The 60,948-nt window shown below is 46.0% G+C and overlaps 1 protein-coding gene across 1 annotated transcript; it reads right to left on the minus strand.

Moving 5' to 3' along the window:
- Positions 1-25,105: 25,105 nt before the first annotated feature.
- LOC142570596 (glycine receptor subunit beta-type 4-like) lies at positions 25,106-58,267 on the minus strand. The gene is made up of 6 exons (XM_075678966.1): positions 58,246-58,267; positions 39,395-39,529; positions 38,322-38,563; positions 27,323-27,448; positions 26,670-26,897; positions 25,106-25,114 (listed from the first exon to the last, which is right to left on the minus strand). Exons 1-6 carry the CDS (start codon positions 58,265-58,267, stop codon positions 25,106-25,108), a joined length of 762 nt encoding a protein of 253 aa, XP_075535081.1.
- Between the last annotated feature and the right edge of the window lie 2,681 nt (positions 58,268-60,948).

The following is a 60,948-nucleotide window of genomic DNA, read 5'->3' on the forward strand; positions in this document are numbered from 1 at the left end:
CATTGAGACATTTGACGATTTCTCATCAATAAATCGAGCAATCCAAGGATGCCTCGTTCCTACGCACCCCTTTTCTCCCTCATATACACTTTATTTCTGCAAATTATCAAATGAATGCACACAAGTTTTTTACGACAAGCCTTTAAGTCGCCCGGTAATTATTACAATTTCAGGAAAACGCTGTGTGACTCTAGGCTTTCACCTTGCTGTAGCTTTGTGATTGCGATAGCAATTATATGGACACCCCAAATAAATTGTCGCCGCCATCGTCTCGTGGCGCTATGCATATATTTAGGCATATGTATGCTATATGCTTATCCCTGCCGCACATGTCGGGTTATATTGCCACACAATTCAATCGCTGAAGTTGCTCTTACCGGGTCTTACGCTCTTGATTAAATATTCCTCAGAATTTTGACAATGACAATCGACAAGCCAATGTCTTGAAACTACATTCACAGCGCATGCTTCTTATTTTTTTATTACGTGATCGGCCCAGGTATGGGGAGTCGTTAACGCCTGATTCTCCTCTGCCACGGGTTGGCCCGGTGTTGCCCTTCTTTTAAATCTCCTTTTACTCTATCTGTATCACTAAACAACTGGAGGGTTGCTAGAGATGCTACATGCCATCTTAATGCAGACTCTACCCGTGCCATAATCTTTTTAAGCTAACTTCTACCCGCCGTGGTTGCTCAGTGGCTAAGGTGTTGGGCTGCTGAGCACGAGTTCGTGGGATCGAATCGCGGCCAAGGCGGCCGCATTTCGATGGGGGCGAAATGCTCAAACACCCGTGTACTTAGATTTAGGTGCGCGTTAAAGAAACCAAGGTGGTCGAAATTTCCGGAGTCCTCCACTACGGCGTGCCTCATAATCAGAAAGAGGTTTTGGCACGTGAAACCCTATAGTTAATTAAGCTAACCTTTATTTCTACTTGTTTACTGCGCCTATACTACTCGGCATTTGTTACTTTACACAATTGGCTTTCTTACTAAATTCCCTCGAGGGTTTTCTACCCCTTTTCGCTTTCTTTTGATCGGCTTTAGACTTGCGATACCAATAGTGGTGCGGGTTCCCTCACTTTTTACGTCATTTTTTGTCTTGAGGGGCTCAAAATTTGCCCCATCTTCGGGATCAGCCCACGTAGGAGGATTGCTTAACGCCTGCGTCACCTCCGCCGCAGGTGAGTCCGGCATTGCACTGTCGTCGGGATCTTTTTCTACACGCAGACAGGATAGTGGGAAAAGTAGCCCTTAACAGCTTTACTGACGCTGCAAAACGAATTAATTTTGAAAGCAAATCTTAACGAGTTTGGAACCAACTTCTACACGATCAGAAGATAAGTATCGTTCCCACTGGGCTAAACAACCACACTTGTTGAAGGCGAATATATCTGAACCATATAATTATCTGAACAATATGCATGTGTTGACAAGCGGTAGAAAAGAAATGTCCATGAACAGTTTCTGTGAAGCCTTGGTTGAATGATTTAGCGATGGTGGAATAACAGCCATGTTTAGGACCACATTTACAGGTGGCTTGGAGCATTCTAGATATCATCTAAATTCAGATTTTGTCAAAATTAATGCAAAATACGTCGCATTCCCGAAAGGTTTTGGTGGTCGCTGGATGAGCCTTCCGATGGCGCGTTCCTTCCTCGACTGAAATGTCACTGATCTCTGAGGGCTCATGCTCTTCACGTCGCGCAATACAGACGAGCATTCTATGAGTTTATAAGGATGATAAGGAATGTAAGGGGTTATCTGGGTTTTAATACGGTTGATAATGGTTCGACGTGGATAATGCGCAGAAGAGCGAAAATGGCTTATAATGGCAGGAGCAATTCTGATAACGTTAGTAAGCGCCCATAAGGCTCACTAAGGGTTTAATAAATTCTCGTTAAGCTGATAAGGACCGACAAAAGTTGGTGAGGGTCGGATAATGTAGGAGATGTTTTATATGTCTCGGATAAGTCTCGGAACGAGTTCGATAAGGTCGATAACAATCGATAGGGGTTGATTAGGGTTAGATCTAGCCCGATAACTTCGATAAGAACTGGTAATTGGGTTGATGAAGGTTTAAACTGCTCGGGTCAAGTTCCACAACATTAATTATGACACCAGGCTGCCTGCAGATGGGCAAGTAGTACAATGCTTACGCATATCAGAAGAAGCCAACAAACACTGACACCAAGGACAACATAGGGGAAATTACTTGTGCTTAATAAATGAAATAAAGAAACGATGAATTAATGGAAATTAAAGTGGATGAAGAAACAACTTGCCGCAGGTGGGAACCGAACCCACAACCTTCTAATAAAAATCGAGCCCCTCGGTTAACCCTCTTTCTTCTCGTTTAATGCTTACGCATACTTAGACAACTGCCTAAGGAATTTCTGCATGAATTTTTGCCTTACAAAGTAAACATCGCCGTTATGTCGAAGCGCTTCTCTATATATGAATCACAAAAAAGGTCCGGGCAAGCTTTCAGTTGAAAAAATTGACCTAATTACTCACAACCTAGCTGATTCATCGCCGCGCTCGTAACTTATCCTATACATTACATTTATCGCCCCCACACTGCCTACAATTTCGAGCTTACTGCGACATTTGGTGCTTCGGAAATGTGGGGTTCGCGCTTGTGCGTCCCTATGTGCTCGCTTCTTGTCACGCGTCATTCTTTCATTCCTGCGTGTGTGAGTTTAGTTTTCTAGCGCTTCTAGTAGTAAGAACAGGTCCACTGTGAAATTTCAAATCAAAGACAGACACTGGCAAACTGCGCCGCAGTCACTACTAGTCTGTAAAGCTCCAGCCTGAGCGTATTGCCATATATCGAGGGTTTGTCAATACATGAGTACTTATCATTACAAATAATGCATGGGAAACATTCTCTCGTAATCCGACACCGCCGATCACTGTTTCGAATGCACGGGAAATATTTCGCTCAGCTGCATCTATTTTTTTCACGTATCATTTCCGAAATAGATGGTAAGTGGTTGCGGTAGTTACTCCTATCACGCTTATAATACGTAAATTTTAAAATGTGTAAATTGATCCAAGGTACCCCATAATGACGTTTGACCAATAATTATTTATTTTAATGGAAATGTGTGCAGAAAGAAACATTAGACGTGGTATCTAGATTCAGTGCAGAATCATTAAAACGTAATTTTTGATGCACCGAGCAGAGGAGGGCTCCAAAGACGAAGTTCTTCGAGTTGCGTCACAACTGCTGAAAAAGAACAAGCAAATCACATGAATTGAAGTACCTCACGCAATACGCCTATGGGGATGTCTAAGCACACTTTTTCCTTGCACAAACCTTTGCACATACAGAAAGACCGTCTCGTGTTAGCGTGGTAGGTACATGGTAGTGCTCACCATCTTCATGGTAGATGGCGAGCACTGTAGCAGAGAACGCGGTTGTCGCCACCCTACATAGATTGGCGGACGGATATTGAAGCACCCTATGAAGCGCCAACTAACCGCCATGTTCTGGACGTATGGGCTTCTACGGAAGCATCCCTACCAGGTGTACTTACCTTGCCTCGCCTACGGGACGAAAGACTCTCGCTAGTTGTCGAAGATCGAGAAGCTTTATTCGATGAAGGTTAGAAACGCGCAAGTGGGACAAAGAGCCCAAAAGAGCCTTGCTTTGAAAGCGCTGTAGCGTGGCAAGCGAAGAAACTGCATCTGAAATTACATTGCATTTCTCTTGCACGGGCTACGTTGCAGGTGTCACATGGGAAAGATGCCCAGCTGCCCTTGTACGAGCAGGAGTCAGACCCAGACAACCAGCAGGGGAAATTGACTTGGCCGTGCATGGTTTGCACGGTGGTGCTGCTGGTCACGCTCGCCTTCTTCGCCGTCTTGTTGCTGTTCGAGTCGAGCGAGTCGCTGTCCTCCCTCGAGAGGACTAGGACTACGAGCGCGAGTGCGGCGCGAACTACCGCGCCGCCGCTGGAGCGCGAGATGGTCGAGTCAAGGACGGTGCCGAATGCGCACGTAAACACCGGCACGGTGCATCCGAAGACGCCTCCGGTCACACGATCTGTCGACGTGGAAGAGAGCGATCCGCCGATGCCATTCGCAACGACACTTCAAGTAGACATGGATGAATAATCGGCAACTCTTTTGTTAGAAACAGGTTGCAGCATTGCTTCTCTTTGGGGCAATCGGTGCACTGTTCTGCAATGGTTCAAGATATATTATGTAGTGGCCGAAAAAGACACGAATGAAAATGCGAACTAATGTCTATATACTGTGAACAGACTGAATATCAAGAGCGTTTTCTTGGAGCGTTATCGTGGACCCGGAAAAGCAAACGAGGTGGGCGAAGAACGCCAGCAGACAAGTGCCAGATAGATTTCGAGCAAACCTTAGCGAAGCAGACTTATCGAATTCAGGGTAGTCATGCAGCAGGCGCAATCGTCGAATGTTTTCCTCTTCTGTAGAAACTCTTCGTGGGCCTAATGTGGTGTTCCTCGCCGGCTCCGAGCTATGCGCCACAGCTGTCCCATCGGGGCCTTGAATGCGGGAGTGCTTGCAATTAGGGCGGGTCATTAACATTGCTTAACTTGGCATTTTCACGGTATACTGCGATCAACACTACATCATTTTAACGTAAACGAATCCCAGGGCTCCACGGCAACACAGTCACTCACATCGCGTCCTGGTCGTCATTGCCACTTAGTTCCCTTCGTCGTCCCGACTTTCCGCAGAAGCGCAACAGTACACAAGCCAATCCGTCAATAGTGGGCAAGAGCTACATGTTCGATACGGTACAACAATAAGAACAGCGACTGCAAGCCGGCCAGCACCACACGACGCAAAATACGCAGTTGTGCCTGCTTTAATATATTGCTTTGAACAATCTCTGCTGAGCGTAAACGGTCTGTTGCTGACATTTACATAAGTCAGCCATTTGAAACCGCTGATTATTAGGTCGCCTCTAACTGTATGACAGCAATTTAATGATGTCCTGATGCACCCCCAAGACGAATACGGCTTTCAATTTTCTACTGCACGTTCACCTTAACGCACGTTCGTTGGTACAGTTTGTGCCAATGAACGGGCGTACTGTGTACAATGCGCGTACTCAGGTTAATCATCCGATATCCGACACGAGCAATCGATATCTCGAATATGATATCTATGATTCAGGTCACGTAATCTCTACGACCGGTACGTCCGCGCTCATCTCCAGTAAGAAAATTTCCATTAGTGGGCTGAAGGACTACCACCCTTAAGTTGATGCACGAGTTCCGAAGGCTGCTTTTGCCCTCCGGGAGCATTGCTACGGCACTGTTGAAATGGACGAACGAGAAACGCATCGCTGCAAAGAAGATGGCTTTAGGATAACAGTCGTCCGCTGAGGGAGTTGTGCACCATAGCTGTATGTTCTACGTCGCTTAGTAAAAATAAACCCCAAAGTAAACGTGTTCCTTTTATTTATTTATTTATATATTTTGTAATGGGTGTACGGAACAGTTCCGAGGGTAACGTTTGTTCGTAAACGAGAAGGCAGGGGACGCAGAGCAGGAACAGCTGGTCACCCGAACGGCTCACACTCATACTAAGCACTGGCGATCCGAATGGCCCACTGGTTGCACAGCAGGCATGGAAGAGACGATCTGGCTGGCCTTCTTCTTGTGCTCTTCTTCTTCATTACAATTAGGAAGCGGATTGCAGACAACGATGGCACTGAAACAGGCTGAAATTTTAAGCGTGGCGAAAGGGAGGCGAACGTCTCTGCGGGTCATGAAGAGTTCTGAAGGAGTGAAGAGGACAGTGCCTTAAAAGGCAGCGCCACAGAAGACGGGAACAACGGCAGACGAGTACGGTGGTATGGCGATGTCTTCCCGAAGGACTAGCTTAGCGGGAAGAGAAGTGGCGCCGACGAGGGGCACGTAACACAGAGGCGATAATTCGACTTCAGCACGTGCACAATTGATGACGGCGTTATTTCGCGAAAGGAAGACCCACCCAAGTATCACGTCGTGAGAACAGGACTGCAGAACCACGAACTCCACAACATAGAAAACTCCCTGAATAACACCTCTAGCTGCGCATTCTGCTGAAGGCTGAACTGTCTGGGCGCTTGCTGTGCGAAGAGAAAACCCAGAAAGTGGCGTCGTAACTTTTCGTAAAGCGCGAGAGAGGCGTTCGTTTAGGACAGACACGGCAGGTCCAGTATCAATTAGGCCAACGGTAGGGACGCCATCAACAGTACGGTCGACAATGGAGGACTTGTACAGATTGATGGCGACGCAGTTCCTGCCTCCTTAATTGCGGCGCTTAGTTTTCCTCTTGCGTGGGTGAAGGGCGCCGACGCATGGGGGACAACGAGCGGCGACGCGAGGAAGGTGAACGACGTGTAAGGACCGGGCGCTCGGCTGGTGGCCTGTTCGACTGCCGACTAAAATAAGTGTCGTGGAAAGGCTGCACGTTGGCGTGGGGAGGCGACTGCACCAACCCATCAGAGTGCAGCATGCGGTGGCGGCAGAGTTGTGCAACATGGCCGGGATTACCGCAGGCATAACATATGGGCCTGTTGACTTGTGTGCGCCAAGGATTAGCAAACGCAGGAGCAGGACGATGAACGGGATGATGAACGGGTGGTAGCGGCCGAGGATGTATCGCAACGAGTGGTTGACGAGGAGGCTGCGCGGCGACGGATGAGTAAGTAGGTGGCGCGGCGCCAGGGTACAGCTGATGCTTCATTGGTAGAGCCTCAGCAACTTGCTCTTCAATAACCCGCCGGAGCGTAGGGGCTAGCTGTGTAGGAGGCTGAGACGGCAGCGGCTGCTGTTGGGGTAGTTCGGCGAAGGGCAGTAGAGAAAGCCGACGTGCAATTTCCTCCCGCACGAAAGCTTGGATTTGTGTGAGCAGGGGGGAGCGATCAGGGAAGACTGTCATGGAAGTGAGGGCCTCGTCAGCCACTGTGGGGCGCCTGGTGAACTCGCGCTGCCTCCTCAACTCGTCGTAGCTTTGGCACAAGTTTATGAGCTCTGCTACGGTGCGCGGACTCTTGGCGATCAACATTTGGAAAATGTCATCGGCGATGCCCTTCAAAATGTGCTTCTATTTGTCATTTTCGGGCATAGAAGCATCCACACGTTTGCATAGGTCGAGAACCTCTTCGATATAACAGGTGAATGTTTCACCGGGTTGTTGCGCTCGCTCTCGTAACCGCCGGTCAGCGCGCAAATTGTGGACGGCAAGGCGACCGAAAACTGCAGCGAAACTGGTCTTGAACGCGGACCAGGACTGACAGTCGGCTTCGTGATTTTTAAACCACAGGTGAGCCACTGCCGCAAGGTAAAATATGACGGTATTTAACTTGGCGGTATCATCTCATCGATTGTGCAAGCTCACCCGTTCGTACGTAGACAACCAGTCATTGACGTCCTGTTCATCCATACCCCTGAAAACCGCTGGATGGCGTTGCGGGACAGCGCCGGAGCAGGCAACGGGGGGTGGCGGCGACGTCGGCTGGCGAGAGTCAGGCGTGATGGGAGCTAGAGTCCGAGACCGGAGTTCCAGGGTGTAGATGTTCTTGAATACCCTGCACCTCCACCAATTGTAATGGGTGTACAGAACAGTTCCGAGGGTAACGTCTGTTCGTAACCGAGAAGGCAGGTGACGCAGAGTAGGAACAGCTGGTTGCCCGAACGGCTCACACTAGTGCTAAGCACTGGCGATCCGGCTGGCCCACTGGTTGCGCAGCAGGCATGGAAGAGACGATCTGGCTGGGCTTGTTCTTGTGCTCTTCTTCTTCATTACAATTTATTTATTTATTTATTTATTTATTTATACCTCAAATACCCCATTGGGGGTTTTACCTGAGGGGTGGGCACATTGTTTACATAAGGGTACATACAGATCGAAGCAGTAATTGAATTTATTTGAATTTATTTTTATAAGTAATACAAACAGTAGTACAAACAGGTGAAGTATTACTGAGCATTCGGAGGTCCCAAGGTAAAAACTGTCGGGGGGACCTCCTAAACAAGAAACAAATGGGAGTTAGTACAATTGTGGCAACAGTAGCAGGCTACATCATACAAAGGTTGTGTTTGTCAGCAAAAAAAAAAACTGGATAAAAAGAAGAAAAACAAAGCTTTGAATACAAAAGTGTGGTAGTGGTGTGTGGAGCATACAGCGCGGGAAAGTCTTCATGGGGAAGAAAAAAAAATACAATGTTTTAATACAGAATTAGGTGGTGGTAACATGGGGAGCAAGCAATGCTGTAAAGTATTGACAGGGACAGAAAAAAATTAAAAATATAAACATAGAAAATTAGGAACAGTACAACACAAATATATTTAATAATGTTTACTTCGCAGAAAATATACAAGGAGTTCGGTAAAGAGTTAATGTAATACGCATTAGATCTGCGCTTGAAGGCTTGAAATGCACATGATTTGATATCGGACGGAATCGAATTCCACAGTGATATGCCTGAAAACACGACAGTAAATTTCCCATTGTTAGTTCGAATTTTACGAAGGAGCAAATTCTGACGTGCCAAAAACCTTGTGTTATTGCTATTAGTCAGGTCAGTGCGGGTAAAACATTCAATACTTAGCTCCGTACTTATAAGGCGGACCATTATTAACAACAGCTTATGATTGACGTAGTAGTTCTGCGGAAACCCGCAAGGTGGAGAGAAGCAATGAATAAAGGGAAAATCAGACATCCACCCGTTCGTAGCAATTGCTACAAAGGAAACCCATACGGGTTCCTCGAAAGAAAAGCCTCAAAGTTGAAGAAAAATTCGTCCTGGTCCGGGACTCGAACCCGGGACCAGGACCTCCTGGAATTCGTCCTGGACAAGGACGAATTTTTCTTCAACTTTGAGGCTTTTCTTTCGAGGAACCCGTATGGGTTTCCTTTGTAGCAATTGCTACGAACGGGTGGATGTCTGATTTTCCCTTTATTCATTGCTTCTCTCCACCTTGCGGGTTTCCGCAGAATTACTACGTCAAACTCTTGCCTTTGCTTCGTGTCGTCGACAAATTCGACTTCGCCCTGCCATCTGCTAGCCACCTGGTTAGCTCAGATGGTAGCGCGGATGCCCCGGAAAGGCGGTGGTCCCGGGTTCGAGTCCCGGACCAGGACGAATTTTTCTTCAACTTTGAGGCTTTTCTTTCGAGGAACCCGTATGGGTTTCCTTTGTAGCAATTGCTACGAACGGGGGGATGTCTGATTTCAGCTTATGATTGAATAACATGCGCAAGTGGCGAAGGTTTAGGGAACTAAAAATGGGAGAAGACTGAGACGTAAAAGGTTGAAATATCATCAATCGTACCGCTTTCTTTTGTAAAGCTTCTAGTTGGTGGAGATGAGTGAAGTATGTAGTACCCCATGATGAGAGGCAATATGAAAGACGACTGTGAATATACGCGTAATACAAAGAAAAAAAAGAATACTTGGTTCAAAAAAAGAGCACGTTTTGATAATGACGTGAATGCCAAAAGAATTTTTTTGAACAAGAGACTGGACATGGGGGGGGGCAGTTGAATTTTAAGTGCTCATCTAAGATAATGCCTAGAAATTTGTTTGACCCAGATCTTGTAATTATGTGATTGTTAAGTGATACGACTAAGAAATCTACGAATAATGTTTGAGGGGAATGAAATACCACAAATGTGGTCTTTGATGGATTGATATATAACGTCTTTTTCAGGCACCATGCATGAACATTAGCGAGACCATTGTTTAATTTGTTTAGTAGTGTGACGGAATTTTGTCGGATACGAAAATGGTTGTGTCATCAGCATAGAGAAGGCAGCGGGCATGTGTGAATATTTGTGGCAAATCAGTAATGAATAATTAAATAACAATGGCGCAAGTAATAATCCTAGAGGGACGCCTCTATTAATAATTTTAGGTGAAGAGAAGGAACTATTCACTTGGATTATTTGTGGTCGGTCTGTTAGGTAGTCACGAATTAACTGCAAAGGTGGGCCAGAAGTGCCATAAGATTCCAGTTTGTGTAGGAGGACGAGGTGATTAAATTATCGAACGCGTTAGTGAAATAAATAAAGAGAACACCAACTAATAGGCCTTCGTCCATAGCTGATTTAACTTTGTCAGCAAACGTAATAAGCGCAAGTTCTGTTGATAAATGCTCTCTAAAATCAAATTGATAAGAAGATAATAGCCCAAATTTGGATAAGTAATTAGTTAAACGCTTGTGAATAAGTTTTTCAATTACCTTTCTAAAGAAAGACAAAATGCAAATTGGACTATAATTATTCAAACACTCACGATTACATTTTTAAAAATTGCGATTACCTTACCCATTTTGAGGCTTTTGGGAAACACGCCATCTTTAAATAATTTATTTATTACGTTGGCCAGTACCGGTGAAATTGTTTTATGCACAAGCTTAATGTTCGACGGTCGGATGAGATCAAGGCCAGGCCCAGTTGTTTTGAGTGATGTTATGATACTACAAACTTCTTGGGAAGTTGTAGGGTATAAGTAAATTGGGGGGGGGATGGGGACTGCGTGGTAAAACTAGGCAAGGGTGGCTCATGCTGTAGATCAACTATTGCACTAAAATGGTTACTGAAAGCGTTAGCGGCGTCCTCAGTGTCCGTTAAGGTAACTGAATTGTAGCTGATGCATGATATGCCATTATCAGTGGTATTGGTGTTTAAATATTCTTTAATAACTTGCCAGTTTCGTCTGGTGTCGTTTCCATTTTGTCTAATCTTGTTTTCGTAGTAATTACGCTTAGCACATTTTAGGGTGGCTGCAAGAACATTTGAATATGCTTTGAATATTGAACGCAATGTGTTATTAAATGGCTGAGCTTTGAGCTATGTACAGATAACAGCCACTATTTGGGCAAATTTGGCATATCGCGAAAATATTCCTTGTGACAGAAGGTGCACACGTACACTAAAAGAACATGATTATCGATTCACGGATTTTAATATCATTCGACTGAAAGCTCTGAAAAGCACCTGAACAAAAATGCGCCCCCTGCGATATTTCAGGATACATTCTATATATAGTCTTGTACGTGCACGTTACGTGGTCCTATAATATCGGCTGCGCAAGTTTCCACCGTGGGGTCCTATTTGCATGCACGAATAAGAAGCTGAAATGTCTGGGTTACCTGTGTTGCCCTGAAAGGTCGCCCGCAGAGTTGTATCAAAATTGAACCTTGGAGGTTAATACATGGAAATTTACAAGAAAGATTAGAAAAAAAGAAATGACAATTTCTACCATAACACAAATATCACTGTCTTGCTGTCTGAGTTCCGAGCTGGTTTACTAATGACAAACGCTACCTGAGAAAGTATTCGCAAAAGGACGAGGCATGTGTGTTCTGCTGAAAGTTCTAGTAGAGAACTCAGTAGGCTCTAATGGGTGCGAGGGTATTCATCCAGCGAGACCCCATAGGACTGGTTCAGAACCTTCTGTCCGCCTTGCAGAAGGGTTGTGATTTAAAGTTTATAGAAGCATTAACCGGTCAGGCAGTGAACGTAAGCTAAAGGTGTTTATGGTATTAGTGAAAAAAAAAGCAGGTAAGAAATTCACAGCACCGGATCCATCACAAGCCTATGTATCTATACAAGGTAGATGTCGAGGTTTTAAGGAAGAGAGAAAAGATTAAGGATATATAGACAACAAGAATTACCCATATCTACAGAGTACTTCATTAGCTCAAGCAGGCTAAGTGACCATATGTGGCCGCAGCATTTCGAAAGGGAAGCGATATATCATTATCATCATCATAATAATAATAATTTTCTAAGCACACTGGAGCAGTCCTCCCGCATGCACGCGTCATACATGACTGGTCCCGGCGGTGAAATTGCGATGTGTCACTATACTGCTTCAGAGGTAATGGCATTAAAGTCGACATTCAACGTGACATGAGTTCCACCTGGATTTAATATTTTATGTATGTAACAGCGTAAGTACAATGAACTATATTGCATATCAAATCAACTGTATTACAAATTCGAAATCCGAACATTTTTTTTTCTATGTGCGTATAGAAATTCAAATAAATGCGAAAATGAAATCACCAATGGTGCCACTCATTTGAAAAGAATTTAACATGAAAGCTTTCAAAATCTAGCGCTGAGCGAAAAGATGCTCGCAACAAAAATTTAGGAGAAATTTCATTTCCCATGCAAGCTGCCAAGTTCATGGGACATGGTCCCAATCGTGCTCGAAGCGCTACGGAGTGGATCCCCAAGGGGCGGCTACGTGCTGGTCATATATGAAAGGGTTGCCAGCTTGCTGCACGGACACAGGGCACGGTGGAATCGAGAACATTCGAATCGGACTAAATCCGCTTCTCTTCGTTGTGCAGGCAAGAATGAATTCTGAGAAATGCTTTGGTTCAAGTGACCCTTTTCTTTTGATGCTGCCGTGCCGGTGGCTGTGCTTTTTGTTGCGTGGGATCAATTACCCGCTCCCCCCGCCCTCAAAAAACATATCACTGCTTAGAGATGACTTAGAGCAATACCCTGCGCGAGCCATGGCAGCAATTGCTAACACTTACGGAAATTGCACAAGATAATCAAGAAATCAAGAAAATCTGCCTTGGGGACATTGAGAAGAAACAAGATGCCCTCTCCGCTCTGGAGGGGAAGGAAAGTTTTTTTTCAACATCAGTTTAACCGCATGCATAGCGTAATGCAGGCACTCTAAAAAAACAAAAAAAACTGCGGATTTCTAAAACCATAGTTAACACTCAAACTTGCTAATTCGTGAACTTCCGGAAAATGAAGAAGAAACTGACTCAGTGCTTGAAACTGCTTTAAAGAAAGAATTTTTTATGGATATTTTTGAAATTCACAGCACCTAAATCGAGTGCATTCATAGATTAGATACGCACCAAGCTAACAAGGCCACCCCCCCCCCCCGTCATGCTTGAGCTAAAATAAGTTACAAAATTCAAGAAATAAATTTACAATTCTCAAAAGAGGTGACAAGCTGAAGGACACTGCAATTTCTGTAGGTAAGAATTATTCACAAGTTCGAGAAGCGGTGGTCCTGCGCCAAAGCAAGCTTTGCCGACAAAAATAAGGTTTCCCTACCATCCGAGGTACTGCACATTAACAACGTAGCTTATGTATGGGATCCTTAGTTAAATGATAATCTACCGTTGCGAAAAAACTAGAGCGCAAGCCCGAGCCGTACAATGACCAGACGTCACGCGCAGAAGCAAAACCAAAAATGAGATGAATCAAGTTATTAGCGCTTCTGCCCCAGTAGAAACTAGACATTTGTCTCGTGATATCACGAACCGCAAAGCGAGGAACCACACATTATAAAATGCACGAAGTACTTCAAACAAGAACGGTCCTATAGAAGAGAAGCTGCTGGAACATGATGGGCACTTTACGGTTATAACTGCAACATTGCTACATGGCCACCTAACCGACGACGTAGTTTTCGCTCCATCTACGAGGCGGCCTGCTCCAGAAGAGCCATAGAAGACGAGGAACAGGTAAAAGAAGAGGAGGAGAAGAATAAGAGACTTGGGTGGAGGGAGCCTCCTCTCGGAAAGTGCCACAGGGATATTCGCTCAAGTTCGGAGGAATTTATAGTTGCTACAGAGACATTGACTTGAATTCTTAAACATTTTATTTTTGTTCGTTTCCTCCAGTTAGCTTACCAATTTTAGTATTTAATAAAGATTGCCTAATTTCACCCAAACCTTGGCCAATCCCCCACAGTGGGTGTGCGCCATCGCATAAGGAATACCATACAATACCATTGGGCGGAGGAGATTAAAATGGGGGACGACACCCGTCTCGTTACATATGTGTCTAAGTGAATCACTTTACGAACTTTACATTTTGGCGCAGCCATCGAAACGAACATGTGGGTGAGTTTCTTCGTTGGCGCAAAGTCACGACAGGGCATATACTTTAACCGTTACCAAGTGGAAGGTGAGCCAACGAAAGTCCTTGCCTGGGATGTCACAACGACCAACCTCGTCGAAGGGGTGTTAGAGGGAGCTTCTATAAGTCGCGAAGAACTTCTGCAGATATCATCCGTTAAAGTGGACCTACAGCTGCAGGAGCTTGTGGACTTGGTCCTGGAGCGCACACTCACGCACCGTTAAGCAGGAAGCATCGGAAGAGGTGAGCCTTATTTTGAATGTCATCGTACAACAACTACAGATGACGCATCAGAGCGAATTTATATGAACTCTGCAAAGGCCGTATAACCTCGAACGGAACATTGTGGAATCGGATATATTCTAGGAAAGTTCCGCGAGTCCGAACTACTGGCTTTGGTTTTACGAATATGCATGTGAGAAGAATACGTGGCTCTCTGACGATGAGAAGATTCAGAATATGCGTCGCTACCTCGGTGTCACCGCTAGAAAGTGGTATGACCTGCATTTTTTGGATAAGCTACCAGCTTGCTGAAGAATTGGAAAATAATTTTTTTTGGTGGCTTTCCATCAAAACCGTGTTGAAAATTGGGATGCGGCTGTAGGCGTTACCTACCAATGTGGTTCTTCACTTGCGTACTTACTCGAAAAACAGCGTTCGTTTTATGAAGTAGAACCTAAGCTCAGGTCGCCGGCCGTTACAGCTTCAATTACACAAGGGCTATCTGTAGGTGTACGCAACCAACTTCAGATAAAAGCACCAGTGGCATGTGAAGACCTTCTGCAGTGCATACAATTCTTCTTACCAACAAAGGATTTGACACAAGAACTAGAGGCCTGCAGAACAAGAGATATTCCTAATTCAAGTGAGCTCAACGCAAAAGATGGCTTCACCGCCTATCAACGAAGGGTTCCTCCCCTGAGCCCAACATATAAACCTAAAAGAAAGTTCGCATCCCCTTACCGATTGTGTCGAGAGGAGTAGTCAACATGCCATACTGAATAATCTAACTACACGTCAGTTGTTGCCACAGAAACACGTCAGTGTCGATGAAAAGCCTCAAATGTATGATATCGTGTGGGTAGTATTCACCTGATTATTTCACGTCCCTGTCAAGGTCGATGGCATTGAAATGAAAGCACTCCTGGACAGTGGAGCCTCCGCGTCCAGAATAAATAAGAGTTTAGTGCAAGTCAGCCGCCTGCATAGTGGCACGGCCCTGCTCGCCTAGTCATACGATGAGAGTGTGAGCTCACGTAATGAGCTCACGTGGGTGTTACCCGCGAAAGCTCGATCCTAGACCTGATTTTCCTTAACCAGAAGTTACTACAAAACGGATATGACTGCCAAATCATAGAAGGCATGTCCGATCACAAGGCAGTTCTGCTGAAGGTTGATGTCACTTGTGAGCGCAACAGACCTGATTTTCGGATTGTTAATGATTTTTCCCATGCTGATGACAATTCCATTGTTGATATTCTAGCATCCTCCTATGACGGTTTTTTTCAATGTAGCAGCATTTGCGACATTTGTTTGATATGTTTTGCAACATTGTTAAGAAATGCATCTCGCTGTTTGTTCCCAAAAAGTGTGTGAAACGCAACCCGAGGCACCCTTGGTGTAATAGGGACATTATTCATCTTATTAGACGCATCAGGAGGCTCCGCAAACGCAAAAACGCGAGTCGGAGCAACCAATGCTCAAAACTGCACCTGCTTCAGTCCGAACTAAAAACCAAAATGCACGAAGCCAGACACTTTTATTTCGACACCACGTTATCAACATTCTTGAAAAATAAAACCATCAAAGTTTTGGAAAGCGGTGCTTCCGGCTGCTCCCGACACTTCATCATTCACCATAAACGATCACCCTTGCTCTGATCCGGTGATTATTTCCGAAACTTTCAACGCTTACTTTCAATCTGCATTTTGTCAGGATGACGGCGTCGATCCCCCTTTTTGCGTCAACAACACTTTACCAGAGCTTTCTACTCTCGTTATAACTTATACTGGTGTTCTCAACTCATTACTAACAATTGATACTACAAAAAGTTCTGGAGCTGACGGAGTGCCAAGCAAATTTTTACAGCGATACTCTGAATGGAACGCCCGGTATTTGACAGTTATATTTAACAAATCTCTTGAGATGTCGACAGTTCCTCGTGTTTGGAAACAAGCTACCATTATTCCGGTCTTTAAATCTGGCAGCAAACAGCTAATCACTAACTACAGGCCTATATTGTTGCTGCCCACGTGTTGCAAACTTCTCGAGCACATTATCCATAAGCACATCATTCAATATTATCGGCAAATAACTTTCTGTCTCCACAGCCGCATGGTTTTCGAGCAGGATTTTCTACAACAACGCAGTTATTAGAATTCACACATGACATAGCCACATCACTAAATAACCGCGGTCAGCTTGAGGCTATCTTTATCGACTACTCAAAAGCATTTGACACGGTAAGCCATAAAAAATTGCTTCTAAAATTTGCTTCAATCCTCCCTGGTAATAAACTAATCGACTGGATATCCGATTACCAGCACCTGCGTTTCCAATCCGTCACTTTTAATTACAAAACATCTTCTATAGCTCAGGTAATGTCAGGAGTGCCGCAGGGCTCAGTCCTCGGACCACTCCTCTTCATTATATATGTTAACGACATTATTGAAGTAGCCAGAAACATACAATTGAAAATACATCATTACGCAGAATATTACGGGATCTATTCTAACATTCGTACTGTTCGTGATCATGAAGTGCTTAATAACGTATTTTCATCCTTTTCAGAGTGGAGTAACACATGGCAGATGAGCATTAACTTCAGTAAGACTGTGGCAATGTCTTTTATCAATAAGAAACAGCCCCTAAAATTTACGTGCAGCACACAAGGATACAGTATTAACGAAGTTAACGAGTTCAAATACCTTGGACTTACTATCACAACTAACCTTAGTTGGCATAATCACATCAATATAGTCTGCTCTAAAGCGATGCGAAAACTAGGGTGCCTAAAACGAACTTTAAAACACGGCACAAAAGAGTGCACGCCTACGGCCTATAAATCACTAATTAGACCTGTTTTAGAGTATGCTTCTGTAGTGTGGTCGCCTTATCGCATAAAGGATATTTCCAAACTAGAATCCATTCAGAAAAAAGCTGCTAGATTTATTTATGGCCGTTACGACCGTATGTTTTCACCGTCATCCCACGCACACGCTTTGTCGCTGGACCCGTTGTCGTTTCGTCGCACATGTGACCGCCTAATCCTGCTGCACAATATCGTACATGGATCGACTAACACTGAAGCGCTTATCTCGCTAACCACACCTACTGCGCGAGTAACCCGACGGACTCACCCATTAAACATAGATCCCTTCGTAACAAAAATAGATTGCTACAAGTTTTCTTTTCTTCCACACACTGTTGAATTATGGAATAACTTAGATGGTTCTCTGCGTTGATTGCCGACTAATCAATTTCAGAAAGAACTGCCTAACCATGCTGGTTGACATGTTGTGTTCATAAATTATTTAACCCACCTCTGCTATGTCTCTAAATGAGATAGCAGTATTTGCAAATAAATAAATAAATGAATGAATGGGCGAGTCTAGTTCTTGAATATCAAGGTCACAGCATTCATACAGACGTATTAGCGTTGCCGGATGTAAATTATGACTTTCCGTTGTCCGGCCGTGATATGAAAAAATTTAAGATAAACATCTATTAGAACGAGAGCCTTGATTGAAGACAACTTAACAAGAAAGAACAAGCTAGAGGTACCTGGACACCAAAAACAAATTTGCTGCGAGGATGACGTAAAAACGCATTCCCAGAGCTTTTCTGTAAAGGGAACTACCCAACAGCGATAACCTCTCATGCGGTTCCTTTCGCCCTCGCGGACAAAGCAGTGGTTAGACGAACTCCGTATAAATCACGAGAAAAGAAGATGTGATTGAAAGCAGAGCTACAAGCAATAGTGGACGCTGGCACCATTTGGCCGTCAGTGTCATCATTTGCATCGCGTATAACTTTGCTCCGAAAGAACACGGCACTTTCCGCCTTGGCACAGATTACCGAGCGCTTAATCAGCAAACTGAGCTGATACCTTACCGAATGCTGAGGAGTGGCGACATAATCGAGGAGACTGGTGGTCGTCGTTGGTTTTCAAGATTAGACCATTGCGAGGGCTTCTGGCAAATTCCATTGACTGAAGAAATGAAAAAGTGCACTGCCTTCATTACACCATTCGACTTATATGAATATGATCGACTACATTTCGGCTGGAAGAACTCCCCTGCATGGTTTCAGAAAATTTTGAATGAAACGCTGAAGCCATGCCTGGGCACGTTCTGCAACGTTTACATTGATGATATCATTGTTTATTCAAAAACAAACGAGGAACATCAGAAACACCTTTCAGAAGTTTTCAACGCTCTCAGTCTTGAACATCTCTAAGTGAACTTCAGAAAAAAGTGCCTTCTTCCATGAAAATGTGGTGTTCCTTGGAAGAGTTTTTGACGGGTACACGAAAAATACAAAGCAGCAATCGGTTGAAAGAATTTCAAAATTGGTGAAGCCCTATGATATACACTCATTGTGTGTTTTTCTAGGTCTAGCCGGACATTTCAGGTCCTTCATCAAAGACTATGCCATTAAGACGAGATGTCTCACACGTTTGACGCAGAAAGGTGTACCTTACCAGTGGGATGACCAGCGTGAAACTGCGTGTGGTGAACTTGTGAGAATGATTTTGTCGCACCCTATGCTACAGATGCCAGACTTATCCTTGCCGTTTGTGCGGAATATAGATGCGTCATATTATGCGACCGGCGCCGTTCTCTACCAGAAATCATTCGAGTCTAACCAGCAAAAGCATTACGTAGTCGGGCACTACAGCTATCCACTGAAGCCAGCTGAAATAAACTACTCTACAACAGAAAAAGAAGCACTGACTGCCATAAAAGCTGTTCAGTATTTTCTAACTTACCTAGAAGACGCAAAATTCACCCTTTGCACAGACCACCAGGCAATGACTCACCTTCTTGGCATGATAAACCAAGGGGACGCATCATGGGTAAAGTATCATCTCCAAAAGTTTGATTTCGTTATTTCCCATCGCCCCGGTCTTCTCCTCACCGACGGTGATGCTCTGTCTAGGTTGCTTGTACCGCGCACACTTGACTACCCTCAATAAATTAATCACATGAACCTTTGGGAGGGCATAGAAGAAATGAAGTTTATCGGTGGCAAATATCATGTTTCAGCCACCATGGTTCCCAAAATACTGCATCTTTACGACAACACCCCAGAATCCGCTGGGCATCATGGTTTCTGGCGCGTGTACAATAAACTGCTCAAGAGATTGACGTGGCCAAGTATGAAGGATGATACTAAAACCTACATCCGAACGTGCCATCTTTGCCAGACGAATAAAGTCAAGTTCAGCCAGCCCACAGATATAATGATAAGCAAAGTGCATTCAAGTATACCGTTTAAAGTCGTTGATTTCGATTTCTTGAAGCTGAGAAAGAAAGGGGAAGGCGTCAGGAAAACACAACTTTTCTTGCTGGCTATTGATGGATCTACAAGGATAGTTATGGCTAGGGCAGGAAAGGAAGACGGCAAGAGCGTCATTGCTCTTCTTAAGGCTGGATGTTTTCGAGACACAAAGATCTTTGTGTGTGATAATGCACCTGCTTTTCGCAGCAACAAGCTTGCAAAGTGGGCGGGGGATAAAGGAATGACAATCAAGTTCTGTTCACTATACCACCCAGCTGCTAATGGTCTCGCCGAACGCGCTATACTAGACACGAAAACAGTACATAAACATCTACCCGAACTTTGCAGGTGGTTAGAAGTGCTGCATCGAAGCTGCTGTGAGACATCACAGCCGTTCTTGCACGAGTGGTCTTGGATGCAGCTTTCTTTTCGCTGCTTCTGGGACTGTACCCATATTTTCAGCAGATCGCGAACTGGGCCTTCTTAATAACCTAAACTTTCTGAGAGCAACAAAAGTGCGAAACAACAAGAGGCATATAAAGATGCAATGAAGAGAAATTTTGACAGAAGACGCAGCAGCGACATACGGGACATACAACCCGGCGACCGCGTTCTAGTGCAGAAAGGCAGTGGCACTTCCAATGACAAGTTTTATGGACCCTTTGAAGTTATAACGACTGCCTCGCAGCATGATATCCTGAATACCATCTGGTACTTGGGAGATTCTGGGCAAACAGAGTACGTCTCCGCCAGCAATATCTTCGAATATTACACCAGGATGTGTGAGCAATAAAATGCGGTGGAGCGAAGCGGTCTGCTCCAGCAGAGTCATAGAAGACGAGGAAGAGAGAGAAGAAGAGGAGGAAGAAGGATAGACTAGGGCAGAAGAGATTAAAATATGGGACCACACCCGTCTCCTTACATATGTGTCTAAGTGAATCACTTTAGGAACGTTAGATCTTACAGTGCTTTTGTTACAAGGAGGCGTTGCCGTTCTTGTGAAGTCTTCCATCAGAGCAGTTATGTAAGGGAACGCACCCAACCATGAGTGTTTATGTATCAAAATAGCTTGCTGCGATCATGAACTCTTGCTATAGATGTGATACAGACCACCGGACGTTGCACCCGATTAGCTGATAAAGTTGCAGGGCCTTGTGACACAATTCCAGAAGAGAAAAAAAAATTATTTGTAGGTGATTTGAACTTGGCCAACACTAATTGAGAACTCCTTCAGGCAAGCCGAAAACCTAAGAAAAATACTTACACTATCTTTGATATCACGGTCTCTCATGATCTAACTGAAGTTGTAAGATAACGTACTCGTGAAGAACGTTCTCGTTCAATTTTTGACCATGCTAATTGAAAAAGGCCTGCCTGATCGTCATGTTGTAAGTGTTGCCCTACTCCTTGTCAGCTCTATTTCTCTTGAACACACGGAACAACGGAGCTTCAAAGATTACTCAAATGCTGATGATGTCTGCATTGTAGAGTGCAGAAAGTTGCCTAATCCTGTTTAGCGGAAACGAGCGTGAGGTTGATGCTTTGTGAAGCTAATTTACTAAAATGTGTCATCATTTTTTAAATGTTTTGTAAAAATGAAGCGCAAGAATGTTTCTAAGATCACGCCTAGTATCGAGCGTAAATTTATTCACCTAAAACGCAAACTAAAACGAATCAAGAACAATAATCTCCAGTCTCCGTTTATTAAACAGCTTCAGATTAACTTGGACCGCGCCTTACGCGAATCAAAAGATGTTTACTTTAAAACACTACCAAATTTTTAAATGACGAACCTACTTAGTTCTAGAGCAAGTTAGGAGGCAGCCAAAAGCAAGTGTGACATTTAATGGAAACAGCTAGCGATTTAGAAATAATTGTGCAACCATTTGATAGCATGGTTAAAGGCGGGCTCTTCAAAGCAAGTAGTCATAGTGCGTCCCATGGATGATTGTTCAAACCCGCTCATACTCCCTTCATTCCTTACCCTGGTGTGGTTTCAATGATCATGGGCTCGAAAAGAAAATCATCTTGTGGTCCCGACGGCATACCTAGTGTACTTTTTTGGCACTACGCTGATATTGTCGCTAGACTTCTCATTGTGTTGTTTCAGTGTTCACTGTCGATTTCAAAACTACCCAGTAAGAGGTAGAGAGCCCAAAGTTTTCCCGGCTTTAAGAAAGGTAACCATTTATTATTAGAAGATTACTGTCCGATATCATTACCATCGTCAATTTGTAAACTCCTTGAACACGAAATCGCTAAATGGAGCGTATAATTGCTTGAAGAAAACTAACAAATGTTCAGCATGGATTTCGCCAAGGCTATTCTACCGTAATGGAGTTAATTACAGTGTTCATGCATTTGCAGAAACTCTAGGAAAGGACTTGTCAAATTGATGGCACATTCGTCGGTTTTAGTAAGGCACTCGACAGGGTGATTGATCAAAAACTAATTTTAATGCTCAAGGATATTATTCTGCCTCATATACTAAATGCATGGATTGCACATATTTGACCGAATGGAATCAGCTTGTTTCAGTGGATGGAAATGATACAAGCTCTCTCTCTGTAACATCATATCTGCCCCAGGGTATCGTTTTAGGACCTTTGTTGTTTCTACTTTATGTAAATGACATCCTTAACGTAATAACACCAGGAACACAAATCGGACTGTTCGCTGATGATCTTGTGGTAGTCCGTGAAATTACTTGTATTGATGGTCAGAACAACATTAAGTCATGTCTCGATAATGTATTGAAACGTTTTAAGGGATAAGACGTGGTTCCGAACACTGAAAAAAACTGTCTCTCATTGTAGGACTAAAATATGCCATTAAACTATTACAGCAGGTCACCAACTACACATACCTCAGCGTTACAATAACTATTTATCTATATGGGAACGTGCACATAGACAACATTTGTTCTCCCACCTTCAGCAAGTTGTGTTCTTTTAAAGCATTTCCTTATGGATTCCCCTTCGAGCATTAAACTTGTCACCTATTTCGCGTATATAACACCCAATCTAGATATTCCTGCGTCGTATGGGATCATTCTTTTAAAGTTAATATCAATAAATGGAAGCGATTCAAAGAAAGGCTGTAAGGTTTATTTATTCCGAATTCACACTTACAGACTCGCCAAGCGAGCTCACGACAGCGAACAATACGAAATACTCGAAATACGAAGAACGAAAAATCATCTAAACTTTCTTTATTCACTTCTAAATTATAGGTACGCCTTTGACTCACGAATTTATTTATATCTTTATCCACGAGACACAGATCACCGAGCCCATTCTCTAACTCTGTATTTTGCTAAAATTAGCACCTTTCAGTTTTCATTTTTCTACTCACACTATCTGACTGGGAGCAGCCTATGTGAGCCTTACAAAGTGTACTTTGATTAGAGTTTTATTTATTTTGTCATGTACAATGTGTTAGCGTTATATTTTCATTTTGTTGTTTCTCATCATTGTGTTGCAATTGTGTTATAATTGTGTTTTCAACTGTGGTGTACTGTTTACAATCTTCGCAATTGTGTTTTATATTTATTTACCTTCTGTTACGCGTGACTGTCCTGCTTGCACCACTTTGAGCTCGGGAATGCGTATGAAGTAAAAATATTAAAAGCTAATATTGCTGAAGTTTTGCCGTTTGCGGCCTATCTGCGAACACAAAGAAGTGAGCATGTCATAGTACCCACTATTTTTACTGCCTCTCCAATCAAGTACCAACTTAAATGCCATAATAACACATGAGTGCAGTATGCGGAAATGTTGTTTTAGTACGAACTACAGCTATGATTTTTAATGGTTTGTAGATTTACCAACTGATCGCTGACAAAATTGTTGTTACTATTTATAACATACAAAAATAGGAAATTGAGCACGTTTGGATACATCTAACGAAACTTTTCCGGAAATAAAGCAAAACAACACAAGAAAAAAAGGAAAGGAAAATTATCGCGGGATATGAAAGACAACTCGAACAAACAGGTGTCAGTGTACTACATGGTTGCCAGCACCCTAGTAGCAATTCATAATTTACAGAGCGGCCACAGAAAAAAAGCATCAGGAGACGTTAGAATAGATTGTACATGTGGCGACTCAAGCATGGCGACAAGGATCACACAAAACCACTAAACCAAAGAACACGCCCGACGTGAAGATACGGAATATATACAAAGATGTAACGACGCAGAAAAGCAGATGGGTCAAACAGACAGTCTAACAAACTACTGTTTACTGAAAAATCGCCAAGAATGTTCATGAATACCCTATGCTTATGAGCATTAGAACTCGATCCAAGCTCTTCGGTCCCTAAGCGAGGACGTTGATGAGAAAGGTTCCTAGTTTAGCGCCTGCGTTCCCCTGGCTCTTCGTTTTGTGGCCGCTCGTTAAGACGGTGTAGCGAATATGTTGCCTTTGCGATGATCACATGTTCTTGTATAAGCGTGCAGCAGAAACATCAAATAGTAGAAGTAGTACGTGAGACATCCCAGCAATGGTCAAGCGCCGACTATGGTCAACGCATTGAACTTGTAAGAAGTTTTACGCCGGCGAAAACTCTAAGATGGTATCAAAGAATGATGCCTCTATGTTCGCATCAAAATTATGGCATATAGCATGGTCTGCATCAGTGTGCGCACAGCACAACTACCATCTAATGAGCAAATAGTGATGGTAATCAGTGTACTAAATTCGTGACTGGCCGCATAACTAATCTCTGCTAACAGTTCACCTGAATGATGCCTGAACGGAGGTGAAGCTGACAAAAAGTGCAGGAAAGTCATATGAGATTGTTGTTGGTGATGGGGCGTGATGAATTGGTCGAAATAGTTTTTTTTCAAGTCGATGTTTCAAGTTAAAAGTTATAAGGGTGTCATAAACTGCGTTTCTTTTTTCTCGCGTCTTCCTTTTCTGACCTGTAACTCACAAGTGCGCACAGGTGTTGGGCTCGGGCCTCGAATGTTGCCTGTGACATTTCTAATTTAGGAATTGGACGTACATAGCATCTGAGAGATGGCATCCAGGTCTAGCTTGTGAAAGCAGGTAAGCAATAAGCAGAAACCACGCATTAACTTTCACCTTGGTATACTCGCAATCTTGATCATTCCCCGCTTTAAAAGAGGCATGAACTCACATAATCAAATCTTCTGACTGTTGGAGATACCTTCCTAGTTTGTTGACGTGGTACTCACATGAACGTGTATAAACGAAGTATACATTTGGAGTCATTTTTCTAATGCCTTGCCAGCGTCATTCTAACGACTTCTATGGTTCCTTCAACTGAAGCAGAATAACGAATTCTGAGCGGCAAGGTCCACGCACACTATGGAAAGGTAAGGTAGCCTAACAGAGCCAGAACCCTCTCATTAGCACACAAGTCATTATATGTTAGTGTTTTTCTGTGAACTTCAGGAGGTACACTAAATACCAATAATGAAATATTTCCTCCTAGAGGGTCCCGAGAAAGTTAAACAGGTAAGTGGCAAATCGTCACCATCGCCTGGTCGACAAAAGAAAGAGAAGAAACACAACCTGAAAAGTAGGATTATCATTGTCGACAACAGTAAAAGCAACACTTTGCCTTCATGCAGCAGAACCACGGTAAATCCTCGGTTACAGTCCGTTTTTTCTTTGTGTATTTAGGCGAAAGTGATCATTGGAGCTGTGCCATGTTTTTCCAGATTTCCATTTGGTGCGTCTTTGCTTGAAGATGAAGTTATTTCTCCTGAAACAAAAAAAGAATAATGTCAGAAATAGACCCACTCAGCGGTCCAAAATCTCCACGGTTACTTCTCATGCCACCTTCGCTGTGGTTCTCGAAGCGAGAAATTTAAAGCTGAGGCGTCATGGAAAGACCGCTATTTTGCAACACAAGACATGCACTATAATTGAACATAGTGTCTTAGCATTAAAACACACAAAAATAACCAAAATTTACGCAAGAATAGTTTACAGACGTTTGTGGACATCCCGTATGAAGAATAGAAACCAGAATTGACAGTCAATAAACCGCGACATAGGGTGAAGGCTACATATTCCATGAATCAAGATCACCGAAGCCCTGTGTGTAGCAGAGGCAGCAGAGCAGCTTTTGTCGGTGGCATCTCGCGGAATGGAACACAAGTTTGTACTGCTGCGGTGCGACTTTTCAGCTAGCAGATGGAGCCAATTAGAGCACCCGAAAAGTTTCCGCCGTGAAATTTGCTAACCACTACGAAGGCCGTGGTTTTCCATCGCGATTCGTCTTTCTCTGGGGCCATTACGAACCTCTTTTTAGTTCTCAGGAGCTTGATAAGTTCGCCTCACTGTCTCAACAAGACTGCTAGCGCTTATAGACACTAAACCAATAGCAATTTGTGCCTTGCACAATCCCGCACTCTGCGGCGCGATTTTCTCCTCAACAAATGTCACACCCACTGCTACACCGCGGTAGGCTCAGTGGCTGTAGTAACCACGTATGCGGCCCACTAGACGGAAAAGCAGTAATCTAATTTTTTTTTCTTCAACTATGAGGCTTTTTTTTCGAGAAACCCGTATGGGTTTCCTTTATAGCTATTGCTACGAATGGGTGAACGTCTGATTTTTCCTTTATTCATACTTGAGACATCATTACCTAGCGCAAAAAAGACAACGGAAGACAGGGAGAAGCATACAGGAGAATACGCTAGACTTCAACAGTTGAAATCTAGCGTTCCGTCCTGTGTACTTCTCGCTGTGGTCCATTGTCTTTTTCGCGCTAGTTAATGATGTTTTAAGTCTGCAATAAGCACGAACTCGTCCAAATATCTTCTCCTATGGTAAATCACTGGGGCCGACGGGGTTGAAGGTTTCGTTAGTTTGGTTGGCAGCTGTCATCATTGTCTGTTGAATTCGCTGATTTGTGATTAGGTTATTTAGTACGTAGTAGTAAATCAAAATTTTACAATTTTACGTTTTAGTGACATAGACTAGACAGCGATATTGAAGATTACAATGCTGAATTCGCTTTAGAAACGATCTATCTTTAACCGCAGCATTGGGGCTGTGCGTTATCGATGAGTAGAACTTAGCAGGGTAAAGTTGTAGGCCAGTTGGTGAGACATTGTGAATAAAACCGCTACAGACACGAGACGGTGGCAGATGACAACAGCGCCCTGCGTTGTCGTCTCCCTCCGTCCCGTGTCTGTTGCGGTTTTATTCACAATGAATAGAACACTCACTGCACAAAGCCCTTGCGCAATACGCCAAGAATATATATATATTTTTTCTGGGTATTCTATTTCTCCGCTGTCGCTTCTTACTTGATTGAAGTACAACCAGGACCAGAAGATGACGTTTGAGACGAGAAAGGCCACTGGGAAGGCAACTCTACAGATCTTGTCGGCACGCTCAGCTCTTCCTAAAATGGCCACTTGGCGTCCACCAACATCATGTTCCAAGCGAGACAAGCGGCTTTCGGTTTCTCGTTCTTGTGACCTTCTCGAAGTGCCGAAAGCTGTCTCCTTGAAACGCACCACACGAAGCTGAGCCTAAACAGAGACAGAGCAAGAGAGTGATTTTTGCGCAGTCCTAGAAAAAAAGAACATGAAGAAATAATTGTGCAAACGCAGCAGCACAAAGTTATTGACAGCGCAAAGCAGTTCAAATGCCCTTCATATATTCGCTTTAGCTGCCCTATCCGCATGCGACCGACAGAATGTGAAGCGGTTCATTGTCTTTCAAAGCAGTGCAGCACGTAGATACAAAGGCATCCCATACCAGTTTCTCAAAGATAAAAAATCCTCGCGGTTGAAAAACTTATCGTCCCCGGAGCAAAGCAAACTATCTTCAACTGCGAATACCTATATTGCTCAGCAGATAATGATACATGTACTTCTGCTGATTAAGGATAACAGTGTTCATTTGAAGACATAAAATTACCGTGATCTTGCTTCGCTTTTTCGCGAATTCTCACCACTGTATTTGGATTTGCAGAATGACCGCCGGGGACTGCGGGGTCACAACAGTAGCACACGAAGGTGACTTCCACTATGGAGGAGGACACAAATCCGAGGCAGAGAATAGTCCATATATCGAGGCCCTGTGTAGGAAAAGAAGAAGAATTTAAATGTATTCTACCGTTTCCAGTCACGATAATCACAATCATTGATTGAGGCTTGCGTCGGGGCTAGTTGGAATATTATACTTATCTTTAAGAAGCAGCGCTGGAAGGTTGAACATACGTACTGCAGCACGTACGCACTTCGTACGTGCTATTCTTGCATCTGTGTTCAACTTTGCAGCGCTGCTTTTTAGACATAACTAATCACTATCAGCTTAACGCTAGAGAACACAGAGCACTGCAGTAACATGACTCTGCACTACCGCAACGCTCGAGCTGAATTGCTTCAAAGGAAGAAACAAGAGCGACCATCCGCTTAGGACTGCAAAGATCGTGTATCTTTGGAGATAGCGGAAAACATATCAATGCAGATCGTGCCTTTCAGTGTGCTGGACGATATCAGCGCAAGGCTTCGGAATTATTGGTTATATTACCGAATGATGCTATAGAAGAAAAGAAGATATAGTAAACCAAATGCGACGTTAAAGAAGACAAGGACCACGAAAGTCGTAGTTCAAATATTTGGATGGCGAACTGTATATTGCATCTCTCTATTTTCTCTCTTTCTCACGTTGACTATCTGTAAACTGATGTAAGCGAAGCTGTAATGAAACGGTAGGACAAAACGGCGCGCCGCGATAAAAAACACGCAGTGGTATTCGATGCACGCGTCCCTTAACTAGCGCGTAACAGTGATCAGATACGATGACGTAGTAAAAGCAAAGGTAAGCTACATTCAAGCGGGATATTTTCGAGTGATATCTTTCGGTGATACGTCGTCTTCGAGACATATTGGTCTTATTTGACTTATTGGCATACCCGTTGAAACGGGGTGGCGACAAATAGCCACCTAGTCTGCTTGAGTTACTCAGTTACCCAGGTGTGCTATGCAGGCTTCCAATTTTGCATTTTTGTACACCCCTCTTTAATTTTTTTTTGCTTACTCAAAACTTCTCCCCCTACATTGTACTGGTGTACCTGCGCCTGTGACATATCCGGTCGTGTCAATCTCTTCCCTGTTTCTTTCCCCGTCAGTACTCGAAATGTCTCTTCCTTATCTCGAATGTACTGTCTCTGTTTCTCTCACTTCCTTTCTGATGACTCCTGATAGTCTGTTTACACTTTCAGTTACCCTGCACTAGGTTGCCAACTTTCTTGACCTCTTCCTGCAATTCTTCAAATTTTGCTCTCCGCTTCCCTGATTTCAAGCGAGGTCCAACCCACGACACCCTGCACTCCCTCATTCGTGGTTTTGCCGTGGGTGCCCAAAGCCAACCGGCCTAGCGATCTATGTTTGGCGCTTGTCACGGCTTTAACGGCAGCATTGGCGTTAAAGCCGTGACAGCCCCACGTGGCGTCTACGCTGTAGGATGCGGCGGCGAGCTGCCGCGCCGCCACCCCCTTTCCGTTGAAGCTAGGACACATGCATGGTCAGCATAGTCCTTCGAGTGGATTTAAGCCAAGCGACTATGCATTCTTTTTGTTTGCCAAGAGGCTGCTGCCAAAAGTATGCTATTCTCGAGGATATTCCTCCTAGTGATTGAAAATTATTGATTGCAGCATCGATAATATTACCGCAGTTTCAAATAGCATTAGGACCGTTTTGTAATGATAACGCTATTGATAGCTTTCCAGTTGGTGACTAGCGAGTGCGATTTCCCACAAACAGTAACACACCTTTCATGCAATTTTCCCAAAGCTTGCTACGAATGCAGTGCACGTTTATATTCGATGTAGACATTATCAATGCGGCGATCACTTATTTATAAAAAGTACTAACTATTGCGACAGCATTCCGGGAAGGTAGGTTTATTTTTGGTGCTTTCAAATCTAAATATCCAATAAAAATCTGTTGCAGTGCATTTATAGACGTTTGGAGCGGCTTTTCTATTCAAATAGACAAATTTCGAAGTATGACTTATTCTTAAATTCCTTGTACTTCAGTTCACTCCTCCTTTATAGCCATTTCAAAGAGAAGTATTAAGCAGCTTTGGCTACTTTTCCAGCACGCTAATCCGCAGTTGTTCTTTGCATGTGGTTCCAACTCCAAATACTCGTTGGCTCGTGTGACATTGCTTTATATTATTGGTATTGAAGGCTACATTATATAACAAGGAGGATGACATGGTCTAGAACGAGTCACCGTCTACAGCGCTCGGAGAACACAAAGCGCTATCGTCGTTACGGCGATCTGCGTAGCTCATGCCTTGGGATATGCTAGAACACGTCGCACAGTTTACGTCGCAGTCAAGACTGGCAGTATGTCATGTGGCCTTGTACTATCTACGATACCATCCATACGTTTGATAGTGACTCAACTATTCAGAGCATCCAACTATCGATAGTTGTTCTACTCTACTTCATCCTGACAAGGAAGATCTGGCCTGTCCAATATGCACTTTCGTACTCGCATACTGAGCGTGAAATTGACATTCCTACGACAACACCATAAAATCTCCGCGATGTTGCATGCCGGAAAGGAGAGTTATCTCCGAGTTGTGAGGGACGACGCGGCCCCGAAGTCCTAGCCAGTAGGCCCAAGTCCCGGTCAGCAGCGCCAAGCCATAGCTCGAGAATTTATCGTCGTCATCTCCTCTAGCACCAGCCAGAATGTGGCGAATCCCTTGACCTGTGCTCATTCGATTCCTAGACTACGCAGCCGCGTAGCCCCAGCGGATTATAGCCCTAGTCAATTCTTCCCTTTCCGAAAGTGGTGTAGCTTGCCTGCGATGACCTGGAAAGGGGGTGCAGTGCCCCACCGGCGGCAAAAGCCTTGCGCTCTGGTGCAGTGAACGCGGTGGAGAAGCCATTATTGAATTGGCCAAAAACTTGCAGGAGCCCGAAGGCCCTTACTTGGCTGGCTTCGCGGACATGGTCGCCCTACCCAACCTCGTTTCGAAGAGTGCATGCAACAGCTAGCCAGAATGTACGCACCCCAATTCACTTCCATGCCACCTAAGGGAGGGAGACCGGCTAATAACCTCAGGCACACAGATAACAAGAAGACAAGTCCTTAGGCCACTGCCTCTGAACTAGAATAGGCCTGTTCATGCGCACATTCCATTTCGGGAGTAGCGGATTGCAGTAATCTTGATAGGGCACGAAGTTGGTGCGAATCCGTAATGAAAACAATTCCTTGACAGCAACACCGCTGCTGCCGCTGACAACTAGCTACTAAGGCCCCAGAGCTGGAACTTGCAGAAACACCGAACTCTGCGCACCAGGAACTCCACCGTAGCCGTAGTCAGTTCTGTGATAGTATGCATACTCAACCGCAGATGGGATTTAGCTGCTGCCAGAGATGGCGTGGGCGCCACCACGTTCGTGGCATCTTGCGCACCCTTCTCCCAATGGTAGTGCTGGGAGCCACAGCAGTGTGTTGTACACGGCGCACGCGGGTACCGGGACGTTTTATCTTCCAACATCAGGTGCCATGTCTCGGATCATGGCGGTCATTCCCGCAAAGTTTATAGCCCTAGCAGGACACGGTGGCGTCGTCAGGAACAAGAATTACGGTGGAGCTCATCTCACGATGACTGTCGATAGTAATGCGAATAGCAATCGAGCAATGTAGCGACAGACCATATTCCTGAAGTGTAGTGTAGTGGAAATGGAGTTTTTCACTGTTTTGGCTATATGCCGCATACTCTGGTAGCGTCGCACTGTCCTCTGCCACTCGCTTACCAAGTTTCCCCACGAGCCTCTAGGCATGACTACTGTTGCATGACGCCGAAGAGTTGTCGATGGAATGACGAAGAAAGAACGATCTAGATCAAACGACGGAGATGTGCAACGACGATAGGATAACATTGAGATGGTGATTTTTAAATTATGACGATGTATAACGACCACAACATCACGATGATGACATGAGGACAGTGGGATACCGAGGGTTGTATAACGACGATGGCCTCACGGCGGCAGTAAAAAGCAGGGTTTGAGACCGGGATAGTTGGTATTCCATGCTGAAGTCACTAGCGCAAGAGTGGACACGGGACACTAAAAAGGCGACAAGGACAAGCGATTGTTCATGCCGCGGTTTTAGTGTTCCATGTCCACTCTTGTGCTGGTCACTTCGGCAGTATGAAGACGACTGGATGAAGAAGCGGGAATGACGATAATTGCACGGCCAAGACGGCATGACGACAGCGGTATGACAACAAATGCAGGATAGCGCCTGTGTGACGACGACGCAATCGCGACGATGGCATGACCACGGCGGCATAACAAGATTGAATGACGACAGCGTGATAATGATGAACTATGAATGACGTGAAGGGTCAGCGAAGGTGGCGTGACGACAATGCAATGGCAATGGTGAAACGACAACGTGACGACGATGGGATGACCACAACTGTATGACGACGACAGCATGACGAGGCTGGATGTCCAAATTTTAATGATGAAGTTCAAACGACCGCCATGGTCCCCCGACGATGCTTTGATAACAAATGCATGATTACGACGATGGTGTGACAAGGCATGAAGACAATTGAATGATGACGAGTGTAAGATTACAATGGCGTGGCGATAACTATATCACGAAACCTGTATCACCGCGATGGTGTAACGACGATGGCATGATGAGAGTCGCATGACGAAGCTGGAGTGACATTGATGACACGAATACGACGGCATTACAACGGGCTGACACTAGAGGCAATGTAGCGACTGTCTAACGATGACTGGATGATAAGGGCGGTATATTCACGATTGACTGACGACAGTATGATTACAAAACAATGACGAAGAAAGATTGACATCGATTGAACGAGGAAGGCGACATAGCGACGACCACATGACGACAATGGGATGACGTTAAAGAAGAGACGACAATGCTAAAACGACAACGTGAAGTCAACGGCATGACGTCCACTGAGTGACGATAGTCTCGTGATGACGACGGCATGACAACAATCGAATGACAAAGTAGGAATGATGATGCAAGAACCACCACAGCATCACGACCCCGAACACATACTTAGTGGCCCAAGCTGTTAGACAACTTGGACCACTGTGTTATAGGGATGACGGCATCATGACGATAGTCAGATCACGAAGCTGGAATGATGACGATTGAACAGCCACGATGTCGCCACTATGGCGGTTTCACAACATATTCATGACGACTGTATGATGACGATGGCGCGATGACGGCACGACGAGTGCCGGATGAAAAAGCTGAAATGACGGTGGTGCAACGACCACAAAGGCATCGCAATCGCGAGCCCATACCTAGTGATCCGGGCTATTAGAGAGCTTGAGCAACTGGGTTATGATATGAGGCGTGACGACGGTAGCATGACGAGGGTGAGATATCACGAAGCTGGAATGATGGCAATGGAAGGACCACGACGCATCACGGCCATACACATACGCACATACCACTAGCTCAAGCAAGTACACAACTTTGGCCACTGGGTCGGCGTAAGACGATTAGACAGACAGACAGACAGACAGACAGACAGACAGACAGACAGACAGACATAGATAGATAGATAGATAGATAGATAGATAGATAGATAGATAGATAGATAGATAGATAGATAGATAGATAGATAGATAGATAGATAGATAGATAGATAGATAGATAGATAGATAGATAGATAGATTCAAACCGGCTGGAGTAGGCAAAAGATACTGTTCGCATTAAAAGAGATTTCGCTCGATTTGTGTGTGACTCCATTGCCCCTACATAGCCCCTACATATCCCCTACATAGCCCCTACATTGCCCCTACATAGCCATATGTAGGGTGGTGTTCAGGGCATGGAATCCACCAAGCCCATCCACTACGACATCAAGTTGTAGAAAATGAAGGAAAATGGGTTTCCTTAGCTTAGTTACACGGCTCCAGTGCGGAAGCTCACTTCATGCAGGAGCAAGTTAATGTCTCAGTTCACACCAGGACCCTCTGTCCTCTCTCTCGAAAGGTATCTGCTTTCGTGGTATTCGTCGTCTTCCCTAGGCGAGTCGACAACTAGGGAATCTGAAGACTGTCTAGCAGCAAATCACCATCATCAACTCCGTTGCGATACCACGCCCATGCTATCCCTAACCCGCAATAACTCCGCCTCGAAGAAACTGGTTCGGAATTTGCGGAAGAAATAAATCATCCGGTGACACCTGGTTTGTTCGTCTTGGCCCGCCCCGTTCTTCACTCAGTCTGCAAGGTGAAGGGCGGCTCAGGGCTTGGCGTGCAATCCTGCAACAGCCGGTTTACACGCTGTCTTGACGGCTGGATGAGTGCTGAGGGACGCGTGGTGAATCTACTCGTCTAATTAACTGCGCCTATTCATTCGTTGTCGTGGTTCCCTCCCGTTCTGCATTTTCCCCGGATTCCTGGCAATGGTGGGGTGAGCGCTTTTAGTCGTTGCGCACGCCGCGCTGACATGTTCTTAGGAGTTGCGGTGGTTTGACACGTGGCAAACGTTCAATTGGTGGTGTTGAGACGTCACAAACACCCCCGCCGCCAATAGATCGACCAAAGGGTGACAGGATGTGAGGTTGCCCGAAGCGTAGATGTTTTGTCGCGGTCCCGGGGATCGTTCTAGATATGATGGCTGAAGCCACACGGCAGCTCGAGAGCCGAGCCCGTTCTTCGTTGTGGCCACCTCCCTGGGAATAGACAGGCACACGCACACACACACTCGTCGGCGTGCCCGAGCGACACGCCTACCGGAGGCTATGATCCTCGTATCGCTTAACAATGTTTTAGCTCTCTACCTCTGTATTCCTTTTTTCGAGTCGTAGCCAGCTCTCAACCTGACAGAAATAGGTGCCTAACTTAATAATGTCACTAGCGACACATACAAAACACATACAAAAAGAACTCTGAGCTCGTGTCCCCGGCCCTGCTCGCCTGCATTCTTATTCCGGCCAAATCCGACCATCTCATTCGTCTCCCGTTTCATTCCGACCTTTGCTTCAGCAAAGCAAGAGGGCTATGGTCAATCTCGAGCGAGAATATAGAGCCTTGAATATCCTAGCTTTTGAGTTGCCCTTACCATTAAAAAACACTCTTTCTCCGATGCGCTAAAAGCCTCTGCTCGAGGTTTCAGTTTTCGACTAAGGTACAGCGCAGGATGCGCTTCACCGCTTTCGTTAATTTCGACAAGGACGACGCCTTGACTACGGATGTTGGCGTCACACCACTGCAGGGAATGCATTCTCTACAGGAGTCTGGCAAGAAAAGTAAAGGCCGTGAAGACAGAGATACCTTCTCGAGCAATTCACCTTTCTTGAATAAGCTCCTCTAATCTTCAACTTTCATGCGACTCACGCGCAAACACTGTCTTTCTCTTGTCCACAAAGGACCCGTACTAATGCAAAACAAAACGATTTGCGTAAGCTACGCACCTTTAATTTCGCGAAGATGCGGGCCTAATTCTAATTTCTACCACGCTGGCTCTAAATGATACTAAAAAGTTGCTGTCTGATGAATACACCTGCGAGACACGCACAATCACTATGCTTCTTTGTGTCCGAGCATGCCATGCCCCAAAGGGACAGTAATAACAGCAGCTTCGCTAAACAGCGCGTCTTTCTTCAAAAAAAAAAAAAAAGAAATATCACGAACACTTACGAAAAGTTAACTGCTATTCAAGCGCGCCCTACAAATTTCTAACGATAACCTAGGTTGGGCGGTGCAAGCGTATAAAAAATGAAGCCTATCTGCCAAGAAAAAGGACATATCAATAAAACAAAGTTCTCTAAGTTTACGCGCGCAAAAACGGTCTCCTTAAACCGCACTTGAGGTGGGCGCAGTCTGAAAGCTCCTGCCAAACATGTCAACACGGGATTACAAAACGCACGTATGTCATTTCCCTCGCTGCAGAGCCCCGATATCTTTCACACTGTCCACCTGCATTTCTGGCATTTCCCTCGGAATGCTGTGCGGTATGACTAAGCCTAGTTGCCCGACCGCCACGTTCCCCCATGTCAGACAGGCTACACCTCGAAAAGAACGGACCAAATTGCCCCCACGCTTTTCTCCTCCGCGCGGACAGCCGCTTTCTTTTCAAGCTCGTCTGGTGACTTGTACGCGCTCTGACTCGAAACTTTGAAAACGACAACGCGCCTCTCTAGATCGTTGTCGGCGCTACCCTCATGGTTTAGTGGCTTTAGATTTACTCGGCCGCATTGGTCTTTCTGCCACAAGTATTAATACTGTGACGTCTCTTTCTCTTGGCACTGTTTTTGGAATGCCGTTCCGAGTGCTTTCTTTTCTTTCCGTTGGCGGCTCCTCGACCTGACCAACTTCTCGAATTACTGTCGCGAAAATCAGCAAGATTTCGTCCTCCGGGTGAACTACGTCTTCTGATCTAGCTACTTCACCCTACCTTCACTACACAGTGTTTCGCGTCGCAACACAGCGCCTGCTCCTCATTCTGATTTTCTGTCGAGGAAATGGGAATGATTTCCTCCTCCGGCTTAACTACGCCTCCCGAGCTAGCGGTTTCATCCTACTTCTTTGTACTGTGTTCGACTTCGTAACACAGCGCTTGATCTTTATTAATTTCTTTCTAGGAAAGCGGATCCTTTCGACATTTCTCTGCAGAGAGCTTAAACTTAGCGAGCAACCCCGCTTTCACTAAACTATAACTCTCTGCCTCGGCCTCGCTCAGTCGGACTACAACCTGAGCGACTTCTCCCGGCATTAACTCAAACAACCGCTCCGGCCCCATGTTTCTTAGTGAAATGATCGCTTCGCAAAAATGCATTAGAAATTAATCAGATAGAGACCAGTGTCATCGCCTATTTTGTACGGCTGAAGCAAACTCGTCATTTTTCGCTTGCTGATTGTGGTGGCGCTCTGCGCCTTAATCTCGCGATGTATAATCTTGTTTCTGTGAACTCAACTTATTGCTTTCTTCGTTCCCTCTGAAGCTGAATACTTTCCTGCTTTTGTTTCTCTTGCTTCTCGCGCTCTTTTGTCTCGCGTTCCTTCTCTTCCGCTATTTCTATGCTCTCGCCCTCATTCTCATCCATCTAGCGACATATATTTTCCCAGGCCTCTGTGAGCTCACAACCATCGAAGCCCACTTTGCCAATCGCCGTAGGAATTTTGGGCTTCCTAAACCTATGGTTAATCTCCATACAGAGCTCTGTTGCCAAGAGCCACAGCTCCTCTTTCTTTAACACTGTGATATCCATGCATTCGAGAGCTGATTACAACTTCCCCTAAATTGCCCGTACACTCGGTGGCGATCAATCACAGCTAATTGCCCGATAGAACCCTGTCTTACCGTCCAGCAGAACGTAGTCGCTCAAGCACTCACCCAAAGTCGAGCTTGCGAAGGTCGTGTCTCCCGGAGCCACGTTTCCAGGTCCGCCGATACCAAATGGTGGATCTGTCTTCAGCTGATCTTCGCTCCAGTTTCCTCGAGTCGTCCAAGACTCCAGGCCTTACAGCGACGTTATTTCTCCCTGAGCCACGAAGAGAAGGTCTGCTGATCCCGGATCCGCAGATGCCGCTCTTCCGTCCGTAGTTTCGCTCGATCTTGCGAAGTTCATGTCTCCCGGAGCCACGTACACAGTTACGCCTATCCCACATTGTGAGGACTGCCTTCTTGATCTCTTCCTTCCAGAATCTTCGAGTCGTCCAAGACTCCAAGCCGTTACTGTGACGTTTGTGCCCCACTGAAACACGAAGAGGAGGTCTGCTGATCCCGGATCCGCAGAAGTCTAAGTGGTTCCACAATCCATAGTTTCCCTCGATCTTTGAAGTTCGTGTTTCCCAGAGCCACGTACAAAGGTGCACCGATCCTGGTTCGTGAGGACGGCGTTCTTGATATCACTGCTGCCAACCAGTTGGCGGGGCGAGAATGGCATTCACGGCATAGAATCCGCCAAGCCCATCGACTAGGACCGCAATTTGTAGAAAATCAGAAAAAAGGTTTATTTAGCTTAGTTAGACGGCTACACTGCGGCGGCCCAGTCCATGCAGGAGCAAGTTCACGTTTCAGATCACATCAAGACCCTCCATCTTCCCTCTCAAAAAGTATCTGCTTTTAATCCGGTGGTCTTCCTTAGGCGAGTCAAGTAGGCAATCTAAAGACTATCCAGCAGCAAATCACCATCGTCGATTGCGTTGCGATTCCACGCCCACGCTATCCATAACCCGCAGTAAATCCGCCTCGAAGGAACTGGTTTGCAATTTGTGGAAGAAATAAATCATCCGGTGACACCTGTTTTGTTCGTCGTGGTCCGCCCCGTTCTTCGTTCAGTCTGCAAGGTGAAGGGCGGCTGAGTGCTTTTCGTACAATCCTGCAACAGCCTGTTTACACGCTGCCTTGAAGTCTGGATGAGTGCTGAGGGACGGGTGGTGAATTCACTCGTCTAATAAACTGCGCCTGTCCATTAATGGTGACGGTGGAGTGAGGCAAGGATGGAGTGAGCGCTTTTTGTCGTTGTCCACGACGCGCTGAAGTCTGGTTAGGAGGTGCCTTGGTTTGACACGTGGCAAACGTTCAGTTAACGCACTCGGTGGTGTTCAGACGTAACAGCGCTATTGGCAGCAGGACATTAGGCAGAAATTGGTGAAAGAAGATAGTTCTAGGTTCCGGCGACGCATTGACTAAAGTAGTTAGCTCGTAATACAGTTTGCCATTGAACGGCTGTCATCGCTAATTTGTCCGACGTCACTATTGGCCGGCATCGGCTCTTGCGAGCAGTTCTAGCGTATGTGTTTTTGGGAATAGGGTGGCACGCAAATAAGCTGGCGATATATAATCCTGCAATACATTAAGAGACTGGGTCCATTCAGTTATTTCTAGCTTCTGTAATCTAGGGTTTTCATACTTGTGCAGCGTAGCACACTTTTCAAAGCACGACACGAGGCGAAGACCTACCGTCAATGTGCGAGACGGCGGCAGGCCTTCCCTGGCGGCCGTCAGATGCTCCAACACTGCCACTAGAACGACACCGCATAGCAGGACGCGCGCCTGAGTTTCGCTGGTCCCAAGCCAGAACGACAGCCAGGACAGAATCACCAGGAACGCTGTGGGGACGAAAGTGTCGACCAGGTGCCGCTGTATGCGCCTCCGGAACCGGATGTTGATTCGTAGGCGTGCGTACTCCTCCCCCGTTGTGCCTGCGTTTCATACAATCAGGGGCCACTCCTAGTTTCTACTAATTGCGTAAAGGACCCTAAAATATCGATTATACTTCCTACTTACATCGTCAGGCTCAGATTGCATAGTGCTGATTTAAAACTGTGCATTCGCTGATTTCTTCATAGCAGGACTTACGGTGTATTTCTCCGCAGCCTTTTATTTCTTGCGAATGCTTCGCGACGCTATATCCACAAAAAATCAGGTAGAAAATTTAAGGTTACTTCACTGCATAGTAGCTTCTAATCAGTTACGTACAGACAGATGCTAGGCTTCCAAGCGTACGTGAATTGCGTTGCTCGATTCTCGAAATTGAATTCCTTCATTTTATGTGATACCTTCCGACGATGTTGTCAATGTTCTATGTATTGACGAGTGTGGCGAGTCTTCATCTTGTGTGCAGTTGGAAAGCTCTTGCTCGAATTTCTCGCTCCTCCGAGCACGGCTGGTTGAGGGAGCTATGCTCATGTCCGTGTATGATGGTGGATGGACCATAGGTGGTAATACGCAAAGAAGTTGCAAATTGTTCTAGGCACATGATTCCTGAAAAGTCAGTGGTTCACTCCAAACGAATTGCTTCTCTGCTTGGCGCAAACGATATGTCGATATATGACTTAAAAAAACTAAATCACCTGCGCACATTTAAGGTGGCAGCTGGTCAATGCACTCCAACGCGTGAAAATCGAAATACTGCGTTTCCCGTAAAGGAAATAGTGCTTCGGACTGTGTACTCCTTGAGCTTCAACGAATGACAAAAATTTATTCATAAAGGAGTATGCACGGAAACTTCATGTATATTGCAAAAGACTCACCGTCATTTTCATTGCTTGGTACTCTATGAGCTTTGGAGAAGGTAACGTGGTACTCCGGCATACGAAATCGATTCTTGAATGTGTACAAATTATCCCAGGCCCAGAAGTAGTTCAGGGTTTGCTTAGGATATGCATCTGTAACAAAATGAGTTGACAGCAAAGGTAAGGAACAGAGGGTGTAAATTGCTGGCTGGAGTTAAATTATCTCCCGGAAGGTGTGACCAGGAGCCTATGCGCTATGGCAGTAATTCAACGCATGAAGGGGCTGTAGTTTTACTATGGTAATACTGCGCCTTGCTTGTCTAAGGAGAAATCAAAACGCGGTTGAGAAGTCTTCCAGAGGCCTTCGTTATGCGGCAACACCTTTGATTAATTGTCCCGTTTTAACTCCGCAATGTCTAACCGCAGGAAGTCAAGAGCATCATTTAAACATTTAAAACTACTGGCCCTGGTATAGAACGAGAAGAAACTGTGTTAACCGAGGAGCCCGATTTTTATTACTTACATCATGAGAAGCCAACAAACAAAGACACAAATGACAACATACGGAATGTTAGTTGTATGTACAAATTGAAAAAAGAAAATGACAAATTATAGAGAATGAAAGTGGATGATAAACAACTTGCCGCAGGCGTGGGACCGATCGCACATCTTCGCATCACGCGTGCGATGCTCTAACAAATAGAGCTACCGCAGCGCGCTTTCCCCATCCACTGTCTGGGGTATTTGTGTGTTACTACTAGAACTAACCTTGGGAGCGTTAGCCAGCGCCACCACTCACAAACCTTCGCGGCGGATGTGGAACATCGTTTCTGTCACAGGCGTCACGAGTACGAAACCTTTGTGGCTGAAGGCAACTAGTCAATAAACCCGCACATGCTACCTTAAGGAATCAATCTTGCCGTATTCGAGACCCTCATTGTGTAGGAATGAGAAGAAACGGAGTTAACCGAGGTGGCCCGATTTTTATTAACCCTATCAGAAGAAGCCAACAAACAAAGGCAGCAAGGAAAACACAGGGGAAGTTACAGGTACTTACTAACTCCAATAAAGAAAATCATAAATAATACTGGCAAAAACAACTTGCCCCAGGTGGGATCGATCCCACGTCTTCGCACGCGAAGACGTGGGATCGTATCCGGCAACATTGATGCCTTCAGGTAGCCCGTGCGGGTTTATTGACCAGTTGTGTTTACCCGGAGAGATCACGTACTCGTGGCACCTGCTGCAGAAAGGACGTTCCACATCCGGCGCCAAGGATTGTGAATGGTGGCGCTGGCTAACACTCCCAAGCTTATTTCTAGTTATCATCATCACCATTAGCCTGGTTACGCCCACTGCAGGGCAAAGGCCTCTCCCATACTTCTCCAACTACCCCTGTGACGTACTAATTGTGGCCATGTCGTGCCTGCAAACTTCTTAATTTTATCCACCCACCTAACTTTCTGCCACCCCCTGCTACGCCTCCCTTCCATCGGCATCCAGCCCGTAACCCATAAACACCATCGGTTATCTTCCCTCCTCATTACGTGTCCTGTCCATGCCATTTTATGCCCAACGCATAAGGAGGAAAGAACTTTATTGGGTCCTGAGGAACCCCTTCCCACCCACTCTTGGTTTAGTGGTTGGCAGAGGTCGCGGGCCGCACCCACGTTGGGACGGGAAGCCCGTGAGCTTCCGCCCTTTCGTGAGCCCTCTGGACGGCCCAGAGCTGGGTCTGGTGGTCGTCGCTTCGCAGGGCTTCCATCCAGTCTTCTTCTTTGCTGAACACGGTGCCGCTTAACACGGAGCATTGCCAAAGCATGTGCGATAGCGAGCAGTACGATTCGCCGCACTCCGGACATTGCGGCTCTACGTCCGGTGAATAAAGGCTCATTCTGCCTCTCGAGGGGAACGACCTTGTTTGCAGCATTCTGAATATAGATGACTGTGGTCTAGTAAGCTTAGCGTGGGGGAGCGGGAAGGTCCTCCTCGACAGCTGATAATGCGTTGTTATTTCGTTGAAGGTGAGCAGCGGGTCTCGGTGCTCCGCTCCCTCCCCGCCACTTCGCTCGCCACGATCGCCGCGGTGCGTGAGTCCTCGCGCGCGTCCGTGTGCCAGCTCGTTGGCGTTGGGAAAGTCGAGGTGCACGTCGGCCCCCATGTGGGCTAGAAACCATTTGAGGATCTGATGACCCGCGGCTTCCTCACTGCCGAGGACGGCCGCTGCTTTCCGCGATATCGAGCCCGAGGCGAATGCTCTGGCCGCCGATCGCGAATCTGTGTATACGTAAGGACGTTCGGGGTCCCTCATTGCCATGGCTATTGCCACCTGTTCGGCCACCTCGGACGTTACCCCCTTGACCGATGCTGCGTTAATGATCGTACCATCCCAGCGTATCGAGACGGCCGCGTACCGGTCGCTGCGCCCTTACTGGGCCGCGTCTACAAATGGCGCCAGTCCTGGACAGCTGGCGGTCGATTTCAGCAGCGCTCGGGCCCTCGCCTTTCGGCGCCCCTCGTTGAATTGCGGGTGGACATTTCTCGGAAGCGGTTCTACCTTGAAAGTGCCCCTGACCGCCGCGCTGAGCACGACGCTGCGTGCGTTGCACTCTGCCTCTGCATGCTTCTTCTAGGATGCGTCTGCCGGCCCTGGTGGTCGACAGCCGCACGACCTGTGCCTTGGTCTGTGCCTCGATTATTTCTGCTAGCGAATTGTGGACCCCTAGCCGATCGAGCCGCTCCATGCTTGTACTGATCGGAAGACCTAGCACCCTCTTGATGCTCTTGCGCATCAGTGTGTCTATCTTGGCCGCGTCTCTCTTGGTCCATTTTAGCGCCGAGGCTACGTAATTTACGTGACTCATGAGGAAGGCGTGGTAAAGTCTGATGAGATTGCTCTCGCTGAGCCCTCCCCTGTGGTTGGTCACCCTGAGGATCAGCCGGAGCATGTTCTCCGTTTCGGACGTGAGTCTCATGACCGTTTGCGTGTTACCGCCTTTAGCCTCAATTAGCAGCCCCAGGATTTTTATAGTGTCCACTCTGGGGATCGGCTGGCCGTCACTCGTGTGTAATTTGATTGGTATTTGATCGATCGGCGTCAAATTCCTCATGCCTTGTTTCGAGGGCCTGTAGAGCAACAGTTCTGATTTGCTGGGTGACAGACGGAGTCCCGTTTCCTTCAGGTACTCTCCCGTTGTGTCCAGCGCCTCTTGAAGAGCCCGCTCGACTTCTGCGTCGGACCCTCCCGGGCACCACACCGTAATATCGTCTGCGTACAGGGCGTGATTGACGTTGGTCACTCTCGTCAGCCTGTCCGAGAGCCCTTTCAATGCTAGATTGAATAATAGCGGGGAGAGCACCGCCCCTTGTGGGGTGCCCCTCGCGCCCAGCGTGTACCAATCGGACGTGGCCTATCCTATTTTGATTGTGGCTTTCCTGTCTCTGAGGAAGGAGCCTATGTAAGAGTCGAATTTCCGGCCGAGCCCCATCACCGAGATCGTTTCCATGAGAAATCTGTGTTTCACCGTGTCGAACGCTTTCGTTAGGTCCAGGGCCAGTATGCCCCTGGTGTCTCTGGTTATGCCGTCGATTATGTGCTTTTTGAGTTGTAACATTACGTCCTGTGTGGAGAGGCCCGGTCTGAAGCCCACCATGTTATGTGGGAAGAGGCCCTCTCTCTCTAAGTACCGCGATACTCGGTTGTGTATGGCATGTTCCGCCGTCTTGCCTACTCACGAGGTCAGCGATATTGGTCGCATGTTCTCCGCCGCAAGTGGTTTACCGGGTTTCGGTATTAGTATGACCGAGGCCTCTTTCCAGACCTCTGGTACTTGTCCCGTTTCCCACGCTCTGTTGATTTCTGCGGTGAGCTTCTCGACCGACTTTCCGTCTAGGTTTCTTAACAGTTTATTCGAGACCCCGTCCGGGCCCGTCGCGTAAATACCCAATAAAGTGGATGGGGAAACCGCACCGCGGTAATTCATTTGGTTGGAGCATCGCATGCGTTATGCGAAAACGTGGGATCGCTCCCCACCTGCAGCAAGTTGTTTTTTCCTACAATTTCATCGCCATTAATTTATAATTTTCTTTAATTCAATTAGCAAGTATGAGTAACTTCCTCTACGTTTTCCTTGGCGTGTTTGTTTGTTGGCTTCTCATACTATGGCACTGGTATAGACGGCCAATAATTTATAGATAAGGTATCAACTGATATCTCATCAAATGTCACACTTATAGCGTTCAGGCTTTCCATGGCCGTTCAATAAAGGTAACATATTCTCACTTTTCGAGAAAGCTAGCCAGAAAGACAGAGAGGGAGACACAAAGGAAAGACGGGGAGCCTAACCAGACAATATTGACACGTTAACTTTTTTTATCTTTTACGGATGAGCGCTTTTCACCTTCTAACAAATATTGTTACTCAGCACTGGACGAGAATGCAGGTCTCAGAAGTTTCTGGAATGTTATCGATGGTTCCATCCGCTGTCTGTTGTCGCTGACCCTTGTGTATCCTGGTTGTATTTATGTGCGACGCGAGTAGTGCAGAACTTTCTGGAAGACACGCCGGCGTCAGCGATTACTTTGGAAAGTTTGATGGCTCATGTATAAAAGCTGACGCGCTTGACTCGGTGATGAGATTTTCGCCGATCGCCGACTGTGTTCGCCGCTGTGGCCGTACTTTGAGTGTAGCCTGTTTTTGAAGGACCACAAAGTAGGAGCCACTTTGCTGTGTCACTCGCTTGCTTGCCAACGTAGCTAATGAGATGTCGACAAATTAATACGATCATATATCGACGACGACACGATCACAATAAGACGACGATGACGTCACGACGATAACTGGATGATTAAGTGGTAATGACAACAATGGCACGAGCAAAAGCGCTATGACGTAATGATGTTCTATACTTTTCCGTTCCAAGGGTGCTATGCAGGATGCGCCGAGTTTGGCGAAACTCGGTATCTTCACGAGCTCTGGCGACACCCCAAGATGAAAGCACGAATGGTACCGAGACACAGTTTATCTTTCGACAAGCCTCCAGTTTCATTGGTTTATCTAGATTCACTCTGGCTGGCTGTTATTGCTTAGGCGTTGCCTTCTGGGCGGTCGACAAACTGTGGCTCACGTGATCATACCGTCGGTGCATGGTCGTGCCTTCTTTCACTTGTTTGTCGTTCCACCGAGTGCATTACATGCACAAGCGAGTTATAAAACAAACGCATTTAGTACAATATTATTAGTTAGTTTAGCGTGGTTTAGAAGCATTTTAAAGCTTACAACATGTACACTGAATGTGCATTAGACGAATTTGTAATTTAGTACGCTTCGCATTATACCACGAGGGAACGCTCTGGTGGCGTCATCACATCCATTCACCGGGTGAGCATGGCGGCTAAACATCGAAGGGGCCCAGTGTAAACAAACTCGTACAACGAGCTTGCAGTGCGCGACGCAGTGATCAGGCTGGCCGATGACCACCATTTCTTGGATAGTTCTGTTCCTCCGTCAGCAATCTTTCCGTGCACCCCGTAAGACTGCCAATAGATTCAGCGATTTTACAGATCACAACGCGCACGTACTGTTCACGGCGCAGAGCTGAAGAAATAAGTTGCCCGGTGCTGCTTCTGCGAGTGCGCTGAGTTCCTCCACTCTGCGTGACTGCGAGCGTCACGAACATTACATAGTGTGGACAAAAGGCAGACATCCTATATATCTACGATGCGACAAGGAGGTGGTACCGACGATGGATCTCGCTACCATCACAGTGAAGGAGACATCGACAAACTGCAGATAAGTATATTTCTACTGTTTCATATTTAGCATAATATGAGTGCACGGATTAAGTCACTTTCGTAGTAACGAACTGAATGTCTAGCAGTTTAAAGAAGGCAGTGACAACCAATCAGTGTTCGTGCTTTTACATGCAAGTGGGCCCGCGATAATATGGAAAAGATGAAGGTAACCTTCACTAACTTGGTGAGGTAACAGAAATTCATGAGTGACATTAAGCCCGCAATATTTATGGAAGACTATCTTTATCCAGGTGAAATATCAATAGCAGGTACTGATATAAGGTAGGAAACCTGTACAAAAATTTCATGGCTTGAACAGCACATGGAAGGCATTACCGAATCGTGATCGCCACGTTACCGATATCCTTGAAAAAAGTTTAGAATCATTGCATTCTACCGGTTATGCAATATGGGACATAAACCTGGAGGTTAACAAAGGAACTTGATATGTCAAGGACTGTGCAGAAAGCGAAGTAACAAAAATTGTTGGAGATAGCATTAAGGCAAGAAGACAGTGGCGTAGTAAACCGTGGCAACTGATATGCTAGTTGAGATTAAGAAAAAAAAAAAGGAATCGGCAGGCAGGCCATGCACGTATTCGATCACTCGTTGCCAATTCATAACAGGTGATTACATAAGCGTGACAGAATGGATGTCAAGGAGAGAGAATTACAGCCGAGGATGGTAGAAAATTGCGTAATGGGACAAAAATATGATGTTTGTAGGCATAGGATGCAATCAGCTCGTATAAGACGGGATTGTAGGGTGAGGCATTTGTTTTGCAGCGAACAAAAATAGGTTTGTGGTGCTGACAGTAGAGACTCGTGAAGGTGCGGGGCCACCTCAGCTGCTGGCACACTAATCAACATGACAATTGGCTCTGAAAAAGAAAACCCCAGTTATGAAAATAAAGCAACGTTGTCCCGACACATTGTTTTATTATGCATACTAAAGGCTTCCACAGTTAAGGGCACTTAGTACTAATAGTGCAACGAGCATTTTTCTTTGTAAATAATGGTTTGTGTGCGGCTGACTCATTCCAATACACTTTCTTTGCAGCAAAACATTCTGCTGCTGGAGGCACTCAACCGCCTGGTGGCAGTAGGCGAGCGCCAGGCACGTGCTCTTGAGAGTGTGGCAGAGGTCCAGAGGGCTGCTCTGCAACAGTAGTATCGGTGCCCTCACTGCTCTCCTGTCGAGCCCACAAAAGGCACCTTATAAAGGAGCTTTTAGTTTAATATTTTGTTTATTATTCAAAAACATGAATAAAATTATTGCAGTAAACATTGTGCTGTGCATATTAGGAGACTTGTAACATGCACTTGGTGTCCCTTCAGTGTAGGCAAAAACGTAAGACAACCTGTGCCACTCTTGGACCATGTAAATAAAAAATACACTAATGCAGCATACACGTCATTGTGCTGTTTGTTCTTTCTATGTGCAAGAATACAGTGCGTGTTGATTAGCCACAAGATGAACAGTGTGTGTAATTCACAATGAAGACTGGAAACAGCAGGAGCTTAATAATGCTATCACCTATAGACTGTGCATATGACTGCAACACTCCCCGATTCAAATGTGCCATTACATGCATGTTTGATACCACATATTCTTTAACATTGTCTTATAATTGCATGTACTATATTTCACACATCTTAAGCCCTTGCATAGCACACTTCTGATGTATCCATTTAATAGGCCAAATAATTGTACACTTTGTCCTTTTGTGTTGTATGAAAAGCAGCATCCTTTACAGTTGGATGAAACTTTAGAAGACAGGATAGGCCCCGCCCAGATTACCAAAGCGCAGCAGCCGATTGCCTCCACGTCTAAAGAAATAGTCCCTCTCCAACGAGCAGGTATCAGTCTGTCCGGCGGCACGATGTCAGTCTAGAGTGCGTGCCCATTGGTGCAAGCTTGTGTTCACCTGCCTTAAAGTGCAGATTCCGCAGCCTCCTAAAGTTGTATCCGACTATAGAAAGACGTAATGCCTTGCACCAGTTGCATAGACTTCTGCAACTTGATAGCACACAATGATCAGGAGCAGAAATCTATAAAGGCATCCAAGCAAAGCTGGCTGGCCACACTTCCATTATGAGGGGCTCTAAAAAGGTCTCGCCAAATATTCCCATGACAACCTTGAAAAAGAGGTGGTGTTTGGCACTTCTTTAGAATAAAAAAATTGGAGGACGCTTAAGCTTCGCCTTCAAGAGTGGAACGCGACAGCGTTCCCATCGACCCGCCAAGGGGTGTAAGACAATGCGCTACGGCGCAGCGATCGCTTACGAGGCGCCCCCGCGTCGGACTTTACAATCACGCGGTGAACGTCGAGCAACGCAGCGTTCGGCGCGGCAACGAAACATGCGCCTGAGCAAGCGGAACGAACCAAAGAACTCGGTGTCTCGGAGGGGGAAACGATGTACGCCAGCCAAACGTCGTGATCGGCACGGGCAGAGAGATAGACAGATAGTGATCTAAAGAAAGGAAGGACGCTTGATTATGCAACCCGTGAGGGAGCATGGCGAAGCATCGTCAGGGGAGAGGGTGTCCGGGCGGTGACGCGCCTCGCACCGGTCCCCGCACAGCTCCAATGCGCGCGTGGCGCGCCACCTGTCGGGGCAGCGCCGTACATTGAGAGGAGGGGGTGTTCTGTGTTTGTCGCAAGATGGCTCTGCGTGTGCGGAAAGCGCACAACAGAAGAAATGTAGCGGAAACGCCCTTCGCTACCCGTGTAACTGCGACTTCTGTAAGTTACATGGTCATAATTACCGATATACACCGCAGTATCACTTTCTACGGCTCGTTTCTAAGGCAACACCGCATTCACTAGAAGCGCTTTTGTACCGCTTTGAAGCATCGAACTCGTGGCTGAGTGGTAGCGTCTCCATCTCACGCTCCAGAGACCCTGGTTCAATTCCCACCCAGCCCATCTTGCAAGTTGTTTTTTATTCATGAAGTGGCCTCCCGAGATTTATCGCTCACGGCCAACGCCGCCGACGCCACCGGCTTTTCTGGGACACGAGCTCCTTAACGCTGTCGCGTTAAAACAGATTATAGTGAATGTTGTGTAGCACGTCAAAACAAAGTGAGCTTGGTTGTCTGCACAGCATGTAATGGGAGATTGTGCTTCACATAGGAAACAAACTGCTCTGTCCAGTACAATTTTTAGGCCGGTATGGCACTTATTATGTGAACAGTGTCAACATACAAATTACAAATTTCACGGGCCATTGATTTCATCATTATTTTTGTATGATGGTTCTTTCATTCAGTGCTTGTATTACATGAGCAGGTGGATTTGAAAGCAAAGCTTTGTTTGCAAACTTTCCGACTTCCATAATTGTGTGGCAAGGCACTGGCATGTTGTCGAATAGCTCACACTTCCTCGGTCCTGCACCAAAGAAGCCCAATGCTCTATTTGAAGTTGGATCGCACAACAATTCAACGGCACACAAAGAAGAGTAACACACACAGCAGAGCATTCTGCTGTGTGTATTTCTCTTCCTTGTGTCCCGTCCAATTGTTGTGCAATTACACTTCAAGCTTCTATACCAATACACCCAGTCTTCAGCCTCACCAATGCTCTAGTTATTAGGCCACAATGGTGCACATCTTTGAAATTTCCCAACACAAATTAGCTCTCCAAAAAATCGCGTGGTAAATTTTGCAGCACTGATGTATGTATGCACGTGCCATATTCTTTACCACTAAACTCACAGGAATCAAAGGGGCAAGCATTAACCAGCCTTGCTGCTGCCATTACCATTATCATCATGACACCAATGGAAAGACAGTGCCACGTTTCAGTAAAGGGAGTGCTGGAGGGAAAGGTGTGACAGCGAGGGCTTACAATAAAAATAACGGTTACGAGACATGTTCAATGCCAATATATACTGCATGAGCAAAACGTGAACAAGGTGAATGCAGGAGCCAACGTTTCGACAAGTGGACTTGTCTTTTTCAAGGCGACATATGCTTTCTTCGCCACAGTATATATAGGTGGGGTTCTTCTAAAGGGGAGGGGGTGTGATGCGGGAGAACGCGGAAACGAGGGAAAATGCATTAGCGTGTCGAATTGAGAGTAAAGGAACGCTGTGTACAAGGTCAAAGCCAGGTCCCCCACCCCAGTCTGTCAACACACGCGCATTAGCCGGCGTGTCCAGGGTGTCTGGGACGCTGGCTGAAAAAAAAAGGAAGGAAAGGGGAAAAAAGGGGGAGGGGATACGCCAAGAAATCAAACTAAGTGTTGTTGCCTATAGCTTGAGGTTTAGCATAGCGAATAGATTCTAAAGCTCCCTTTGAAACGTTTATGCCTATTGGTTGCAATGTCTTGAACTTATGGATAAGGTATGATTCTCTGTATTTTCTTTCTCGTTCAGAACGGAAATTTGACTGTAAGATGTAGAGTTTAAGTTCATCAAAGTTATGACCTGGTTGGTTGAAATGCTCGGCGACGGGTTTGGGAAGCTTTTTAGCTGTGTCCGCGCGATGTCTGTTTAATCTGACGTTCATTGATTGTCCTGTTTCACCGATATATTGTTTCTTACAGAAGGAGCATTCAAGCATATAAATCACATCCGAACTTGTGCAAGTGAAGCTAGATTGGACTTCATGTGTATAACTATTTGCGGTGCTTTTAATTTTAATGTCACTTTGAAGGTGCCTGCAGGTTTTGCACCTAGGGCGACATGCTTTTATTACGGGGGAATGCTGCTGGCTGACTTTTGCGTGCACTAACATGTCTTTAAAGTTCTTGTTTCGGCGACAGGTAACCCTGGGTACATCCGGGAACGCTTTTCGCAGACGCTCGTTACTTGATAATATTGGGTGGTATTTTCTTAGGATGTTGTTTATGTTTGGGAGTGCATTAGAATATTTTGTTATAAAGGCCGGCGGTCTGTCAGATTCTAATGTGGGCTAATTGATTCTAGTGTGTTAATGCTGATGAAGATTCTAATGTGTCTAATATGCTGCATGTCACTCATCCTACTTTGACATTGCCGCAAGCGTTTACTCGTTTGAGCATATCACGTTTTGTGTAATCATTGCTCTAAAGCTGTACAAATGGTCTATTTGCTCTGCAATTTTTATTCTTATCATGGTGGGTTAAAGACCCACTTTTCATCGGCATCTGCACATTTCTCCCGATATGTAATTTCGCCTTGGTAATTCATGACATCTTCACGTACAGAGAGTTCTGCAGAGCATTGGATGTGCATTGTTCTACTGCTTAAGAATTAGAGCCCCATTATGAAACGAAAATATACAATTTATCCATCCAGAATAACGCCGCCCCCTCAAAAAACGAAGATACACTGAACCTCTGGCACATGCATCGACAGTGAACAGAGCAAACAATCTGAAGTATTTTCTTCATGCAAGCCAACACACTAAGATTCTCAATGCATTTTCATTTCGCCACAAATGCATAGGCACAACCGGCTTGGCGAAACATCCACATCTCGCGCTGCAACAAATTGTGCAATGCCTCGCTGTTTCATAGTGCGGCCGATAGATTACGCATGACCAAAATTTAGCATTGTGCATACTAAGTAACTTCACCAATGAAGAACCCCAAGTTCCTTATGAGATTAGGATTCATAGGTTACTTCACACAACTTCTGATATCCATTTATCTATTTATACTTAATTAACCTCTTTCTCAAGAAAGTGAGCCATTTGGAAGGCACCCTGACAGACAAGTAGAACAATCGGCAAAAAGTCATCAACCAGCGAAAAAGTCAGTATCATAAGCAGCCGCATGTGAGATGTCGCTAACACAAAATTTAAGTCGGCTACACAGAAGTGACAAATTTGGCAAAATGGCGTGTCTAAACATTGCTTCAATGTTAATCACAGTAACGCTGACATTGAAGGCGCCTTAATTCCTACGTACGTTCCGCCGACACACCCGACTACGTTCGTAATGTTCCCACGAAGTAGGAAGCATTATTTTATATATACCCGCTCAGCCGCAGTATTCTGGAAAGCTAGCCACCGCTTACGCACTGCCGCATCGAGAAGCGCATCAGACACATCTCTGACACAGTGGTTAACAGTAGTTTGATGGCGTCCAATGTAACGCTCGGTGCCGACGCTTCCCTGAAAACTCCCAGTCCCGTAGAAACGGAGGGCACAGATGACTTGCACTACGAGGGTGAGCGAATGAAGCCCGCCACGCTGTCTGCGCAGACGAGTCTTCGCCTAGCTCGTCACACAGCCAGCGCAATGATGTCTTCGACAGGCTAAAATGACGCTGAAACTCCCTGTCGGTCATGTAGGTGAACGGGTCCGGATGGTCATACTGACGTTTGCTGCCGCTGGATGCAATGAAACAGGCTGCTGCTGCCGCCGCCATGTTCCTGAGTTGAACTCGGAGTGGGTTTCGCGATGTACGAGTTTAGCACGAGTTCGCCTGTCAATCAAAAGCAGAGGTCACGCCCCGCGCGAGGCATGTAACTCTTGTGCGCGCACCCACTACAGTTGGGCCACGCCCAACTTATCTTCCGGCAACAGCGACGCGGTGTTGGCTGAGAGGCATCAACAATCTGGACCGCCGACATAAAACACGCACAACGCACTGTCATCCGTGATGTACTGAACACACGATCAAAAACAAAGCGTTGACTGTCGCTGGCTTATGCATACATCTTCTCGGGCTGAGATGGCCCCACAACGCGGTTTCATTGCCTGCATTGTGGCGCGTAGCGCATAGTAAATAATTATCGGCACGTCACTTTAGCTGCTTGCAAGGCGTCGATGCGCCGACGGGGGACGACGGTGCTGAGGAGTGCGTATTGCAGCAGTCGTTTGAGATGGCTGCCCTGTCATCGGTGATGAAACGGAGCCACAGCGTCGTAAACACGATCAGCGTCCGAGAATCGCTCGCTCTTTTAGACCCAGTGCAATGGCATTTGTTCATCACAAGCACTGCGCACTCAACAGTTCCAACACCTCTCTTCCGTTCGAAGGCTGATTTTATAACTGCACACAAGAGCCTTCACCTGCCAAACTGCGAGTGCTGCGGTGCCGTTACGACATCCATCTGCGATCGCTGCTGGCTCCAGCAGAGGTAATCCGCAAGCACCTTCGACTGCACAACACACTCACATACTCCGTACATGCGCTCAGAGGCACCTTCACTGGGCAAGCGATGACAAGCGATGAATTGTGTCGCTGGGAAGCACGTACTTTTCGCAATCTATCGCAGAGGCTCCGCGCACTAAGATAAACTGGTACATTTTCACTGAACTGCGTCACTACGCACTCTAAAATAACATACCGCCATTTTGCAGCGACAGGCGTTGGATCGTTTTTATTTGGTAATGCGGGGGCCTTAAAAGCCTAGTGAAGCTCCTGCGATGAACAGCCGTACCTTGGCGCTGCATTTTTATTCCCCTAATAGAGAAAGAGTGGCCATGACCCTCCATGGATCATGACCGACATTATTGAGAATAGCACTGCAGCGCCTCCAAGCGACTTATCCCCGTATGAACGCCCTCGCGCTTGCGTACCGCTTCTAAGCTTTCGCCTCAATGTCGCCACTCGCGGCAAGGAGTGCAAAATTTAATCATTTGCTCGATCTCCATTTGTCATCACAAATTTCTAGCGTTGAAAACGAAAGCCAGATACTTAAAGAAATAAAAATGTTCGTTATTTTATTTGTTGTATTTTAGCGTATTCGTTTGAGTGAAAGTGTAGGTGCAAGAATGCGCCGCATGTACCCTGTTCGCATTCGATGGAGGAAAGAAAGATAGTGCCCCAAAGAGGAGGCACGCCCTTGACGCGCCCGGGAAAGGCGTGGCAAGCGGTTCACGGCAAGTGTGCAGACATACAGCGGGACAGTCACGGTATCGCTATGTTGCGATAATCCGTTGATAACAATACGCGGCGCTGGCGCTTTTCGTTGTGCAGCCTTCTGCGCTTGAAACGTGGAAGCAGCGTGGCGCGCAGGGTGCGCTCATGTTGTCATACGCGGCTTTTTGTCTACATATTTTCTTGCCTGCACCTTCGGCGCGTTTCACGCTATCTCCGTTCACTGACTGCCGTCGAGCAAACTCGGGTAAAACTCGGGTGAACGAGAAACTCGGCGCATCCTGCATAGCACCCCAATTCTACAAGCAGCCCTCAGCGGTTGGTGAAAAAGTTTTTTGAAACACACCCACTTTGCCTGTCTGTCACACGACGCCACGAAAACCGCGATAACTCCCTGACTGACATGGCGCGTACACACTGATTATACATGATTGGACTGAACAAAAGAAAAATAGTTATTTATGATTCGACGCCTTTTCGCCATTAGCCGTCGGCTATTGGTTATAAGTTTCCGGGCTGCACCCACTTCACCTGCCTGTCACGCGACGTCACAAAACCGCGAAACCTCACCGCGTCGAAGTGACGTGTGCGCGTTAAACATGCATTATTATGCCGAACAAAACTGAATTTTTTTCTGAATAGCCGAAGGCTGCCCCGTTCCGAAAGGAATAAAAGATGGCTGCCGCCGATCGTTCGCGTACTCCCTACTCGCACGTGCCGGAGAGCACGGCGTGATGGGCGTACTATAAAATTTTTATTTATTTATTTATTCCTCAAATGCCCCTGGAGAGGGGTTTTACATGAGGGGCCGTGTAATGTTATCAAGCACTTTCGGCACATTTAGGGCCAAGCAATGAAATCCTCCTTACCTCAGTAAGGAAGATTTTATTGCGGTATTACCTTATGTCATTCTGAAAGCTTCCTTATTCAGGGGCCCTCAGCCAAGGCTTCCTTGGTGCTTCCTCAGCGTAAGGTTGCTCCGAAGATACCTTCATGCATTCTTACGCAGCTGCTGGCTCTGAACGAGCGCTTCACCTCACTGCTTAGGCAAGTGACGTTTTCTTGGGCATGCGCTCTGTCGCCCGCCTGCGGAGAAGCGCGCGCACGGGACGTCTTGCCAGGCATGTTCCTTTCAGTCGCACGATCGGCATGAGTAGCGTTCCTATAGCATTGCTAGAGCATTGCTAGGTGTTGCACGACGCCGTCGATGCCAGCGTTGCTCGAGCACATTAAGTTTTGCTCTGTAATGTGGTACTTTTTTTCCGTTTAGTAAACAAAACTAGAAGAAAGCGTGCACGCGTCTCTATAAATATACAACGATACATATTTTTATTGAGTAATGGTGTTCGCGTGATACTCTTTAGATATCATCTCGAACCCAGGCATGCGGCAACCGTTCCTTACATAAGGACGGGCGGAGGGAGCTTTCAGAGTACGCTTGCTTCCTCCATCCGTCCTTCGCTGTAAGGAGGCCTCATGTAAGGTTAGGAAGCGGTCGAAAGAAAGAAACGTTTCAATGTTTGGGCCTTATGACCTTGCTCTGACAACTCCTATTTGCGGAGGATGCGTTTTAGCGCCATTCTTAACCCTTGGTTGCATGCCGCCGCGATTTTCGACCAACCACCTCAAGCTAAGCAAGGAAAAGTGGACCAATCGCAGAGGCCGGCCCCACCCTTTTCATGCGGTTATCGATTCTCAGTGCACTGGCTCGGCCCCATCGACTCCGTCTCCACTTGAGCGTGCTCGTCGCCTCTTGTCAGCCAATTAGATAAGACCAGCCGCTCAGTGTTGGGAATTTTATTCGTTTTTAAAGCAAACAAGAGCGACCTCCTATAAACGAGGAGAGCGTTTGATTGGTCTGTTCAGACAACCGTGCGGGTCATCGCGTGATGCTTGCGTCCGCGGTTACGCAAATATGAAGTCAGGACACTGGAAAAAGACACATATTGGAATAGTCTGCCGTTATAGAGCCCCAAGACCGCATAAAGTAGTTGGTATGGCAATAGATGAGTGAAAAAAACCCCGCCATGGTTGCTTAGGGGCTATGGTGTTGGGCTGCTAAGCACGACGTCGCGGGATCGAATCCCAGTCATGGCGGCCACCTATCGATGGGGACGAAATGCGGTAACACTCGTGTACCTATATCTAGGTACACGTTAACGAACACCAGGCAGCCCAAATTTTTGCTGTCCCCCTCGACGGCGTGCCTCATAATCAGATAATGGTTTTTGAACATAAAACACCACACTTTACTTTTCTTAATACGTGAAAGAATCTGTGCGCAGATGATGCATTCGCGACGATGGCATGACATCGATTGAATGGCGACAGCATGATTATGCTATTTTCATGTTGTAGTGACGCTGAAGAATACAGTAGCCGAAAATGTGGAATTACGCAACTAACTCTTTATTGTGTAAGCTTGTGCCCAGCAAAAATAATGAAATTACTATTCAAGCGTTAAAAAGTGTAGTACGGCCGTTATCACCCATGCTTCCAAATGTGCAGGTGTAACTGTAGGTGGCAGAAATGTTTTTATTTCGCAGTATGGGGGGCCATGCTAAGTGCAAATTGTGGCACGATATTACAGTTTACGCCCTAATCAGAGGCCTGACAAGTAATTACGGAACCGTCGCTTTGTTTTTCCAGTTTCATGCGATCATGTGGCGGTCGTAGTTGGTTTCTTCGACGTCCTCTGTGAACTAAACATTAACAATAATTGCTGCGAACCGCCCAATCTGCTCAGAAACTACTGTTCGGGTGAATGCCAGTTCCGTAAACGTCGTTTGAAGCATTTGGTGCGTCTTCGTAGTTTATCTCCCAAGGAAAATTAATATCTGAGCAACATACGCTGTGCTGTACGAACAGAATATCGCAACAGTATAGCGTCACCACACTTTGTACAGTTGCCACTGCAAAATCGTAATACATTCTAAGGTGGGGTGAGCTCAGATACTGGCTTGTGAAGTGCCTACCTAACCCTCTTAGCGGCAGAATACAGCAATATAAGTAGGAAAAGTTGCATGAAGTAAGTTCGGTTATCTCTTTTCTTTCTGTTCTTTTTTTTGGCGGGGGGGGGGGAGAGTTTTTTAACGTACATTGTCTCAGTTATTCTAACGCCTTCCTCTACATCGTAAGTGTTTCACTGCCGAAGTGCAGTTTTCTGGTAAAAAAAACAAAAACAAAGCTAGCCGTTTAACAACATCATGCCTACGTTAATGTTTTCCACTTGAATACTTATTTCCTTTTTTTTTGCACTTTTGGGTATCGTTACGTGATGGTTCTCTTACGAAGGGAAAAATTTTTCGGCGTTCCTTTTTTTGTGATGCAGCGGATTTAAAAGAGATTTCAAATTGCTTCTCCTGTCCAAATATGCGTTTTTTAAGGATATCTGTTGAGCACAAGAAAGGTTCCACCCTAGTATTGAATACTCACAACTCCGTATGGTCATGGTGCATGTCTGGGTGTCCATAGGGAAGTAACGAAAATTCATCAAACAGGCGATAGTGGCGTTCAACCTGTTGAAAAAGAGCAGTGGTTACACGTATATTACAACTGTACTGCATTGTGTAGGTACCGTATTGATTGTGGCGTGTAACTGAACCATTACTCCCTCTTTTAGTTACACCTTCAGAAGTTTTATTATCGCGCAATGTCATTAAAACTGACAAGTTTGTGAAGCACTTTTGTCGGTGAAATTCAGCTTAGGGGCTCTTGAATGCATTAACTAATAAAAGTGCAAACTTATTTTGTTGGTATGGCCATTTCTGGCACCGTACTCATAACGTCTGTAGAAAGGGACATTTATGTATTACTTACGCTTCCACCAGCTTCTGCACTTGCAAGTGCAGCTTTGACACAGGCCTTGCAAGCTCTTATGCCGTTCTTGCGCGTAAATAAGTGGACTGCGCGGAATGCAAGGCAAGGACGTCTTAAGGGACAAAGACAATTGCGCTAACTGACAACTGACTTTTGACACTTGGTACTTGAACTGAAAACTCTGACATATACGTTTAAACGTAAGCCTAGCCATAGCCTATGACCAATTGTATTTTCGCCCTTCAGTCTCAGAATTAAAACACCAAAGATCTCATGCGGCGAACACGCATCCATGCTCACATAGTGCAGATATGCGTTTTATGCAATAATTCTTCTCAATCCTGTTGATTGATTAATTAATTGATTGATTGATTGATTGAAAACATTTTTATTCGGAATGAAAATTCTGGAAGTCAAATGAAAGGGCAGCGTGGTGCTGAGGCCTTCTGGGTATCTCCGCCGCCAAGGCCCGACCGACGAGCCGTTGCAGCCGGTCACGGTCATTGCTGCAAGGAATGGTCTCCCATTGCCTGAAAATGGGAGGCCAAATGTTATTGTCTAGTGCGTATCGAAGGCAGTGCGCTACCAGCGTCACAGTTCCGACGTCTTTTTTACGATGGGACCACTGCACACCGACGTCAACGGCACGACAGACGGATAATGGTGACGCTGTGACGAGGCAATGGGAACACGGTGACTTATTACGATGACCGATGGAGTTCGGCATAACAAAATGTCCAGGTTGCCAATTCTGACGCACACACCTGGTGGCACAACCCCATATGAACGCGATTGGTGGCCCATGATGTCTGTTAGGTCGTGGGCCTCGCTGCACGATTCTCTCTATTCCCCCTTCTGCATACGCCCAGTGTAACGTATCAATCCAGACGCTTGCCAGCGTGAACTCCCTGCCTATCCTCTTCTTTCTTTCTCCATGTCTAGTGCTAAGTGCCCAGTGACCCAAGTTCTCTGTTTCCGCACATAAGCAGTGGCACATACCGAGTGGTCCAAGTGGTCGGGTTATGCCGCAATCGGCGTGTCGCCATCTGCGACTAAACGACACAACGTTAGGTAGATATACATCTGCAGATGGTGATGCGATCAACGGCCTCGTAGACAGATGCGACTAAGGCTTGTTTCCTCTAAAATGGGAGTTCATTCCGTTTCCCGCAACATTTCTTATTGCCTAACTGTCCACAGTCATCTCTATGGTGGCATGTCGCGCACGGCTGTACTCGATAAACACACATACCCCAAGTAACCCAGTCAACGTCACCTGACCCATGGCCTTGAATCTAGAACAGTAAGTCCGAATGTATCAGAGAGGTAGCAGGCGTTAGCCTTCTGCAAGTGGTTGCCGAGGAACACTTAGTGTGTCGGTGTGCTTACGAAACGGTGCGCAGGTCTGGACAGAACCCGCCACTGCTTTGACAAATACTCACCCTTCTTGATGGATTGAGCCATTTCGGGGGCATCCTCGGTTCCATCTCTGCCGTCTTCATTATTTTTAAGGGAATCAGCATTATTCGGGATTTTTTCCCCTGTTGCAGTATGTAGCTAGTCCTCAGATAACCGGTGACCCAAGTTGGCTGCTAGCTTCTGCAACTAAGTGTGTGTTTGCTGGTATCTTCCTAAGCGCACGGTATGGTACTCCGGGCTTAACATATAACTAGGGCAGTTTTTAACGATATAAGCCCACAATAAGTGTAAACACTTCCTACAATGATGGCGTACAATAACGACTTCTATATGTCTGTATTGCTCCCTTCTTGTTTATATTCAGGCAGTGCGCTGCCAGCGTCATACTGACGACGTGATTTTTACAATGGAGCCACCGCACACTGACGTCAACGGCACCACAGACGGAGGATGGCGACGCAGTCACGAGACAGTGGAAGAACGGCGACTCATTACGATGGTCAATGGAGTTGCGCATAAGAAAATGTCCAGGTTGCCAATTCTGACGTATATACCTTGTGGTACAGCCCAATTGGAAATGGTGGTGGCTGAGGCTGTTTGTTCGACCGCATCATGTCCGATTGTCATGTCATGTCCGATTTTCCTCCTCGTTTTGTCTTTTCTTTCTGACGTTTCTTTGTGAGTCCCACGGCATTTCTCGTAGCGCAGCAGGCCACAGTTGTCCCTGTGGCCGCATGCCACATGTGGCTGTAGTTTAAGCCCTGTTTGTATTGGATCAAAAGCCTCAGAAGCTCTGAGTGATGTGCACTTAAGTCCAGTGAATAGAGGGCTTCGACGCAACTTGAATGACTTGGTGGGAAGTGTTTTCCAGTTTGTGGATGACTACCTCGTGCTTTTTTTTCAAGTGACAACTATAACAGAATAGTGACTAATGTGTTGAAAGTATTTAGAGAATTCGGTCTTGGTCTCAATTTCACGCTTGAGCTCATTCAGGATAACGTGCTACAGTCCATAGATCGGTGCCTGAAGTTTGAGCACGATCATGTTGGTCGGCGTTACTCTCCTAGGTAGAAGAAATCAATGCTTGATTTCTCTTCTAGTGATTCAAATTCCTGAAACAAGGGATAGCGTACTGGGCTCTCATATCAGCTGTAACGAAGTGATGTGCACATCGCATACAGCAAAGTTTACTGCAACAGATCCAGAGGCTATAGCAAACTGGTTTTTCCAGTCAAGTGCTCTCCACATCGTACGAGAAACTTAGAATAGGGGTGAAAAGTCAGGCTGGAAAATAGGAAAATAAACAAAAATACCTCAGTGCCCTTCCAATCTGTGATGAAGGATGACCAGCGAAGCTGTGTATCTGGGCTCCCTAAAGGCGAACTGCGCCTCCGCCGCGGGTCAGCCCTCATTGCACTAACCTCGGGATCGGCCCACGCATACGGAACGCTTAACACCTGCCTCACCCCGCCGAGCTAGCACGGTTAGCCGCCTAAATGTGCTACGGCACGTATCAGCTCTCTTTCTGGTGCAGTTTCTCATTTCGCACATGTGATGACGCGAATAAATGAGCGTATAAAAAGCAACTCTTTACGTGTTTTAACCACTGTAGTCTGAAGGTATTGCGAAGCTTCGCGGTGCGCGGTTGCGGAGGAGCGTTCTCTTGATGATCCGCCATTCCGCCGTACCTTTAAGGCGATGTGCCCCAAGGCGACAAACGAGATTCTTCGCGCGTACTGCCGAAGAAGCTTTAGACACTTCGTTGAAGATAACCGGGGAAGGCTCTACCGTTTCATAACAGAAGGCCACCATGGCCTCCCTATATTACTGCGCGTTTTGACCAAAAAATATTAGTTCCAAATACACATTTGCTTGTAGCCACACTTACTGTCAGTGATATGGCGGTGTTTTTTTATTAATGACACATACTAGTACCCTGTGGTGAAGAGATGCAATAGCCACGACTATCAGCGCTAAAACTCGCCACTAGAATTCGGTACGGCCACAGTTTATAAAGTAAACAGTGAGACTTTTTACGGACAGGTGATGATGGCAGCGTAAACCGCGCAAACTGGCACACTTCAGACATCAATGCTAGCCTTTGAACCCGCGCGAGTCTTTGTGCTTCGAGTATTCAGAGTGCTTCCTGCGTAAGAAAGATAAAGCAGTGGCCTACTTCCCTGGAAGACATGTTCCGCGATAGGCACAGATACGCATGGGCAGACGCGTCTATAAATATACTGAAGAGAGATTCATTCTACTAGGTATTAGCTTATTCACAAAATATATTACTTCGCTTATTATTATTCACACCTACGTAATCGGCTCGCAATAGTTGTTTCCCTAGGCAATAGTGCACACCATTTTTATAGACCTGTGCGCTACTTTTCACCATGCTCCCTTTTATGCCAAGAAGAGCACAAGGTAGGCTTACTTGGCTTTCATGACGTGGCCGCAGTTCTCTCTTACGGGAATATTGTCGTGCAGTGGGTGCTTGTAGATGTTCTCGAGCCTCTCCGTAGAGGGAACCACGTGCACGTTGACAGCTTCCTCGATGAACGTGTCCGTTTTGAAGACTTTGTCATGCTGCAAACGTAATTTTACTGTTTTGACAGAGACATTTATATGACTTTACTAAGAGCACGTACAACTGTGCTTTCCGTGTGACCTCAATATATAGAAAATCGTGTCGCCACAATCTGATTACATACTGCGTGACAAACATC

Source organism: Dermacentor variabilis, chromosome 2, assembly GCF_050947875.1.
Source record: "Dermacentor variabilis isolate Ectoservices chromosome 2, ASM5094787v1, whole genome shotgun sequence".
NCBI classification, from domain to species: Eukaryota; Metazoa; Arthropoda; class Arachnida; order Ixodida; family Ixodidae; genus Dermacentor; species Dermacentor variabilis.

Bases quoted from the DNA above. Each gene is read 5' to 3' on its own strand.
- LOC142570596 (XM_075678966.1), bottom strand. From the start codon at position 58,267: ATGGCTCAATCCATCAAGAAGG. The intron at 39,530-58,245 runs GTGAGTATTTGT...ATTTTGTTACAG, and splicing joins GGCTCAATCCATCAAGAAGG to ATGCATATCCTAAGCAAACC. The intron at 38,564-39,394 runs GTGAGTCTTTTG...TATGAAACGCAG, and splicing joins ACCAAGCAATGAAAATGACG to GCACAACGGGGGAGGAGTAC.